The sequence below is a fragment of the Euphorbia lathyris genome, chromosome 2 (assembly GCF_963576675.1).
Source record: "Euphorbia lathyris chromosome 2, ddEupLath1.1, whole genome shotgun sequence".
Taxonomy (NCBI): domain Eukaryota; kingdom Viridiplantae; phylum Streptophyta; class Magnoliopsida; order Malpighiales; family Euphorbiaceae; genus Euphorbia; species Euphorbia lathyris.
The window spans coordinates 93,860,915-93,933,003 of record NC_088911.1 but is presented as its reverse complement, the minus strand read 5'-3'; the positions used below and the strand labels follow the sequence as shown (position 1 = coordinate 93,933,003).

Sequence of the window (72,089 nt, the reverse complement as noted above, 5' to 3'; positions counted from 1 at the left end):
TTTCCCCTTTGTGTCCCTCAGGTTTACAGAAGGTGGCTATGTGGTCAAGCTTTTCCTTAGTGGTCCTGAATTCCTTTCCGGTGTTTGGAAGGTTTAGCAAGGTTGCGAGATAGGAAGGGGTAATGGTGAGCTTCTTACCTTTGACGTGAGTGACTAGATGGTCAGCATCACTTCCATCAACATAGAGGTTCGAGTAGAATTCACGTACTAACCTAGGGTAGGTTCTTCCAGCAAGCGAAAAGAGTCCAGCCCATCCATTTTTCGCAATCCATTCACAAAACGGTTGCTCATGTGTTATGAAGCTGGGGGAGAACCATCTACATCTGAGAACCTTATGATTCTTCACACTTGGGTATACCTTGACGAAGAATTTCTCATTCGACTGCTTATCCTTCTTCTTCTTCTTTGAAGAGGTTGCTAGGTCAGTTTTGAGGTTTCTATTTGGAGTTAGGTCATGCTGACCTTGTTGAGGAGGAGACTTAGGGTTTTCATCGGTGTGGTCGTCGTTGTTACCGACACCAGAAGGATTTTGGGATTTCGCCATTACTATGAGTTCTTTGAGAGGATTTGGGGATTGAGAGAGATGGATTTGAATGCCAAAGATTTCGTGTGTAAAGAGTGATAAGTGGGGAAACTTCCACTATTTATAGAGGTGCTAAATGATCCTATTCGTTGGACTAGGCGTTTAACCTTGAGATTATCAACCGACAGAAATTCTGTCATTTATGACATGTTCGGCGCATGGGTTTTCTCATTATTGCTTACGTTATTTTAGGTGGTTATTAATGCGCGTGCCAGCATTTAATGTTTTAAATGGGTTTTACTCAGCATTAAGAATACCAAACGTTTGTGATTCTGAGCAGTCAGTTTTACGTAGGATTGTTGTTTGTGGACTTAGTAACTCGGCTTAGAAAAATCACTCAGCATGTATGTCTACTCAGCTTAGGGTGATTTCATGTCATTCTTAACTCAGCACGCAATAGTTACTAAATTATCACAAATTACTCAGCATGGTAATCACTTCAACTTTTAATTTAACACATAGAATTTATTGAAGAGGATTAGACATACCGATAGCTTCCCTTAGTATGTTAAATTATCACGAGCCAGGGGCTTTGTAAAGATATCCGCAAGCTGTTCATTTATTGATACGTAGGTCAGCTTGATCTCATCCTTGAGTACATGATCTCTGATGAAGTGGTGTCTTATGCTGACATGCTTCATCCTGCTGTGTTGGATTGGATTCTTAGATAAGTCAATGGCACTCTTGTTGTTACACTTGACTTCTATTGTTTCTGTTTTGACGCCATAATCCTCAAGCTGTTGCTTAATCCATAGGACTTGGGCCACATAGCTTCCAGCAGCAACGTACTCAGCTTCAGTTGTAGACAAGGCTACTGATGACTGCTTCTTACTAAACCATGAAACCAGACAGCTTCCTAGGAATTGACATCCTCCTAAAGTGCTTTTTTGTTCTAGCTTATCTCGTCCATAGTCAGCATCAGTATATCCAATCAGTGTGAAGTCACTTGTATTTGGATACCATAAACCTACATTAACTGAGCTCTGTAAATATCTGAAAATTCTTTTTACAGCTATTAAGTGAGATTCTCTAAGTCAGCTTGATATCTTGCGCAATAACATACTGAGTACTGAATATCAGGTCTACTGGCAGTAAGATAAAGTAGAGAGCCTATCATACCTCGATATAACCTGCTGTCTACAGACTTACCCTTTTCGTCAGCACAAAGGACCGTGTCAATACCCATTGGGGTTGATATGGGTTTACATTCTTCCATATCAAACTTCTTTAACATTTCTTTGGCGTATTTGGACTGACTTATGAAGATGCCATTCTTACCTTGCTTGATTTGAAGTCCAAGGAAGAAGTTGAGTTCGCCCATCATAGACATTTCGAACTCAGTTTGCATCTGTTTGCTAAACTCTTTGCACATAGAATCGTCAGTAGCACCAAAAATTATGTCATCTACGTAAATTTGTGCAAGTAGGATATTTTTACCCTTTTTCTTAATGAACAAGGTTGTGTCAGCTTTGCCTCTGACATAATTCCTGGTCAGCAGGAAGTTGGTCAACCTCTTATACCAAGCTCTTGGAGCTTGCTTTAGGCCGTATAGGGCCTTTTTGAGTTTATAAACGTGGTTTGGAAATTTTGGATCTTCAAACCCTTGAGGCTGACTAACATATACCTCCTCGTTTATAAAGCCATTAAGAAATGCACTTTTAACATCCATTTGATATAATTTAAAGTTCATAAAACTGGCATAGGCACACAGTATTCGTATAGCTTCTAACCTAGCAACAGGTGCAAAGGTTTTATCGTAGTCAATGCCCTCTTGCTGACTATAGCCTTGGGCTACAAGTCGGGCTTTATTTCTGACTACGTTGCCTTGCTCATCTAATTTATTTCTAAAGACCCACTTAGTTCCTATGGTCTTTTGATTCCTAGGTTTAGGTACTAAATCCCATACCTCATTTCTTGTGAATTGATCAAGCTCTTCTTGCATAGCGTTGATCCAATATTCATCGTGCTCAGCATCAGCAAAATTCTTTGGCTCATGCACTGAGACGAAGGCAACATTGCTGAGATACTTCCTAAGCTGATCTCTTGTCATCAGCTTGTTGTCAGCAGCATCAAGAATGGACTTCTCCGAATGTCCTCTTGGAATTTTTATTTCTTTGGGTAATGTTGAGTTGTTTGGAACAAGTGTTTCCACAATCTCTGCAGGAATAGATTGGTCAGCTGTAGACACCGAGTCGGAGGACCTGTGACGAAAACCTTTAACAAAGCGGTCGAAGCGGTTGGTTCCGGGAAAATTTTGAAAGAGAAAAACGTATAATGATAAAACGGTGAGTCAACGAGAATCGCGGTCGTTGAGTGAACGGCTCGTGGACGCTCCGCGACGTAGAGCGAGCACCTAGCGGCAGCTGACGTGTGTCCGACGACAGTCGGACGCACGTCCGACAGCACAGGGCGTGCGCTCGGCGCCCGCGGGACGCCCGACGGCCGTCGGGCATGCACCCCCGACAGCCGTTGGGCGAGTGCCCGACGGCCGCTGGGCAGGCACCCAACGACGTTGGGCGGACGCCCAACGATGGTTGGGCGAACGCCCAACATCAGTTGGGCGTACGCCCAACGATTGTTGGGCGTTCGCCCAACCAGGGTGGGTGATCGCCCAACCCCCTTTGGGCGACGCCCAATTTTACTCGGGCGTCGCCCAAAGTTCCGGGGATTCGTTTGCCTATATAAGGCACGGATCCCCATGCATTTGAGGGAGGACTTTTGGGGAGGAGCTTCTCACTCTAAACATTTTTAGAGAGAGAAAATCTTTTTTTGGGAAAAAACATTTTTTTTCCTAAAAATTCCAAATTTCCTAAAAGTTAAAATTTTACCAAAAACACAAAAAACACCGGAAAAGCACGATTCGTGGAATCAACCGACTTCAACCGTCAATACCGAACTTGAGGTATTATCCGAGGACTAGACTCGTTTCATTTATTTCATTTATTTTATTTTATTTATTTATTTTTATGTTATAATTTTATTTATTTAGTTATTCATTTATTTATCACGTTTTATTTCGTTCTTCGTATTTATTTTTATCCCGTGTTAAATAAAAATTCGGTCTTGTTTTAAAATAAAAAACCTCGTTTTAATATCCCAATACGAACCGTGATCCGATTAAAAGGTAGTTCGGGTATTAAAAACGTTGTAATTATAAGTTTGGAAAAGATATTTCCGAATAACGTTTTAAAATAAAAACGTCATTTTAGGAAACTCCGTTATAGACTATGATCCATTTTTTGTAGTTCGGAGATCCCAAACGATCGAATTAGATTTAATTTAAAGCTTTTGAACGAATCTGGAAAGTTTTGGAGTGTTGTTGTAATTCTACCTTTTCTGTCACTAACAGCAGATTGGCGACGGATTTTCCGTCGGTAATCTGCTGGAAACCGAAAATCACCATTTTTACCCTCCTTTCCCCACTTTTTGACATTTCTACTTGTATATATATGTATATTATTGTGTAATATGTTTATAAAAATTATTTTTTAATCCTATAACTATTTATTATGTACTATATATTTATTTATTTCATGTTGAAATTTAATTCGTTTGGATTTAATGTTATAAAGTAGTATATATGTATATATATAGTTTTCCTTGGCATTTGAATTATATTAGCTATCATAGGGTAAAACTATTTTGGAAATTAAATGTTATTTTTAGTTTTTATAGTCTCCCTTATTTTTACATAGTTGTAATTAGGATAAAAAGGTATTATATGTATTACTACTTTCCTTATCCTACATTTAATCTATATATATATATTATTACCATTTTTACTATTCTTACATATATGTATAAATATGTATATTCATTCTCCATTTGGATTTTCTATAGGTATATATTCTTTAAACATGTTTGGTTGGGTGAAGTTGAATTTAATTTATTAGTTGTTGTAATTATATTCAAGTAAGGATTAATTGAGTGAAAAAAAGGATTAATTAAGTGAAAAAAGGGAAAATAAAATCACAAAAAGAGACTTTAATTTGTTTATTTAAACTTAAGTTTTCTAGACATTCTTAAAGTGTAAATGACGTTTTTCCTGACCTTTTTAAACTATTTCCAAAATATCACATGTTGAAACCTTAATCTGTTCCAACGACGGATTAGGCGAACCTTGTAATTAAAATCGTTTTTATTGTAAATAATAAAGTTTTGAATCGTTTCCTTAAATGATTTGTACAAAATAAATTGACTTGTATGCCTAACCACGTTTTTGGGTTAAAATTCTTTATTCCACGTCTTCAAACGCTCGAGTCGTTCCAACGGCGATTCGAGTAGATGCCATGTAAATTAACGGGGTTTTGAAACGTACCTAAATCGTTCCAACGACGATTAAGGTACGAACCATGTAAATAAACTCGTTTTCGGGGAGTGAGTTTAGTGTAGAGTTAACATACGAATCGAGGCATAAGACACACTGTAAATAAATCAATTCTTCCTTCTCCCCCTCTCTCTTTTATACTTAGCATCAATGTAAATGGGTGATTCTTTACCAAAGTGGCTTTCAATAATATATGCTCAAAACGGTTTTCAAAACGAGAAAGAAAAGGTTTCAAATGAATTTTAAACTTAAAGAAATATGCGATTAGTCCGTTATCACCTAACACGCTGAGTAGGAGGCCGGTGGTTCATAACCGGGCGATGTCGGGGTGCCTAGTAGCCTTTTTCCGAAAAGGAGCTAGCCTTCTCGGCTCGTACCTAAGTTTCCTGAACCCTCACCGGTCTCCCGCAAGGGATCGGTGTTCATTTTCCCATTCGTGGGTGGCGACTCTTCCATACTCCGAGCTCCGGTCCTGCCGAACAGCTTGATTCCACGATTGGTTGCTTTCGGCGCCAATCACCACTTACGTCGCCATGAGGTGTCCACCCCCCGGTCCGCCCGGGAGATTAGGCTGCGGCACCTCGTCTAACAAGTGGCGACTCTACTGGGGAAGCGAGAAATTTGATTCCGGAAGGCGTGTATTAAGCCCTTAACGGGGACGGATCGTATTATTTCTTTTCGTATGCATTCATAAGCATTATTGCAAACCTTTTGGGTAATTTCTGCGAAACCTCTAGCGAGAGTCCATTCGTCGCTCGAAAGAGGCTAGTGTAAGTTCCCCCTTACAGTAAGGCGCCAAAGGGTCCCCATCCATTCGTTAGGGGCGAATTTGTGCGGTCCTGTGAGGTCCCGCGATCAGCCATATCAGCATATAGTAGCCTTAGAAGTTGCCATAGGATTACCCGTTACCATTTTTGAGGTGATAAATGAATCAGTTCGTGTTTTCAAATTGCCATGATACGTGTCTAATCCTAAAATATGTAAAGAAAATGAAACGATACGTTAATATATACTCTTAAACCGATATACAAACTACCCCAAAACATCGAAACGATCTGAACTAAAGACGACTTAGTCATCTCGTATGAATGAACTTGTGCGACCCGCCTGGTCCCTTTCCGTGTCCCGAAGAAGGCACATGTTCAGGAAATGCGTTATGACGTAAGCACGTATTAGTATGAATCGGTTTGGTATTAAGGATAGTTATATCTCGATTCAAAAGATTATATTAACAGTAGCCGTTATTCACATTCTTTAAATAGGTTGGGATAAAGCGAGATTATGACAAAATGAAAACAAAGAACGTTTCTGTTTCGAATGACCCCGTTGTAACGTAAAGAGTTTCGCAAACGTGGCCCGTCCCTTCTGAATAAAAGACGAGCTCTTACGTTATGCCTTGTGTCGTTCTTAAGAGAAATGGACGTGTCCGCAAAAGTGACTAAGAAAATAAAAGAAAAGCAAAGATAGACAAACGACCAAAGTCATTCTGTATCTACGATATATATCCATCCCGAGGGTAGTTAAAGAAAATGAACCAATGTCGTTAAATACATGTCTCGAACTGGTATATACGCCGCTTAAAAATCACAAAGCCGAATTAAACCAAACCGCATAATTGCGCCATGTGGACGAGACTGTGGATTTGACTAATGGCTCGATCATTTCGACCATTACCAAAACTACAAGAAATATGGCCCGACCTGCGTGTTTGTTCAGTTCATGCCAAAGTGAAAAGGACGATAATATCCCTGCTTCGAATAGACATGCGATTCAACGAAACGTTGATTTTCTATAACCACGCTAAGGTGATATATCCCGTAGATTAGAATAAAGAGTTGTTAGCCGAAAGGGTACCGTGCGCTCAAATAAGACTCGCCGTCTTTTCATGTAGCCAAAAAGAGCAAACGGGTTCTTAACGTTAGAAAAAAACACGTTACGCGATGAGTCCGTTCCTTAAAATAAAAAGTGCTTTCATCACTGAATAAGCATGCGGTTACGTCTCTCGATAGATCCAAAAGATCCCGTCGTAATCCAAAAATCGAGACACGAACCCACGCGAATAAAAGGGAACGAATCATTGTCAATAACGAACGATTGGACTAAAAGAATAACTCGTACCACGTCTAAAAACCGAGATGCGCTCAAAGGGAGTCAAAACCCGAGCTAATGCGTCTCGCAAAATGACAAAAGACGGGTTATTCCGACAGGACAATCCATTTGGTCGATATCTTAGTCACCAAACGCTGATACGTTAAAACGAACCGTATTGTCTGATAAATGATTTACTTTTCCGCAATAATCGACGGCATCACGCGTCCCCTGGACCGCAATGTGAGCCCCAAACCAAAATCCTAGGAAAGAGACTTGGACCATCGAGTGGGTGGAGGAATAAGGGTGGAAGAGAGATGATGTGATACGTGTAATTAGACTAACGTTTGTTCTTCTTATCTTATATATCCGTAAATAATAAACGCACACACCACGAATCATGCATATAAAATCATGCATACATACTAATGGATACCGTTCACGTAGACGTCATCATTAAGCGGTTGTGGTACCGAGAGAGCATTCGGCTAGTCAGGCAGTTTGATCAGCTACAGATTGACAGTTCTGAATCGGTAATTGTGGCTTCTGATTCGTCTTCATCCGGGTATACTCATTCTTCCGTCAGCATGTCTGCGACCGACGAAAAGGTGGCCGGATTGGAAAACTCTGTGAACAACATTAATGAGCAGTTAGCCGCGATAGTGGCCCAGATAGCTAAGTTGGCCATGAAAGATGACAAAAGTGGCAGTGAGCACGCTGAGAATGAGGTGAACGATGGACCTCGCTTTGGGAATGAGGATGACTATCAGGATTATATCCGAAAGCAGCTCGAGAAAGAGAAAGCTAAGGAAGAGGAGTGGAAGCAACACATCACTCAAGAGGTGCAGGATCTACGTGGAGGAAGTTCCGGGAGCCAAGACTTTTATAACTTGAAGAATTGTTTATCGGCAACTGCTTTGCCTTTGAAATTCCGGCTCCCGGACATGAAAAAGTTCGATGGAACTGGAGATCCTACTGCTCACATGAATCAGTATGTTGCTGTGATGAAGCACACGATCCTGACTGAGGATCAAGTCCTGGGGCTGTTTAACACTTATCTGGAGGGGGCTGCCCTCACATGGTTTCACGCATTGCCAATGGTGACGAAGAGGGATTGGAAAGAGTTAGTGAAGTCATTCATCGCTCAGTATAGCTTCAACACCATGCTTGAGGTCACTTTGAAGGAACTTGAGAGCACTAAGCAGCAGACTGGGGAATCTTTTTCCGATTTTGTAAGAAGATGGAGGGCCAAGGCCGCGGTTATGAAGCAGAAGCCGCTTGAGCAGGATCAGATCCGAATGGTAGTCGGTAACACATTGTCGTATATGCCTTTTACCGATTTCAACCAAATGTATAGCTGCGCCTTGACAGTTGAGGGGGATGGAGAACCGAAAAAGGCGTATACCAAGTGGACGAAGTCGGGATATAGTGCCGGAGGGCCAAGTGCGAGTGCAGAATCTGCAGCAGTGAAAGTGCTTGATCTTAATGCTATCGAAAAGAGGCAGTTCGCCAAATTTGATCAGACCTACGCAAAAGTCTTCGAACGATTGCAGAAAAAGGGGTTGCTGAAAGCTCTTACTCCTTATAACAAAGCTCCACCTTCTCCACAGATACAAACTAGGGGATACTGCGAATTCCACAGCAGTTATGGGCATACTATTGAGAACTGTGAGAGGTTGAAGCACGAGATCCAAGATTTGATTGAGGAGAAGAAGATAGTTGATCCTTCGTCAGCAAACCCTTCCACTAGGCATAATCCATTGCCTAATCATAGGGTGAGCATGATCGGAGTCGGTCTGGAAGAAAGTGTAGTGACGGAATCCTTCGAGGAAAACGAAGAGGAGTTGTTGGACTCCGACGAAAAGAGCAATGTAGGAAATGGTCCATATGTGTCCTTCCTTGGCGAGGAACAGGAAGGTGAACCGATGGATGAAGGTTTGGATGGTGGAGCACCGTATGATGAAGATAGTGCCGAAGAGACTAGGGAAGGGCCATCTCGGACTATTGTGCCAGAATTGGGTCTGTTTAGTGGTGGAGAGGATCCCGATGTGCACTTGCGTGAATATATGCACGATATGTTTGTTGAATCCTTCGGAGTGGATGAGATTGCTCAGTGGTTCCACCATTCGCTAATAGGCGAGCCTTTGGGGTGGTTCCACTCGTTACCCGACTCTTGTAAGCATGATTGGGAGCGGTTGTCAGATTTATTCCTAGAAAAGTACCAGAGAGCTAAGGACGGGACCGCAGAGCGCTTTGCGATGCAGATCGGCCCTATCAAGCGTCCGCTACCGAGGGTCAGTAAGTACAATGGCAACAAAGATCCCATGGAACACCTTCACTTCTACTTGTCGGCCATGGGGCCTTTGGGCTTTAAGGAAGAAGAGATCACCAGTTTGTTCTGTAATTCATTGATGGGTGAGCCGTTGATGTGGTATATGTCACTTCCGATGCATGTCAAGACCGATTGGGCGGCAATGACGAAGAGGTTTATCAAAGAGTATACGATATGGATGCTGGCGGAGCAAACCCCGGACTCGCCATCTTATGAAACACCCGAGGCAGTGTTGGCAATGCCTAGGTATGCTGGATACCAGGATCCTATTGAGCATGCGAGGATATTCCGCAACCATATGTACGACGCCGGGTTCCCTCATTGTGAATTACATGAACATTTCTCGGGAACCCTCATGGGAGAAGCCTTGTTGTGGCACCAAGGCCTATCAGAGGAGGAAATGGGTCATTGGATACCGCTTAGGGATGCTTTTGTGGCGAGATATGAGATGTATGTTCCATGGACGGGATCCCTGGAGGATCTGGATAGGATCAGGCAATTCTTCGAGGAACCATTCGTGGATTATGTTAGGAGGTGGAGGCACCGCTATGAGTAGCGTCATGAAACAATGAGTGATAAGGTACATCTTATGTGCATATAGAGAGGCGCTATTCCGTTGGCGGCAAGAAGGATGAGTAGAGTGTCCCTCCGGGATTATGATGATTTGATAGGCTGGGCTTTGTATGGATCAGCGGATCCCTTCTATTTGAATCCGAACGTCCCTCACGTAATGGATCTAATGATTGTAGACATTTGGGAAAGTTCTTCGGACGAGGAGGATGCTAATCGGAGGATTCCTATCAATATCTGGGATGAATCTGATGATGAGCCAGAAATCGCCGTCATGACAAGATCAGGTCGAGTGGCCGAGGGAAAGGCACCTATGGTGGACACTGAGATAGGAGAAGGATCGGCTCCCAAGCCAGATGACCAAGTCCTCGAGCAGTTGAAGAAAACACAAGCTAAGTCCACGGTGTGGGAAGTCCTATGCCATTCCAGGTACCACCGTGAAAATCTGATGAAAGAACTGCAGAATTTGGTTATTTCTACCGATACTGAGCCGGCAGCGTTAGTGGGGGTAATTATGGCTCGAAAGAAAACCGAAATCATGTTTACTGACGAGGATCTCCCAGAAGAGGGGAAGGCTCACAACAAGCCTTTGTACATCCGAGCTGAGATTAACGGGAAGAAGACTAGCTGGGTGATGGTCGATGATGGATCGGCCATTAATGTTTGCCCGCTGAAACTCTTGTCTAAATTGGGAGTAGAAAGAGGAGACCTGACGGCCTCGGAAACTGTGATCAGGGCTTATGATGATAGCCGTAGGCACATCGAAGGAGTTTTTAAGGCCAAGCTGAAAGTGGGGCCGCATGAAGAAGAAACAGAGTTCACGGTGCTGGATATCCCTGTAACCTTTGCTGTATTGTTGGGACGCCCATGGTTCCACAAGTTAGGAGGTGTGCCCTCCACGCTCCACCAAATGATCAAATTCCCCTTCGGGGAGGAGATAGTGACGATCAGAGCAGAAAAATTAAGCTCGGTGGCGGCATTGGGAATTGAGCCTCGGCTTTTCTCCAGATTCCAAGTTTCTGGGATTTACGAGTCTAGCATGACCACCGATGTGGTGAAGATGATGAAGGGGGGTTTCATCCCCGGTATGGGCTTGGGAGCACACCATCAAGGGTTGCCAGAATTTTCGGATTTCAAGAGCCAGAAAACCCGGAGGGGTTTAGGATATGAGCTGGGAGGTCCGTCCAACACAGGAGGTGAAGGAAAAGTGGGCCTAAAGAAGTATTTTGTGAATGAGGGGCACGGAAAGGCTTATTCAGGGACTCCCGAGTCATGGACTAGCACCGAAGGAAAGATTCTGCCAGGTTTTGCGATCTTCAATGATGTTGCCGACTGGGGCAAAGGAAAGGCAAGCTGCTTTGTCGAGGAGATTATGATGTTAGATTTGAATGCCGAGGAGCAGGTCGTTACTATTGAAGCAACTGCGGGAGCGGTGGACGAGCCCAGTACCTCCAAAGCTTATGAGAAACCCGAGAACCCTGATGATGAAAATTGTATTACTGCTTTATTTGAATCCGATGATGTACTCGCCAACACTATCAATGAAATGAATTCTGATTTTGCTTACTTGCTCGATGTTGATCATGATCATTCCATGCATGCTCATTCATATAACATGCCTACATTTGAAATCAATACAATAGAAATGTCGACTTTCAATCTTGGCACGGATGAAAATCCTAAACTTATACAAATTGCTCAAGAATTAACTATTGAAGAGAGGAAAGAATTTGAGAGAATAATTAAAAAAATATGAAATAGTGTTTTCTTGGACATACGAAGACATGCCAGGAATTGATCAATCAATCGTAACTCACCGTATTCCAACATACCCCGACGCGAAGCCTGTGAAGCAGAAACTCCGACGCATGAGACCGGAATGGGCAGATAAGATCAGAGAGGAAATGAAGAAGCAGTTAGAAGCAGGGTTCATCGAAGTAATCGACTATCCCCCTTGGGTCGCAAATGTAGTGCCCATCGCAAAGAAGGACGGCAAAGTGAGAATGTGCGTCGATTATAGAGATCTTAACAAGGCGTGCCCCAAAGATGAATTCGCGTTGCCTCATATTGACGTGTTGATCGACAGTGCAGCATCAAGCGTCTTACACACAAATGTGGACGGTTTCATGGGCTACATGCAAGTTCAGATGGCTGAGAAACACAAAGCGAAAACCTCGTTCACAACTGAGTGGGGAACATACTGCTATAGGGTGATGCCGTTTGGTTTGAAAAATGCCGGGGCAACTTACCAGTGAATGGCTACAGCACTGTTCCATGATATGATACACAAGGAAGTAGAAGTTTATGTGGATGACATGATGGTCAAGTCGGAGACAAGAGAGGGGCATTTCGCTGCACTCGAGAAGTTTTTGGCCCGAATTGCCGAATTCAAGCTGAGGTTGAACCCGAAGAAGTGCTTCTTTGGCGTTTCATCGGGGAAAATCTTAGGCTATGTGATCAGTAACAAGGGAATCGAGGTAGATCCCGACAAAGTGAAGGCCATACGGGAAATGCCGGCACCAAAGAATGAGAAAGAAGTGAGAGGATTTCTGGGACAGGTTCAGTATATCAGTCGGTTCATAGCACGACTCACTGCGATCTGCGAGCCGATCTTTAAGCTGCTACGGAAAGATCAACCCACGGTTTGGAATGATAAGTGCCAGCAAGCATTAGAGAGTGTTCGGAACTATTTGTCTAATCCGCCAGTTCTGAGACCGCCTAAACTGGGAAAACCGCTTCTCCTCTATGTGGCGATCGAGGAGCGATCTATTGGGGCAATGTTGGCCCAAGAAGGAGACACCGGTGTGGAGCACGCGATGTATTATCTAAGTAAGAAGTTCCTGGAATACGAGCTTAAGTATAACATGATCGAAAAAACGTGTGTGGCAGTAGTATGGCTAATAAAGAAACTACGGCACTATTTTCAATCTTACAAAGTGATCATTATTTCCCGGATGGATCCTGTGAAGTATCTGTACCAAACTCCGTCTCTAACAGGGAAGCTAGCTCGATGGTTGTTGCTTTTGTCCGAATTTGATATCGAATATATAACGAAGAAGGTTGTCAAGGGGAGAGCCGTAGCAGAATTCCTGGCCAACCAACCTCTAAACGCAGAAGAGGAAGAGATAAACTATGATTTCCCCGATGAGCACTTGAACGCAATAGAAGTTATACCGTGGAAAATGTTCTTCGATGGAGCAGTCAATTCGAATGGAGCCGGAGTAGGAGTGCTACTTATCTCACCGGAAGGAGAAAGGATACCAATGGCGAAAAAGTTATCATTCCCTCTTACTAACAATATGGCCGAGTATGAAGCATGCATCTATGGGTTAGAGTCGCTAACGACATTGGGAGCATCGTATGTGGAAATCTGGGGTGACTCAAAGTTGATCATCAAGCAGGCACAAGGAAACTGGGAAGTGAGGGAAGAAAAATTACGTCCATACCTAGACCAGCTAGAGGGGTTGGCACAAAGATTCAATGAATGTCATTTTTATCACATTCCCCCGAGCACAGAATCAAGCAGCGGATGCTTTGGCCACCTTGGTGTCGGTGTGGGATAATCCACGGAATCTTGCCTCAAAGCCTTTGGTGCTAAAGAGGTCTCACAAACCGTGCTATGAAGACGTAATGTTGTTAGGAGTGGATGAAAAGCCTTGGTATTTCGACATCGTGAACTTCATGAAAAACGGGATGTATCCGGCGGGATCAGAACTTAGGGATCAAGCTGTGATTAGAAGGTTAGCTCAGCAGTTCGTCATCCACAACGACTTGCTTTACAAAAGGCACACCGATGGTTTACAACTGAGGTGCTTGGATGCGGGAGAAGCCCGCGAGGCAATGGAATCAGTACACTCGGGAATTTGTGGAGCCCATATGGGAGGAGCGATGTTAGCAAAGAAAATCATAAGGCAAGGCTTCTATTGGCTCACCATGGAAAAGGATTGTAATGATTATCCGAAGAAATGCCACGATTGTCAAATCCACGGAGATTCTAGTCATCTACCAGCCATGGAATTACATGTGTTAGCACCTATTTGGCCATTTGCGGCTTGGGGCATTGATATCATCGGTGAGGTGAGGCCTAATGCTTCGAATGGGCACAAATTTATTGCAGTTGCCATTGATTACTTCACCAAGTGGGTAGAGGCAGAGTCGTTTAGCAAATTGGGATCCAAGCAGATGAGAAAGTTCATTGAGAAACATTTGATCACCAGGTTCGGAGTGCCTTATCACATGATTACGGATAACGGGGTCCAGTTTCAGGGGGAAGTAAGAAGTCTCTTCCAGGAGTACGGTATTGAGCATCATAGATCTTCTCCTTATCGACCGCAAGCTAATGGGGCGGTAGAAGCCGCTAATAAGAACCTTAAAAGGATTCTCGTAAAGACAGCAGAATCGCACCGGAATTGGCACGAGTAGCTTCCGCTCGCTATATGGGCTTATCGCACGACGGTTAGAACATCAACTGGGGCAACGCCGTTCTCCTTAGTGTATGGGGCAGAAGCAGTCCTGCCAATTGAGATTGAAAAACGATCGATTTGAGAATCGCAGTAGAAGCAGAGATTCCCGAGACGGAATGGGTCAAGAAGCGATATGAACAGTTAGCATTGGTGGACGAGAAAAGGATGGAGGCCCTTTACCATGTGCAGTTATATCAGCGAAGGATGGCCCGAGCCTTCAACAAAAAGGTCAAGGCCAGCCCTATCAAAGAAGGGGATATGGTGCTAAAACAGATCCGTGTGACGCACACCGACCCGAGGGGCAAGTTTAGGCCAAACTGGGAAGGGCCGTTCTTCGTGAAGAGGATACTAAGCAAAGGAGCGGTGAAGTTAACTACTATGGACGACATGGAGTTCTCCGAACCTACCAATCTGGATAGGCTTAAGAAATACTTTTCGTAAAAAAAAAGCGAAAGAAAATTCCCGATAGGTTGAAAACCCGCAAAGGGCGGCCTATGCAACAATAAGGGACATCCCAATGGGTGAAAACCCGAAAGGGCACTCATTTGAAAATTCCGGGATAGTAAAAGGAGAGATGAAAAATCGCTGGGATCTGAAAACCGAAAAAAGGCAGGTCCTGGTAACGGTAGTTATATCTTGAGCAATTACAAAAATAATGTATAAGAGGCTAAGTATTTCTGTTGTTTGTAAATAAATAAAGTCATGAATATATTCGAAGAGAGTGATTGGAATCATCATAATCTACTGAATGCATGGCAATACGAATCATGAGTTATACATTTCCTACTTTACTTTGCACAATAAAAAGCCTACATACTATCCACCCCACCCCCTATACATCAGCTATACATCGGGGTACTCCTAATAAAAACTACAAAGCTATACATGATGAGCCTAATAAGGAGGGACATCCCAGTAGGCCTCAAAATCCCTCAGATGTGACGCGCGCTCCGCAGATAGGGCCTCCTCGACGGCTCGAAGTCTCTCCTCGGCAATGCGCGCCCTCTCCTCAGCAGCAAGGCGTCCGGTAGTCTCCTCCCGCACCCTCTCCTCAATAGCAAGGTGTCCCGCAGTCTCTCTTCGCATCACCTCTGACCAGTGGTTGTTCCTCTCCCGATAAACTTGGCCAACCCTGGCATCGGACTCCTGCACCGACTCGCTCCGTCTCCGCTCATGTGTGTGAATATCACTTTGAAAAAAAAAAACAAATGTGAAAAAAAAGAAATACTGGCAAGAATAAAAATCATACATACATATATGCATACATCCCACTACACTAAAATAAAGTAATAATACATACCAGATGGTCAGCGCAGCGCAAGCTGAGTCGATCTCGGAGGTAACCAGACAGCCCCACATAATCGGTGCAAGTCTCTCTCGAGGTTTGGGAAGCGTCTGAGGGGTCAAACGGTACCCTCGATGTAAAGACCGGAGGAGCCATCTCGACACCGGCATAGGCCACCCCGGACTCGTCATAACAAATAGTCGCGAAATCCCTCCCAAAATCCGGGACGGGTACGCCCAAAGGGGACCTCTCCGGTCGGGCGGCACTGGAGGACTCGCCCATGTAATATGGCGGCTCACTCGCAGACGTCTGAGCTCGGGCACCGTTGAAGAAGTCTGACAGATGAGCACTCCTCCAGGAACCCTCCTGCAAATAGAGACACAATAAATACCACTAACTATCTCGTAAATAAAGATAAATAGGCCGAACCACTCACCGGGACCTCCTCCCGACCAAAGACTGCATCGACAGCCTCCTGCGAAAACACGTCTGCCACAGGGTCCACCTCCATCGTCGCCGCTGGGGCATCCCCCGCACTCAACAAGGTCGATAGGTAAGGAGCACGGCCCCCGACATGAATCCACACATCTCTACCAACAAAGCGGCGGGTCAAATCCTGACGAATGATTGACAAGGGCATGGTCCGCACCGCAAACATAGAGACAGGGATCTCGCCTGGTGACCAGTGCGATGCCCTAACCCTGGTGATGCCCCAGTCACCCAAATACCAGGCCCGCACGCAAGGGCCGATAAGCACACTCTGCTGCTCCTGGATCAGGGTAACATATGCGTAATCGGGACCGAAGTCAAGGTCGTCCCACCTGAATTTAATCTAAAAACACCAAGAAAAGTCAGGTCTGATCAAACAAGAATCTAGCACGACTAGAAGATATTTACCTGTCCCAAAGTCCGCGAATCAATCCAATCCAAGAGCTGCGCCACCGTCGGCCTCTCCTCGGTACCTAAATCGAACTCTCTCCATCGAGCCATGAGTGGGGGCTTCGGCACCCGTGGCCTGCGCCGATGCTCGCTAGGAAGAATCCGCCTCTCGTAGGCCCAAACCTGCTCGTGAAAACAAAGGTTACGAACAGAAAGCGCGAAGAAGATAAAAAGGGCAAGTCAAGGATGCACCACGTACCAGAAGACCAAAGGTGTAGCCGCCGAAATCCTTGCGCTTCCGACAAGTCAAATCCAAAAACTTGTACAGGAAAGCTAGACCCGCTCCCGCCCAATCATAGGATGCCACCGCATCCATTATCGCTGAAAGCTTGAATGAGACCTGCATGAATCGTTCCGCTTTTGGTGCGGAAGATCATCTCGCTCAAAGCATATATCAGGAAGCTGCGGACGGCCAAATCGGTGTCGTCGGTCCCGTAAAAGTCCCTACGACTCAAAAGCCCCGATGTAGTGATGAACTTCGCCGGGGTGGATTTGGCGCCTGGATAAACTCCCGACCCAATCAAAGCAGCCAATCTAGCACGGTCAACCCGCGGGCGCATCGCATCAAAGGAAAGGGGAACCGGAGTGCTACTCCCCCGCAGCCCAGTCAATAAAGAGAAATCTCTGGGCGAGATGGTCATCTTCCCGAAGGAAAGGTGGAAGGTGTGGGTCGAGTCTACCCATCTCTCGCATAAGGCTCGTAGGCCAAAGCGGTCGCACACCCCGTTGGCGTGGGGCAGCGCCAAAATAAAGGGCTCAAAGCCCAGCTCTCGCACACGGGCTCTCGCCGCGGCGCCTAACATAGAGTACCACGTGTGAATATCCGTTGTAGTCCCGGAAATACCGATAAACTGGAAAGAACGGAACAGGTAAGTTTAAAGGTTGTCTCTAGGCTTGCATCTGATGAAAGCACGTTAATCTAGCTATTCTTTCGGTCAAATCTAACCTAGAGACATCTTGTCAATTTAGACCGTCATTGTGTGAAATCTCTACCTTGGGGTTGTCTGCATAGGATTTGATTAATTCTTTATTCATTGGCCTATTCGCGTACATTAGTCAAGTTTTTACTATTCACGTACATTAGTCAAGTTTTTACTATTCACGTGCATTAGTCAAGTTTTTACTATTCACGAGCATTAGTCAAGTTTCACTATTCACGTGCATTAGTCAAGTTTTTACTATTCAGGTGCATTAGTCAAGTTTTTACTATTCACGTACATTAGTCAAGTTTTTTACTATTCACGTGCACTATTCATGTTTGTTCTTACTGTTGGCATGCATCGTTTGTAGTTTTACTATTCACATGCATATAGTTCGCATGCTTACAAAAGATAAATAAAGGATACTTGCAAGCGAAGAAATTCATGTTTTCTAACTAAAAGTATTCTAAGGCAATCTACAAGTTAGCATGCAAATCATGTTTAAATAGGGATACTAAAGCCTAGAATTTTAGTCAAAAGACGAGGAAGTAAGAAAGTACTTACCTGGTTACAACGGGTCCGGCTCAGATGCGTTGCGGGGTCCTGAAAAGGGTCCACTGTAGTAAGGTTCACGAAACCCGCTTCCATGCCCTTCGTGCCATCATATTGGTCCAAATCCATCCCGAGAACAATCCAAATCAAAAGTTAGAGAGAGAGAGAAGAAAGAGAATGTGTGGGGTTGAAATGAAACCCCACCACCTTATATAGGAAATGGGAATGACATTTCCGTAGATAGTGAAAAAGGTACGATGTGACATAAAGGTAAAAAGTAAATAATCATTTACCAGGTGTACAGACCTCCGATTTGCAGTCCGTTTCAGCCTGCGCTTCTGCCAGACAGTGACCGATAATATCAAGATGAAACTCCAGACGACAGCCAATTTTTACAGAGCAGTGGCACCAGTCAAAATACAGATGACAGTCAACAGAAAAATGATTGTTAGTTGGAATCATTTCGGACTAAAAAGACGTTCCTATCGAACCATTCAAACCTCCAAGATACTAGCTTCACGAGAAAATACAGACAACAGTGTTTTAAAAGAATTCAGAATCGTTAGAAAGAACCTCCGCTTTTGAGCCATTTTTGCCCGCAGTCGTAGACTAGGGTTGCTTTTGAGCCATTTTACCCCGTTCGTGAACCGGGGTCGCTTTTGGGCCTTTTTTACCCGCGGTCGTGGACCAGGGTTGCTTTTGAGCCATTTTTACCCGCAGTCGTAGACTGGGGTTGCTTTTGAGCCATTTTACCCCGGTTGTGAACCGGGGTTGCTTTTGAGCCATTTTTACCCGCGGTCGTGGACCAGGGTTGCTTTTGAGCCATTTTTACCCGCGGTCGTGGACCAGGGTTGCTTTTGAGCCATTTTACCCCGGTCGTGAACCGGGGTTGCTTTTGAGCCATTTTACCCGCGGTCGTAGACCAGGGTTGCTTTTGAGCCATTTTTACCCGCGGTCATGGACCAGGGCTGCTTTTGAGCCATTTTACCCGCGGTCGTGGACCAGGGTTGCTTTTGAGCCACTTCCCCCCGGTCGTAGACCAGGGTCGCTTTTGAGCCATTTCCCCCTGGGTCGTAGACCAGGATCGCTTTTGAGCCATCTGGCTCGCGGTCGGGCACCAAGGTTGCTTTTGAGCCATTTTTACCCGCAGTCAACTTAGGCTAGGGTCCGTGAGAAGAACATCCGCCGGCGGCCGATTCAAAGGCAAGGACAGAAAGGATCGAGAACGACGACAGAACGCGCAGCGCAAAGGTCAGGTATTCTTCCTCCTACTCTTTACGTGTCTCTTACTTTTATATGTTTTACATTGCATGTGTTGCGTTAGCAAAAAACGTTTTCGAAACACACACATCACTGTCAAAATAGAAAAGTAGGGGCAACTGTAGACACCTAGTCGGAGGACCTGTGATGAAAACCTTTAACAAAGCGGTCGGTTCCGGGAAAATTTTGAAAGAGAAAAACGTATAATAATAAAATGGTGAGTCAACGAGAATCGCGGTCGTTGAGTGAACGGCTCGTGGACGCTCCGCGACGTAGAGCGAGCGCCTAGCGGCAGCCGACGTGTGTCCGACGACAGTCGGACGCACGTCCGGCAGCGCAGGGAGTGCGCTCGGCGCCCGCGGGACGCCCGACGGCCGTCGGGCACGCACCCCCGACAGCCGTTGGGCAGGCGCCCAACGACGTTGGGCGGACGCCCAACGATGGTTGGGCGAATGCCCAACATCAGTTGGGCGTACGCCCAACGATTGTTAGGCGTTCACCCAACAATTGTTGGGCGTTCGCCCAACATATGTTGGGCGTTCGCCCAACATAGGTTGGGCGTTCGCCCAACCAGGGTGGGCGATCGCCCAACCCCCTTTGGGCGACGCCCAATTTTACTCGGGCGTCGCCCAAAGTTCCGGGGATCCGTTTGCCTATATCAGGCACGGATCCCCATGCATTTGAGGGAGGACTTTTGGGGAGGAGCTTCTCACTCTAAACATTTTTAGAGAGAGAAAATCTTTTTTTGGGAAAAAACATTTTTTTTCCTAAAAATTCCAAATTTCCTAAAAGTTAAAATTTTACCAAAAACACCGGAAAAGCACGATTCGTGGAATCAACCGACTTCAACCGTCAATACCGAACTTGAGGTATTATCCGAGGACTAGACTCGTTTCATTTATTTCATTTATTTTATTTTCTTTATTTATTTTTATGTTATAATTTTATTTATTTAGTTATTCATTTATTTATCACGTTTTATTTAGTTCTTCGTATTTATTTTTATCCCGTGTTAAATAAAAATTCGGTCTTGTTTTAAAACAAAAAACCTCGTTTTAATATCCCAATACGAACCGTGATCCGATTAAAAGGTAGTTTGGGTATTAAAAACGTTGTAATTATAAGTTTGGAAAAGATATTTCCAAATAACGTTTTAAAATAAAAACGTCGTTTTAGGAAACTCCGTTATAGACTATGATCCATTTTTGGTAGTTCGGAGATCCCAAACGATCGAATTAGATTTAATTTAAAGCTTTTGAACGAATCTGGAAAGTTTTGGAGTGTTGTTGTAATTCTACCTTTTCTGTCACTAACAGCAGATTGGCGACGGATTTTCCGTCGGTAATCTGCTGGAAACCGAAAATCACCATTTTTACCCTCCTTTCCCCACTTTTTGACATTTCTACTTGTATATATATGTATATTATTGTGTAATATGTTTATAAAAATTATTTTTTAATCCTATAACTATTTATTATGTACTATATATTTATTTATTTCATGTTGAAATTTAATTCGTTTGGATTTAATGTTATAAAGTAGTATATATGTATATATATAGTTTTCCTTGGCATTTGAATTATATTAGCTATCATAGGGTAAAACTATTTTGGAAATTAAATGTTATTTTTAGTTTTTATAGTCTCCCTTATTTTTACATAGTTGTAATTAGGATAAAAAGGTATTATATGTATTACTACTTTCCTTATCCTACATTTAATCTATATATATATATATTATTACCATTTTTACTATTCTTACATATATGTATAAATATGTATATTCATTCTCCATTTGGATTTTCTATAGGTATATATTCTTTAAACATGTTTGGTTGGGTGAAGTTGAATTTAATTTGTTAGTTGTTGTAATTATATTCAAGTAAGGATTAATTGAGTGAAAAAAGGGAAAATAAAATCACAAAAAGAGACTTTAATTTGTTTATTTAAACTTAAGTTTTCTAGACATTCTTAAAGTGTAAATGACGTTTTTCCTGACCTTTTTAAACTATTTCCAAAATATCACATGTTGAAACCTTAATCTGTTCCAACGACGGATTAGGCGAACCTTGTAATTAAAATCGTTTTTATTGTAAATAATAAAGTTTTGAATCGTTTCCTTAAATGATTTGTACAAAATAAATTGACTTGTATGCCTAACCACGTTTTTGGGTTAAAATTCTTTATTCCACATCTTCAAACGCTCGAGTCGTTCCAACGGCGATTCGAGTAGATGCCATGTAAATTAACGGGGTTTTGAAACGTACCTAAATCGTTCCAACGGCGATTAAGGTACGAACCATGTAAATAAACTCGTTTTCGGGGAGTGAGTTTAGTGTAGAGTTAACATACGAATCGAGGCATAAGACACACTGTAAATAAATCAATTCTTCCTTCTCCCCCTCTCTCTTTTATACTTAGCATCAATGTAAATGGGTGATTCTTTACCAAAGTGGCTTTCAATAATATATGCTCAAAACGGTTTTCAAAACGAGAAAGAAAAGGTTTCAAATGAATTTTAAACTTAAAGAAATATGCGATTAGTCCGTTATCGCCTAACACGCTGAGTAGGAGGCCGGTGGTTCATAACCGGACGATGTCGGGGTGCCTAGTAGCCTTTCTCCGGAAAGGAGCTAGCCTTCTCGGCTCGTACCTAAGTTTCCCGAACCCTCACCGGTCTCCCGCGAGGGATCGGTGTTCATTTTCCCATTCGTGGGTGGCGACTCTTCCATACTCCGAGCTCCGGTCCTGCCGAGCAGCTTGATTCCACGATTGGTTGCTTTCGGCGCCAATCACCGCTTACGTCGCCATGAGGTGTCCACCCCCCGGTCCGCCCGGGAGATTAGGCCGCGGCACCTCGTCTAACATCAGCAAAGGTTATTTCATTCTCTTGCTTACCTTTGGTCAGCCCTTGTATTGATGACTCAGAGGCTCCATTTTGGTCAGCGGAAGCTGAGCTTGGTTCATCTTCAGTGAGCTGAGTTAACTTTCCTGCAGGGTCAGCTTCATCGAACTCAACATGGACAGACTCTTCTACAACCTGAGTTCGTTTATTATATACCCTATATGCTTTGCTGTTAGTTGAGTACCCTAAAAAGATCGCTTCGTCAGCTTTGGCATCAAATTTTGCAAGACTATATTTTGTGTTGAGTATAAAACATTTACACCCAAAGGCACGAAAGTAGCCAATGTTGGGCTTTTATCCTTTCCAAAGTTCATATGGGGTTTTCTTAAGAATAGGTCTAACTAAAGCCCTATTTAGAATGTAGCATGCTGTGTAGATAGCTTCACCCCAGAAATACTTTGGAAGCCTATTTTCACTTAGCATTGTCCTAGCTATTTCGATAATTGTTCTGTTTTTCCTTTCAACAACCCCATTTTGTTGAGGTGTTCTAGGAGCAGAGAAATTGTGGTCAATACCACTGGTTTCACAAAATTCATCAAACTGTTGGTTTTTGAATTCTCCACCATTGTCACTTCTAATATATGCTACTCTTAGGTCTTTGTCATTTTCAAGCTTTTTGATCAATGTGGTGAACATCTCAAATGTTTCATCCTTGCTACTCAGCAAGATGATCCAAGTGTACCGAGAGAAATCATCTACAATGACTAAGAAAAATTTCTTACCTCCCAAGCTGAGTGGCTGGACAGGTCCGAAAAGATCCAAGTGTAGTAATTCCAATGGTCTCTTGGTTGAGACAATATTTTTACTTTGAAATGACTTTTTAGTTTGTTTCCCTTGCTGACAAGCATTACATAATTGATCTTTTTTAAATTTAAGTTTGGGCAGTCCCTCAACTAGTTGCTTTCTAGCTAATTTGGCAAGAAGGTCCATGCTTACATGACCAAGTCTTCTATGCCATAGCCACGAGTTATCCTCTTTAGACACTAAGCATATATTTTTAGAAAACTGTTTTTCCAAACTCAGCATGTACACATTGTCTATACGAGGGGCAGTTAAAATCAATTCGTTTGTTTTTCCCTCGATTATTTGACACTGAGTATCATCAAATACAACCTTTCTGCCGCTCTTGCAAAGCTGAGCTACACTCAGCAGATTGTATTTGAGACCTTTAACTAAGGAGACTGACTCAATAGTTGGGTTACCTCCGATAGTACCTGAGCCGACTATCTTACCCTTCTTATTGTCTCCAAAGCTTACACTTCCACCTCGTTTAAGCTCTAGTGTGATGAACTGAGTTTCATCACCAGTCATGTGCCTCGAGCATGCGCTGTCAATATACCACAGTTTTGATTTCTCCATGCATCTCAGGCTCACCTGCATTTTAGACTATTCATCTTTAGGTACCCAATTCTTTTTGGGTCCTCGTTTGTTAGCATAAACAGGTGCAAAGTCGTATTTTAATTTGTGACGGCATACTTTGATGGTGTGGCCACTTTTACCACAGAAGTCACAATGAATTACCCTTTGATGATGGTCAGCATTATTGTGCTGAGCATGCCAACATACCTTTGTGGTATGTCCTTTCTTTTCGCAGAAGTCACATTGGACAATCCGCTTATTGTACCAACACACTTCTTTTGTGTGTCCCTTTTTCCCGCAACAGTCACACTGTGTGAACTGTTTATGCTGACTAGTACTTGAGTACTCAGCATGGGGTTTATTTTTATTTGAGCCTCTTATTTGGCTCTGTAAGGTAGTGACATCCTTTTTCAGTTTCTTTGAATCTGACTGGACCTCCGAGACAAACTTGTGCATAATTTCCATGTTGCTATGCAAAGTTGAGTTGTCTTGGAGAAGATATCGGAGGCCACTCAGCTTGACCTCTTCAATCTCATCACACCGCCTGCTGAGTGCCTTTACTTTCTTATTGCACTTTTTAGTTAGCGCATATAAATCACTCAGGGCGTTTATCATCTCATTTCTAAGCAAAAGTAAGGACGTTACCTCATTATTGTGTACCTCCTGGTTAGTTTCATCAGAGAGGTCAGCTTGCTCAGATTGAGAGTGGTCAACATCATCGGCCATGAAGCATATGTTTGCCGTTTCATTTGCGTCAGCTTCGGATGATGTTGACTCATCACTGTCACTCCATGTTGCTACCATTGCCTTCTTGTTTCCCTTCTTGTCTCTCTTGAGGTTCGGGCAGCTTGACTTGATGTGCCCAGTTTGGTGGCACTCAAAACATGTGATAGGCTTGGAGCTGTCCTTCTTGTATTTGTCACTGGACTCAGCTTTGTACCTGTCACTTTTTCTGAATGGCCTTCTGTTGTTCTTTTCACTCTTTCTAAACAGCTTCTTCATTTTTCGTGTAAACATGGCCATCTCCTCATCGTCTGATGAGTCAGCTTCGGTCGAGTCAGCTTTCATGACAAGTGATTTTTGTTTCTTGTCTTCTGACTTTTCTTTCTCTTTAGCTTCAAAGTTTTTCATTGAGATTTCATGAGTCAGCAACGGTCCGATCAGCTCATCGTACTTATAGGTAGTCAGGTCCTGAGCTTCCTCCACATCAGTCTTTTTGGCTTGCCAGCTTTTGGGGAGACTTCTTAAGATCTTCTTCACCTGTTCTTCCTCAGTGAAGTTCTTTCCAAGTCTTTTCAGCTCATTTATAATGTTGGTAAATCTAGCATTCATTACCGAGATGTCCTCATTATCATTCATCTCGAACAGCTCGTATAATCTTATATGCTGATTTACTTTTGATTCCTTGACTTTGCTTGTGCCTTCGTAGGTCACCTCAAGCTTCTTCCAAATTTCCTGTGCTGACTCACAACCTGAAATCTTATTGTATTCTGCAGCATCTAAAGCACAGTGAAGCATATTGATAGCCGAAGCATTATTTTGAAGTTTTCTAAGGTCATCTTCTGACCACTCAGTTTCACTCTTAACAACTTTCTCATTTTCAACGGTTTTATATGGCACATATGGGCCTTAAACTATTGCAAGCCATGCACTCATGTTTGTGGCTTGAATAAAGTTCTTCATCCTATTCTTCCAGAATGTATAGTTGGATCCAAAGAATAGGGGAGGCCGACTAATAGATAATCCCTCAGGGAGTATCTGTGTTGTTTGGTTCCCGGGAAGGAAACGAGTGCTGTTCTCAGCCATTTATCGGGATCAGCTCAAGATAGTTATATCTTTGAGTAGTGAGCTTAGGCTCTGATACCACTTGTTGGTCCCGTGTGATTAGTTCCAAAGGGGGGGTTAGGAACTAATATAACTTTTTCTCTAGTTAATCTTGCTGACTTAATAATTTTGGTGAGTTTGTTAACTCGGCTTTGGTCAGCTTGGCCGTTCTTTTATGTAAGACAGCTTTAGTCAGATACTGACTAAGAATGTTTCACTTGAGAGTTGGGAATTGACACTTTTGTGGTCAGCTTCCAACTCAGCACTCCAATTTACTCAGTGTCAGCTTCAATCAGTTTATATGCTGAGTAAATACAACAAGCAACACATACACATAAATATATATTTGAGAGAGTTAGAAATTACTCAGTATCACTTATCCTGGTTCGGCTTCTCTGCCTACGTCCAGTCCCCAGAATCCTCCAGGCTTTTAGAATCCAATACTGAGCTCTTTAAGGGTAGCGCACAAACTGATTACAGGCAGTTGAATATGCAAGAGTACCTTCCTCTATTCGTCTACTCAACTCCTACTAACTGCTACAACTCAGCACTTAGATTTCTCTACCACTAAGTACTAAATACCAAGTACTCAGCACGCACACTCTCAATATTACAATTGATCACACACTTGTTCCTTTTAAGATAAAGAACACTTTAGATGATTATAGACAATCAATCTAGCATTTACACAAAGAATAGAAGATTGGTGTAAGCTTTCTCTTTTTGTTTTGAGTGCTTTGAATTTGTATCTTTCTCACTTGTAATTTTCTGTAAATCGGCAATCTTCCAAATGATATCTTTGTCCCTTTTATAGTTGAAATGTGAGGAACAAATCATTTGAAATTGATTTGTCCGTTGAGTCCAAAACGGCTCTTTTGGGGAGACAACTTCTGGTCAGCTTCAGATGTGCAGGCCAATCCTGTCTCCTGAATTCTTCAGACGTCAGATTTGTCTTCTTCCTACAGACTTTGTCTTCTTACGGCAGTTTGTCTTATAGCATCGAACAGTTGACCCATACATCTTGGAATTTGGCTTTTGCGTAATTCAAGGCTTCTATTATTGGTGCAGACAGTTGTCGAATTTGTCATTTAGCTAACGGATCATTCAAGCTGTCCTGAAGATTACTCAGCTTCATTTCGATAATCATTTGTCTTTGATTTTCACCAATACTCATACTGAGTTCTTTTTCCACTCAGATTCCATGTTCAGCTTCGTTTTGTAGAATTTATTCCTTGGAGCAGACTTCTTCTGTGCTGAGCTTCGTTTCACTCAGCTTCTTGGATTAGCTTTATTTTTATTCTGAAGAAGACTTATCATCTCTTATGCTGAGTTGCTCTTCACTCATCTTGTGTTGTGTTCTCATGCCGACTTTGTCCTGTCTTAATCTTTATTTCTTTTTGCATTTATATTTATACTCAATATTGAATAAACGGATTAGTACAATTAAATCAAAGCACTTAAATTTAATTGTCTCTTAATCATGGATTAAACTTAAATGATTTTGTCAAATCAAAATCTTGTGGAACGGTGTTTCAACACCAGCTTCACCACCACGATTCAACATCAAACACACGGATGATGAGATTGAAAGGCGAGTGCATGCCGCTCTAGATAGACAAGAGAACAATGCAGAAAGATACACCATCCAGTTAACAGGAATTCTCCATTCACAGCACGGATCTTGAGGTACGAGGCGGACAGAATGTTTAAAGCTTCCAACTTGCCACAATATACAGGAGAAGAGTCAATATAAACGGGACATTAAATATCCCGAACCCAAAGGAGGTGAGCATGTAACTGTTGGAAGAAACACCAAAGCGTACTATAGGTTCCATAGAAGAAATGGCCACCACACTGAAGCTTGCTGGGAGCTAGGAAACTAGATAGATTCATCCAGAATAACAAATAACAAGACGACAAGGAGAAGAAAGAGCCCAGAAAGAAATTCAAAAGTGTCATTAATGTCATAGCAGATGGACCAGTGTATCAGCCACTCGTGAAAAAAGCAAAAATATCCGCCCTTGATAAAACATCCCTCAATTGCCCCTTTTGCAGAAACAGTTCTTGTAATGTCATTACCAGAGGTGCATTCACCAAACTAAAGGTTGATCCGATCCAAATAGAAACAACCATTGTTGACATCATGAGAGTGACAGGTCACATATCCAGACCAAGGGCCAAGTAACTTTGGAATGCAAGCTGGCGGATGATGATCAAGCATGGATTGGTGATCTGGAGTTCTCTATTATGAATGGACAATTAGTTTATACCATCATTCTTGGGCGGCCGTTCATCTCAGAGGTTGCAGCCCTAATTTCCATCTGTCGTCTGGCAATGTACATTCCCACCAGCAAATGAGGAGTAATGATTAGCGGGAACCAAAAGGTGGCTCAAGAGACCTACTCGGCGTCACTATCGATCCGCCCACAATTCAAAGATGACGAAGGTGAGGAAGATGAACTTGTCACTACAGCTTTGGGCGACACGGAAATGTTCCTTATTGCTAATGGAAAGTGGGTGCGGATCGCCAAAGGATTAAAACCTGAGATCAAGGAGGATGTTACGAAAGTTCTCTGAAAGCGTGTTTGCAGGGGGGAATGAGATCCTCACAGGAGTAAGCCCAGATGTGATTACTCATAAGTTAAAAATCATTAAGGATGCGGTTCCAGTTGCTCAGAAAAGACGGAACCATGGGCCTAAAAATCAGTATTTTTACGTATTCTTATATGTGCATTAAACTGTTATAGTATCCTATATTTTATAATTTATTCTTTCTCGCCATATTTCTTATATTCATTTGCCTAGTTTTGTTCTATATCATTCCAAATTCTATAGAAGAAGAAATAACAAAGCTGAACAGGCGGATGTAATCAAAGAGGTGATATACGCCCAATGGCTGGCGAATGAAAAGTTCCACATGCGGATCAATTACCTCAAAGATAGGACAATTGATCCCCACCAAGGGCGAGTCCCCTTTCCACAAAGATAAGAAACACAGACCCTCAAGAGCTTTCAAATGAGCTCAACTCTCTCCTCAAAGACAAGAAAAATATTGGTCACCATCAAAAGTGGGTTAAAATTATCTCAAACATGAGAAAATTACACTTTAAACTTTCTCCTCAAAGATAGGAGAACAATAATCTCAGCGGCGGATCGATCTCCTCAAAGATAGGAAACGATTGATCGCCGTCAGGGACGGGTTAAAAATTTCTCAGACGTGAGATCTTTACACCCTCAAGTATTCTTCTCAAAAGGAGAGTATTAAGACCCACTGGCGGATCGATTTACCTCAAAGATAGGAAACAATCGATCACCTGGGGCAGCTTAACTTCCTCACCAGGAATAAAAGCTTCTAGCCTTCAAAAAGGCTCATACTCCGAGGTATGGCTGGCCACCTACCTTGAACAAACCAAACAAATCCTAAACCAAATTCTAAAAAATTACTTGCTAAAAGATATAATGCATAAGTAAAAATAGTTCTGGAAAGAAAAGGGTTCATCCAAATAATGAAGCCTCATCTTCATCCAAATCAATGAAGCCTCGTCTTTATCCAAATCAATGAAGCCTCATCTTCATCCAAATCAATGAAGCCTCGTCTTCATCCAAATCAATGAAGCCTCGTCTTTATCCAAGCAATGAAGCCTCGTCTTCATCCAATTAATGAAGCCTCGTCTTCATCAAAGCAATGAAGCCTCGTCTTCATCAAAAGCAATGAAGTCTCGCCTTCACAAATGCAAAGTAAAAACACTTTGGAAAATGAGTAAAGGCTAAAAAGGCAAGTGCCTAGAGTGTCAAAAACCCCCCACAAAATGCACAAAAGTCCCTAAATGGCTGATCATTCTTACTGCTCCCTAAGGGCCGGTCATTCTCCTCAATATGGCAGAACTGAAGAAAAAAAGTCCCTAAAGGCGAATCATAATCCTATGCGGTAGGAACAAATAGACCCATAAAGGGCGGGTTATTCCTTTCTAAAGAAAATATAACTCTCAAGAAGCCCCTAAAGGCTAACAATGGATACAGCTGACCACCTATCCACGAAGAAGAAAAAACCCCTTAAAGCGCATCATATCCATATATGATCCCATCTAGGGCGGGTCCACTTTCCTCCAAGATAGAAAAATAAAACACCATTTAGACAGCCCTGAAGAGCTTTTTATACCTTTAGGGGGGCTTCTGATAACAACCCAAATTATTCTTGAATAAGGAATAAGGGAAAATTAATAGAAATAATGGCAAACCATTATTCCTTCTAAAAGAGATATTTATGCATGATTAATATGGAATCAATGACAATTATTGCAGGATTAATGCATGGGTGAATATGCAAATAATGGAGAAAAGGAAGGAGTTTCTAGCATTATGCCATACCACGTGGACCATGGCGAGATACGCCATAACGAGATACGCCCGATGAGAATGAGTAGTGGAGACCCACCATAGCTCTCAAGGAGAGCGTACATACGCCTTGACGAATCTAAGAATACCAAAAGACGCCTTTATTATCATCCATGAATGGGAATAAATACAATTAAATGGCCTTTAATAGCCATTAAAGGGGAATAAAGGCTTGACTGTTCGAATATCTCAACTCTGAGGGTTTCAATGCTAAATGCTGGGATTAATGGAGAGCAATTAAAGATGAGTAATGACATGACTCTTCACCTGCTTCCCCATTAATGCTGAAGGTTACAGAAACCTATATAAATACCCCAGCTTCCTAGGATCAAAGGTACACTTACTGATTCTCTACTTTTGTGCTTACAGTTTATTCTCAGAAATATTACTGACTTTGGCATCGGAGTGTCCCCGGCCGATCCCAACGGCGCCTCACAGGGAAGTGCTCCGATCAAGAATTTTTCCACAAGTTATCAAGAACATAGATGCAAATTGAAATTAAAATTACCTGATCAGCTCAGCAGCAAGCGAAGGTGGAGATAAGATGCGACATGCGGTGGAGATAATATGCGACACGCGGTGGAGGTGGCGGTGCAAGGTGGAGGTGGCGGTGTGCGAGGTGGTGGCGGCGATGGAGTGGAGTGGAGATAGAACCCTAGAAAATAAGGAAGCAGAGAATGGGTAAAGCAGGAGATACGAACGAACAAAGAGATAAGATCCTACTTTTATGAATTGTTTAAAAATTCTAATATTTGTTACTTAATTAGTGAAATGGTTAACAAGAAGTAGAATAGGTCCAGATGGTTAAGGCGTTTGATGGTGTTTCAATTGTTTAGAGGTTCGATCCTCCACGTCTATATTCAAGTAAATATTTTTCATTTCATTTATATATAAACGAGGATTAATCGGGGATTACCCGTCGGGACTTTACGGGTGCGAGTACCCACCTACAGGGACCATATTGGTCCCCATTCCCGTCCTAGTTGCATCCCTGCCAAACATGGTATTGAGCCTATACTATGACATTGCATTACAACATATTTTCTTTTGTTGTGTACTCTAATCAAGGCTAGGGTATAATCAAGTCGAGTTTTGACTTGGTCATGCTCGATTCAGAAAATGGATTAACTCAAGCTCGAGTTTAACATCTTGTTCGCGAGCTACTCGTTTATTTGTTCACGAACAGCTCGTTAATTATGTTGATAAACTTTGTTTTCGAACAACTCATTAATTATGTTCGTTTGAAAGAAAAAATTAACACAAAAATACATAGTTTCAAAACATGTGACACTAAATTTCAGACTAGACCTGTTCATGGGCCGGGTTCGGGCCGGGCCTAACCGGGCTTATCACATAATTACTCTGTCCAAGCCCAACCCAGCCCGCACTATATTTACAGCGGGTTCAGGCCGGGCTGGGCCTGACTAAAAGAACTAATTCCCAAGCCCAGCCCGGCCCGACCCAACTAATATTTTTGTATTTTTAAAAAATTAAAATTAAACTAAAAATTATAAATAATAAAATACAATAAACAAAACTCTAAATAAATAAAAAAAACTCTTTTGATAACCATAAATATTTAAATGGTCTGGAAAGTTTTATGTTTAAGAAATGTAAATATTTTATTTTTAGAATATAAAGTTTATTAAATTTCCATTCTTTTTTGTTATAATAAAATCAAGAAGATTTTTTATTGGCATACCCATATAAAGAAAAAGTTTCTGAAACAGATTCCCACAAGCAACAGCAGCTCTAAGAATATATCACTTGAAATTGAATCAATTAATGTAAATCATATGGATTATTGGTATAATATCTTCCTCATTGCAGCTGCTAATTAACTCTATTCTTGTTATCTTACTTAATTAATAATCCTGTTTTCACTAATAAATGTCTATTAATTTCCGGCTGCAATTTGAGCTTATTATAAAATTTATTAAATTAACGTTTCGGGCCGGGCCAGGTTGGGCCTGGGTTTTGAGATAAATCCCAAGCCCAACCCACTCTATATTCGGGTCTAAGTGGGCTTGGGCCGGACCGGGCCTATTATGAAATATGTACGTCCAAGCCCAGTCTTTGAAGAGCGGGCTTGGACGGGTTGGGCGGGCCAGTGGGCTTTTGAACAGGTCTATTTCAGACTATGTTTCTCTCTTTATAAAAAATATTATTATTAAATAGGATAAGGTACAAAAATACCCCCAACGTTGATAAGAAAGAGCAATAATACCCTTATCGTTAAAAATGGTACAATTAAAGGTCTACGTAGATTTTTTATTATATCCCAACCTCCTCCAAATAAAACATATAGAAATTTGAATCCATCTTTATTAAATCTTGCTTCCCTGCCAATAAAACACGTAGAAAATTGGATTCAATTTTATTCTTGGAAGAATCACCTCAAAGTTCCATTTTAGAGAGAGAAGAAAACACAACAACCAATTATGAGAGTCTATTAAGTAATCAGTTGCAGGCTCACTCAGGCTCACTGTTCACGCCATCAATTTTTCCAGGAACTTGAGATGTAGAAGAGAGGAGCCCGTGCGCGCATGTATTACCGTTGGGACGCTTGTTTTTATTTGTTCATTATATATTTCTTTTATTTATATATTATTAAGTAAAAAGAGGTCACGGGTTCGAGTCTTAGGAGCGGCCTCTTGCCAATTAAATTAGCAAGGGAAGGCTTGCCCCCAATACACCCTTGTGGTGGGACCCCTCCCCGGACCCTCGCTCAGCGGGGACGCGTAATGCGACCGGGCCGCCCTTTTTTTTTTATATATTATTAAGTACATCTAATACTAAAAAAATTTAATACTATATTTTTTAAATAAAAATATATTATATATTTCAATAAAATTTCATATTAATATTTTATTTATATAAGAAAATATACTTTTTAAAATATAAGTTAGAACATATATTTTAACTTTTAAAACACGAACTATGAAGTTTAGAACGTACGACATATTTTTTAGAACATACGTTATGTTTTTTAGAACATGCGCTATGTTTTTTCGAACATGAGTTATAAATTATATTATAGAACAAATGCAAAAACGATCCAGATATCTATTGATTTTTTAGAACATTATACTTAATTTTTGGAACACAAACTATAAACTTTAGAACATACGTTATGTTATTTAGAATATGAGTTATAAATTATATTATAGAACAAATGTAAAAATGGTCCATATATTTACTGATTTTTTTAAAACATTATACTTAATTTTTAGAACACAAATTATAAAGTTTAAAACATATGTAACAATAGGTGTTTTTAATGGTTCTCAGGATATAGGGCTGGTGAATAGAACCCTTCTGGTTCTGATTCCTAAAATTGAGAAGCCTTCTTCCTTTTTGCATATGAGGCCTATCAGTCTTTGTAATGTTCTTTATAAGACTGTTACAAAGATTGTGGCTAATAGAATCCGCTGCATTCTTCCTGAGATCATTTGTCAGAATCAGGGAAGTTTTGTGACTGGTAGACAAATGATGGATAATGTGGTGATTGCCCAGGAGATGGTCCACACTATGAAGATCAGGAAGGGGAAGAAAGGCATTGTGGCTCTTAAGTTGGATCTGGAGAAAGCCTATGATCGCATCAACTGGAGTTTCCTGATGGAGAGTCTGGAGAGAGCTAGGATCCCTGACAGTTGGAGAAGGTTAATAAAGGTTTGCATCTCTTCTCCTGTTTTTCAAGTTATGATTAATGGGGATATGTCGGAGGAATTCTCTTCGGGCAGGGGTATCCGTCAAGGAGATCCAATGAGTCCCTTCCTTTTTGTTATTGCAATGGAGAGGTTGTCTCGTCTGATCCAAGATGCTGTTGATAATGGGGATTTCCACCTGGTGGCGATCAATAGTTTCTGTCCCCAGGTTACTCACTTATTCTTTGCGGATGATGTTCTGATCTTTCTGGAAGGTAATGAGGAGCAGTTGAGTATTATTATGGATATTCTTGATTGTTTCTGTTCGGCATCTGGTCAGAAGCTTAATGTCCAAAAGTCTAGGATGATGTGCTCTAAAAATATGAACCAGAGAGTCTGTAAAAGGTTGAGTGATCTGTCGGGTATTCCTCTGACTAGCTCTCTCGGGAAGTATCTGGGTATCCCCCTCCATAGTGAAAGAGTGTCTAAAGTGTCTTTTAAAGATACCTTGGATAAAGCTAATAGGAAGTGTGCCACGTGGAAAGCTAAGACTCTCTCTCTCGTTGGCCGTCTTACGTTAATTCAATCTGTTAATTGTGCGACTCCCAATCACATTATGCAGGCTTGTCATCTTCCTGAACCTGTGCTTAAAGATCTTGATAAAATTAACCGTAGGTTCCTGTGGGGAGAAGCTGAGGAGGGGAGAAAGATCCACCTTGTTCCTTGGAGTGAGGTTTGTCAGCTTAAAGATATAGGAGGTCTGGGCATTAGGAAAGCCAAAGATAATAATAAAGTCTTATTAATGAAACTCATGTGGCGGATGTGGCAGTTTCCTTCAGCTCTGTGGGTACAGCTTTTATGCGGTAAGTATCGGAAGGATAAGGTGTTTGGGGGCCTAAGGATAGAGTGGTTAATTGTTCCTTTCTTTGGAAAGGCATTAGTGCAGTTTTTGCGGAATTTTGTTCTGGAATTGGGTGGAATGTGGGTAATGGCAGGTCCATCAGTTTCTGGAAGGATATTTGGATAGGTAAGAAGCCTTTATTGGAGGTGTGTACTTCCTTGCCTCCGTTGGACATTCAGGACTGGAGGATTGCTGATGTTGTGGATTCTGAGGGTGAGTGGATTTGGGATAAATTTGATTCCTACCTCAGTCTGGAATCGCTCCTAACTATTAGAGGTGTTCAGATTAGTAATCAAATTGAGGACAAGGATAGTTAATGTTGGGCGCTGACTAACAATGGGGCCTATTCGTGTAAATCTGCTTTTCAGGCGTTCTATCAGGGTTTGGATTCTTCTTCCCCTGGGGTGTGGAAGACGATTTGGGCCTTAAAAGTGTCGTACCGTATTAGGAGCTTCCTGTGGCTTGGGGCTAGGAATAGGTTGCTTACTAATTCGGATAGAAAAAGGAGACATCTGGTGAATTCTGGAGCCTGTGGCAGATGCAGAGGGTTTGAGGAAACTTTGTGCCATGCTCTCAGGGATTGTGAGAAAAGTAAAGAGGTGTGGAGGAGAATTCTCCCTAGGGATGTGCTATCTTCCTTTTTAGCCCATTCTGAGAATGATTGGTTTATAGATGGAATTAAAGGGATTCTTCTGCCTGGGAAGCAGGGTGTTCTTCTTTTTGTGGTGGTTTGCCATCAGATTTGGAGATGGCGGAACGAGGAGATCTTTGGAGGAGGAGTGGTTTCTCAGCCAAATGTCCTTGATTTCTTTTCTAAAAAGATTAGTACCTTGGTTGAGAGTTTTGTTGAAGACCCCTTGGCTAGGGCTGTTCAGAGGAAGGAGGTCAATCTTTTAGGCTGGTGTAGGCCGAGGGAAGGTGTGGTTAAGCTCAACACTGATGGTTCTTGTCTTAAAGACGGGAGAATTGCCGCAGGAGGGGTCCTTAGAGATGATGGTGGCAGGTGGGTTTCTGGCTTCTCTCAAAATTTGGGTATTGGTTCTTCTTTTTCTGCGGAGCTTTGGGGGATTTTCTCTGGCCTGAAGCTTGCTAAGGATCTAGGGTGAAGAAGCTTCTTGTTGAGTCAGATAACCAAGAAGCGGTTAAAATGATTTCTGAGGGCAATGCTGTTTGCCGGAATAGCCTGAACATTATTAAAGGCATTAGAAGGATTGGATCCTCCTTTGAGTTTATTAGGTTGCTCATATTTATAGGGAGCAGAACCGTGTAGCGGACCGTCTTGCGATGGAATGGCACTCTAGTTTGTTGGGTCTTTCGACCTTTTCTTCTCCTCCGGTCTTCATCTCTTCTTTGATATTGGAGGATGTGGTGGGGTCAGTTTTCCTAGGCTGATCTCGGGTTAAGCGGTTTTTTATTTGTTTGTTTTTCTTTTCATTTCCTATCCAAAAAAAAAGAACATCGTCCTTAACGTTTTAAAACATAAATTACAAAAATATAGAAGAATTAAATAAATAAGAAATTGGAGTATGTTCTTGGATTTTTTTTCTATTAACAATTCCTAATGCACATTTCTTTTTTCTATTAATAATTCATTATTATTCACATTTAATCGATATTAATAAGTGTATGCGTCAAATATTAAACAATAAAAATTACAAGAACAGTTGTATATTAAGCTGCGCGCGATATAATGTAAAAAAAAAGCAATTGTGTCAGTGGTAAGTAGATAATTATCCTATAATTAAGTCTAAATTATTATTATTTTTTTTGGATGAAAATGCTTATAACTTCATTAGATTAAAGCACAAGTACAACAAGAAAACAACGGTAAGAAATCAATTCTTATAAGATCTATAAAGAGACTAAAACGACTACATAGAGCAAAAAATGCCATAAAGACATAAAAAAAACACAAAATAACAATAAAATATATATTTATCTTAATTCGAATGCACTCCAGTCTGACATATATCCAATATGTAATTAACATAAATACAATATATATCCGAAAGCAAAAACATCCCAAACTTCATCTTGTTTGTTGTTCGGTTATCAATGGCGAAAATCGCTTTAGGGTGTGAACCAGTGGTGGGTTCACTTGCCCCATCCAAGAAGAAAGAGTACAGAGTCACCAATAGACTCCAAGAAGGCAAGCGTCCCCTCTACGCCGTCGTTTTTAACTTCATGGACTCTCGTTACTTCAATGTCTTCGCTACCGTCGGTGGCAACCGGGTCTGTACTTCTATCTCCGAAACCTGATATTTATCCACCCTTTTTGCTCTCTCAGTTTTATTTCGACTAATTTTACGAGGATTTGCTGATATTGTACTGTTGTTAGTATCTTCTGCTTGTTCAATGTTCAATTCGATTAATGCTGGGTTGAATTTCTGCCGCCTCTTTATCTTAAAGCTGCTATGTAGAAGTTAATTAATGGATTTTAGGATGAACTTTCAAATTGATGGATTTTAGGTTTTTGTGTTCTGTTTCCCTTTTTCATTTTTGTTTGCTGTGATGTTAAAGGTTAGTAGTTTTTTTTCCCCATCAGGTGACTATTTATCAGTGTCTCGAAGGGGGCGTTATAGCGGTTTTGCAATCCTATGTTGACGAAGATGTAAGAAAATTACAAGTTATTTGTGTGTGCTTAGGTAGTTTTCCTGTTGTGAAAATGTCCTTATGAACACTTGGAATTTCCATATGCTTTGTAGATCAGAAGGATGAATCATTTTACACGGTGAGTTGGGCGTGTAATATTGATGGAACCCCATTTGCCATAGCTGGGGGAATCAATGGTATAATCCGCGTCATTGATGCCAGCAATGAAAAGATACACAAGGTATCTTATCTTATTTCTCTAGCTCATAATGAAATGAACAAAAAAGAAGTTATTGTTATCATGTATTGTGTGTCATTACTTAATGTGCATGTACACAGAGCTTTGTTGGCCACGGAGACTCTATAAATGAAATCAGGACTCAGCCACTGAAACCTTCACTTATAGTTTCTGCAAGCAAAGTAAGTGATGTCATTTTCTATTTCATTAGTTCAGTTGTTCCTGAATAATAAAATGTTGGGGATGGACCAGGATGAATCGGTAAGACTGTGGAATGTTCACACTGGAATTTGCATTTTGGTATTTGCTGGAGCTGGGGGTCACCGCAATGAAGTTTTGAGTGTGGTAAGTGGAGATAATAAGTTGTATGTATGTCAGCTGCTGCCATTATAAAATGTTATTTGTATGATTAATTCGGCTGTGATTCTTTCTCGGCTTTTTTTTTCTTTGTTTCTATTTGTTGTATCTAATAAGTTAAAGGAAAATAAGTACTATAAATATAAGGGTAAACAATTTCCTGTTCAGGCCCTTGAATTAAGAGGGAAAGAAAACGAGTTGTTAATTGTTTTCCAACTTTTGAATTAAAACAGAACTCAATTTTCGTGTTACAGCCAAACAATGAGAAAAGAAGTTATATTCCTTGAAAATACTATTTTCAAGACATTATTTTCCGTGAAACAAACATAGTCCTTTTATAGGAGGTGATCAGGAATTGATATTAGGGTTATGGTACTTGTTGTAGGACTTCCACCCGTCAGACATATGTCGAATTGCAAGTTGTGGTATGGATAACACTGTCAAGATTTGGTCAATGAAAGGTAAATTTCTCATCATTTTTGTATTTGTAGGTAAAGAAATATTTTAGATGCCATCAAGGCTAAAACTATTGCATACCCGTTTGACCAATTACTAACTATGGCATAAATCTTGATTTATGGAGAAACATGTTGCACATATCTTAAATTTTTCTTTGCACTCCAAATTGAAAAAGAAAGTTCAATCTTCTATGGCGGATTATCTGGTTAATTCTTGGTAAATGGTCCGGCACAGTGGCTGGATGTATTATTGACCAGGGATTCATTCAACTAAACATATCCTTTTGTTGCCATACTTGTTACCTATGTACAGAGTTTTGGACATATGTAGAGAAGTCATTTACATGGACAGATCTTCCTTCAAAGTTCCCTACAAAATATGTACAATTTCCTGTGAGTAGCAATTTCTCTCCTTTGAATGTACATAATTTACATATTTTTCTGTTACATATTGGGTTACTTGTGTCTTTGCAGGTGTTCATTGCTTCAGTTCATTCAAATTATGTTGATTGTAATCGCTGGCTTGGTGATTTTATGCTATCAAAGGTGAATTACTTGATTAATTCCTTGCTTAGCTAAATTGTGGTATCTCTGTTACAAATAGGTCTTCAGGTCTTCCTAGTGCATTGTAACTTGACATCTTTAAAGTTAACATTATCAAGGTGCATAAATTGCTATTCATAGATTGTTAAATGGGTACTGCTATCTGTTTAGTTGTATGCTTGACATCAAGTTTAAGATGATCAACTTATGATGGCTGCTAAGAAGACTCGAGAAAAGAAGCTGAATTACTTTGACATGATGATACATCTTAAACTTCCAAAGCAGACAAGATTTAGTTGTCTAAAAGCTGATAATAATACTTCTATATAAACCGAGTAGATTCAACGACGTTGTCTGTATATATGCTAATCTATTCTAAGCAATCTGTGGCAAAAACATCATTTTGCAGAGTGTTGACAATGAGATTGTGCTGTGGGAACCGAAAATGAAGGAGCAGTCTCCTGGAGAGGTTTGTGTTTCCCCTTGCTCTTTTATTGATTTATAATCCGGATGATGTTGCCATTCTTACGATATTGAAAACGTTTCTTGTGCAGGGTAGTGTTGACATACTTCAGAAATACCCTGTTCCCGAATGTGATATTTGGTTCATTAAGTTCTCCTGTGATTTCCATTACAATGCAGCTGCTATAGGTAATGAAATGCATACTTGCAAATGTCATTCCCTAACTGTCATTTTAACTCCTTGGCTTAGAATACTCGTGTCTAAACTGAACGGTGTAACAGGGAATAGAGAAGGGAAGATCTTTGTTTGGGAATTGCAAAGTAGTCCGCCTGTTCTCATTGCAAGGTCTGTACCGATTTTACAGTTAACAGAATAACAAAACTTGCAAATTGATCTAATCTCACTCACTTATATTTGATTCTGCAGGCTGTCGCATGCTCAATCCAAATCTCCAATTAGACAGACTGCAATGTCGTTTGATGGAAGGTAATTTGCAATCGGAAAATTTATGATTCATATTTATTAGAATATTGAAACTGGCCATCCATGTTTGTTGCAGCACCATTCTTAGCTGCTGCGAGGATGGAACAATATGGCGTTGGGATGTAGCTTCATCATCTTCCTCCTAGGCCTACCTCTCTCTATAAGTTAACGTAGAATTATATCGTAGAATTATTTCACAGAGTAGCTTGAGGCTATTTTTGTTCTTTGCCTTCTAATGCAATGTAAAAGAATTGAATTCTTTTATAAATAGAGTTAATGACGTAGTGGAAGAATCGGATTTACTAGCAATTAACTCACTATAATTTTTCGTCTATTAAATAAAAAGCCACAAGTGTTAGCCTACCCATCATGGTTTGCTTCTGCAATAGATGAAGCAAGATCAAACATATTAACTAAATCTTGTATAAGCCTTCGAAACCCGACAAGTGTATCGTCTGTATGATATATTTAATTACGGGCGATTAGTTGATAAAATTGATTAGTATATTCTTCTATTGATCTTATAGATTATGTAGTCACTGATACATTAGATGTTGACAGTTATAAGGTAAAAAAATTGCTTGCAAATGTTTCTTCATCTTCTCCTAGGAATGTTTCTTCATCTTCTCCTAGGAATCAATTTTGGGTTTTTCCGTCCGGGTGTGTTAATTTCAATTGTTGCCAACATGTCATAGCTCGATTATACAGTCTCCTTGACACAAGGCAACAAGGATCACACATTAAATTCCAATGCCTCTTCTACAATTATCAACCAATCAAGAAATTCTTCTAGCTTTAGACTCCTATAAAATTTAAAAATTTAAGGATTCCGATTATCAAGCTTGATTCTTATTGATGATTATCCTCATATCCTTTCGGAGGGTTTGGTATTCTATTGGGATAGGGATAAGGATAAATGTTAAGATATGGATAGAGATAAGGATATGAATAGGGATATGGATAAAGATAGAGATAAGGATAAAGATATGATAGTTGAGAATTATTATTCAATATTTGGTATGTGGGATAGAGATGGAAATAGTGATAAAATAATATATTATACTATTTTAACATTATTTAAACTACATAACATTAATTTGAGGGATAAGATGGATTTTTCCATCCTATTAAAATCACCTTCTTATACCACCCTCCTCTTGGGTATACGATTTGAAGGATAAGAGACTAATCCCTCATATGTCTCACTAATCTATCTTCCAAACAAACATGGGATAACTTATCTCGTGTTGATTATTCGTTCGCCGGAACCAGAAGTTAAAATTTTGGCAGAGCTTTTGGTTTTTTCATGTTGTCAAAGAGTTGAACAATAAAAATAGATGGCGAGTACCTAATCGAATTGATCGGATCATTTTTTTTTCTGGTTCTAAGATCAGTAGTTAGAGTGACCAACTCGCTTTTTTTCAAATTGTTTGTCATTATTAAGATTTTTTCCGATCCAGTTCCTCCACCACCGCGAACCGGTTCTCCCCGAAATGCGTTGAGGCGCAGCAGTTGACTTCTGGCAAATCAAAAGGTAATCTTTCACATTCTGTCCATAGCGAACATGCCCGAAAGGGGGCGCTAATCTAAACTGAAATGAATCAGAAAAGCTTTGGAATTCATTTATTTCTCTCAGGGGTAGCTTGCTTTGGGTTTGGCGCAGCCGTAGAAGCTTTTACTCGAGGGGGTGCCCCTGGACCGTTCGAAATAATTGGGATTTTTTTGGAGATTGGATGCAGAATGGAAGTTTTGCAATGAATAATAGCATTTCCGGCTGTGGTTTGGGCAGCAAATGGTGTTCCTCTTCTCGTGCCTTTGAATCCACAAGTGCCAGCGGAGGACAAAAAATAAATCCACTTGGTTTCAGACTTGGTACAACCCAAAGTCATCATTCTTTTTGGTTTGCACAGCCAAAAAATTACTCTGAGAAAAGGCGACCCATAGAATTCCAAGTTGAGGCCAAGGCTTCGATACATTTCGAAATCGAGAAATTTCTACAGGAGCTGGTGCTATCCGATATTTATATAAAATAAATAGAGAAATAATTATTCTATAAAATAGAAAAGAAATTCTAAAATAAATAGAGAAATAGAAATTATTATATAATATCTAATTATAATATCTAATGGAACCCTTCTTATTGGATGATCATGATACTTCCCAAAAATCGCAATTTTTAATTAATGGAGGAATAATATCACCAATTCCTCCATTAATTAAAAATTACGATTTTTGGAAGTGTCATTCAAAATTCTATTTGACCAAATTTGTAATTAATCAACCCAATGTGGTCTATTTCTTCGCTTACAAATTCTTCGCTTACAAAGAAGAAAAAAATTCTACTCCTATCCCACTTCCTATATCTCTTCTAACAAACACCCCATCGATGTCTTATGTGAGAGACTTTCTCAAAAAAAAAAAAAAATATTTACTTCATGGTGTGGTTCTTCGCCTCCCAAATTAGAGTTCCGTTTAAGGTTAACATTTCTCTCGAAATTGGACTAGGTTGATTCTAAATAGGCATGGATGTAATCTATGTGCTTATTCCATTTAATTCATTCTCATTTAATTCATTCTCCCATCTAGCAAAACCTTAAACAATGTGGCTCTAATATCAATTGTCATGGTGGAAGAATCGGTTTTGCTACACTATAATGATTTGGTTGAATGCAAAAATATAGGATAGTGAACATTATTTTTGATTTGTTATTAAATCTCAAAATATGGCAAAATTCCTTATAAAAAGATGTCACCATATTTATAACTATGACAACAAAAGACATTGTTAACCTCGTATGGTGGGTTGCTAAATACCGTCCCCAAATTACTTATCACCACTTCCATTTGAAATTTTTTGCCCTTCTCATAATTTTGATCAAAAATTGAAAATACTCTCTCCAAAATCATAAACCCGAACAACAATAATTGAAATTATGAAAATAATTGATGTGTGACAACCCGAACCCCGGAAATGGATGATTACAAGTCGGAAACATTAAAATTTACGTTTTTTTATCAAAGAACTCATGAAAATAATATATATTTTTTTATGACGATTTTGTATTTTTCGTCACAACAAATTGGAGAATTTTGCATTTTTCGTCACAAAAAATTGAACGATTTTGCACCGGTCAAAATTTGGCCTAAACGGATGCCGCATCCGCCCCCACCATGGGCCGAACGGATGCGGCATCCGTTCCCGACATGGGCCAAACGGATGTGGCATCTGTTTAGGTCAAATTTTGGCCGATTCTCTAAAAAAACAGTTTTGAAAAAGAATTATGAAAATGATAAATTTATCCAAATGGGAGCGGTGATAAATAATTTGGTGATAAGTAATTTGGGGTAGTTCCAGAGAAGATCAAAGTAAAATGAATTGGAAGAGAAGTATTATTGATCAAAGGAATTGAAATTGCAAAGTTACAGTGCGTAACATGATAATGATGAGATTACAGTAAAAGCTATTTATAGAAGAAGCTTAACTGACTAACAAGATTGTAACTGCTAATCAGTTAATTAGCTGTGGGTCAGTTGTAACAGATTTATATCTGTTAACTCTAACATTCCCTCCTCAAACTTGTTGTATTCATATGAACTACACCAAGTTTGGCTAAGAAACGATCAATCTGTGTACCGCTCAGCACTTTGGTGAAAAGATCTGCTAGCTGCTTCTCTGAAGGAACATGAGGTGTGGCTATGAATCCTTCTTCGATATAGTCCCTGATGAAATGAATGTCTATATCAAAGTGCTTAGTCTTCTCATGATCGACAGGGTTAGCTGCAATTGCAATTGCTGAGGTGTTATCACAATGTAGTTGAATTGGGTTTGGAACATGTACTTGAAAAGTTTTGAGCAGAAACGAGATCCATCGAAGTTCACAAGCTGTTGTTGCTAAACTCCTGTATTCCGCCTCTGCTGAAGATCGACTAACAGTTGATTGCTTCTTGCTTTTCCATGAAATCATGGATTTGCCCAAGAAAACACAAAATCCTGTAACTGAGCGCCTTGTTTGTTTACAAACTCCCCAATCAGCATCACAGTATGCAGACAAAATGAGCCTTGGCTGGACTGGATAAAAAATTCCTCTTGTTAAAGTCCCTCTGAGATACTTGAGGATGTGTAATGCAGCATCCAAGTGATGTTGTTGTGGCTCTGTCATATATTGGCTAAGTTGCTGTGTTGGAAAGCAAATATCAGGACGAGTAAATCCCAAATACAATAATCTGCCAATAAGCCGTCTGAAAGTATCTGGAGCATCTAGAACTGTTGTTGTCATTGCAGGTTTGAAACCAGAAGGTAAAGGAGAATTTGCTGGAGTGGCATTTGTCATCTGTGCATCTGCCAGCATATCATTGACATATTTGATTTGGGAGAGAACCATTCCTTCGGAAGATCGTGACACTTCTACTCCCAGAAAATATTTAACATACCCCAAATCTTTGATTGTAAACTGATCATGTAAGAAATTCTTCAAGGCAATTATATGCGCCTCTGATGTTCATGTGATTAATAGATCATCCACATATAAGACTAATGCAGTGAAAACTGTAGCCTCTGATTTTGTGTACAAACAATGATCATGAGCTGATCTTACAAACCCAAATTGAAGAAGCTTGGTAGACATTTCTTTATTCCATTGTCTACCGGCTTGTTTCAAGCCATATAAACTTTTCACAAGCTTGCATACCTGCCCTTCTTTAGCCTTTGTGTATCCTTCAGGTGGAAGCATATAAAGATCCTCTTCGATGTAGCCATGTAGATACGCATTATTGATATCTATCTGGTGTACAGGCCATTCCTTAGCTGCTGCAATAGCTAGGAAGGTTCTCACAGTTACTAACTTTGCTACTGGTGAATAAGACTCATTATAGTCTAAGCCAAAAATTTGATTGTACCCCTTAGCCACTAATCTGGCTTTAAAACGGTCAATAGTACCATCTGGTTTTCTTTTAATTCTGAAGACCCACTTGGAAGTTATGCCTTTCTTTCCTTGGGGTAAAGAGGTTAAGATCCAAGTCCCATTTTCTTCTAGAGCTTTTAACTCTTGTGCCATAGCTTCTCTCCATCTTGCATCAGTAACTGCAGCTTTGTAAGACTTGGGTTCTTTTTCATTAAAAAGATTTGTCATGAAGGCTTGATGAGTAGGAGAGAGTGGAGGTAAAAAACAAGGTTGATCTTGGCTGTTTGATTTTACAAAATGAACAGCTCCAACAAAATCTGTCATCCAGCTAGGAGTTTTAATCTGTCTCCCTGCTCTTGTATGACTGGAGGGTAAAACTAACGTATGTAAATCATCAGATGGTGAGACTGGTAAGTCATTTGGGTTTTGTAAGGGATCTGAAGTAAGAGGAGAAGTAATTGTGATTGGTGAATTAAAAGGTTCAGATATGTGCTGGTTGGGAAAAATGGTAAGAGAGTCTGATAGTGGAGTTTGAGATGAAGAGTGTTGAAAAGGAAAAGTATTTTCTTGGAATTTAACATCTCTGGAAATGAGAAATTGATTAGTATCAGGCCTATAAACAATATAGCCCTTCTGTCCTGAAGCATAGCCCATGAAGACTGCTTTGAAGGCTCTCGCTTCAAATTTATCTTTATGTGGTTGCAAATTTGAAACAAAGCATAAGCAACCGAAGATCTTGAGATGTGTGTAGTCTGGAGATCTTTTATAGAGCCTCTCAAATGGTGTTTGCCAATCCAGACCTTCTACTGGTAATAAGTTGATTATATGGGTGGCAGTTTTGATAGATTCTTCCCAAAATGTATTAGGAATTCCTGACTGGAAAAGTAGTGCTCTTGCCACCTCTAAAAGGTGTTTGTGCTTTCTCTCAATAACTCCATTCTGCTGGGGTGTATATGCACAAGCTTTTTGATGTAAAATACCAAAGGTAGATAACATATTCTGAAAAGCATGACTAATGAATTCAGTACCATTGTCACTTCTTATCTTCTTGACTTTGGTACTGAATTGATTTTGCACCAGCAATATAAATTTGTTCATAGCTGCACACACTTCTGTTTTTGAAACAAGTAATATGGTCCATAAAGCTCTTGAGTAATCATCCACTATAGTAAGAATAAATCTAGCATTGTTGGTGGAATTCAAGTGATAAGGACCCCAAATGTCTGTATGCAAGAGTTCTAAAATTGAATTGGTCATTGACACACTATTTGGAAAAGTAAGCCTATGTTGTTTAGCAAGTGGACATATTTCACATGGAATCAATGTTTCCTTACAACTGATACTGGGAACATGCTTCAACTTTTTCCAAGACACATGGCCTAGCCTATAGTGCCAATACACACTTTCATTATTGACTATTTCAGTAGAAACTGTACTATTAAAAGCAGTAACATCACCTTGTAACAACTGTGGACGAAAAGAACATTTTGATAGTCTATAAAGTCCCCCATCCATGTGTCCTACTGCCAACAACTCTTTAGTCTTCAGGTCCTGTAAAATACAGTGAGTTGAGTAAAAACTGATCCCAATATCTTCTTCTTTCAACAATTGCCCTATTGACAAAAGATTGAACTGAAAACTAGGCACACATAAGACATTTCTCAATTGAAATTTGTCACTGAATTTGACAATACCCTTTTGTGTTATCATCTTTGTAGTTCCATCTGGTAGAACTACCTTTTGTGCATTTGGTAAGTGAGAAGTGGTAATGAAATTTTCAAGTTTTGCACACATATGTGAGCTTGCACCAGAGTCAATTATCCAGTCATCTGCATCCATACATTTCAGATTGGTATAATCAGTAACATTACCTGCAAAACCAGTGAAGCAGGCTAAATCTGTGGCTTTCTTGGACATGAACTTCTGAAATTCTTTCTGCAGAAAGTTGGAGAAAAACTGAGATTGTTCTTGATCTGCATCTGCATCCCCATTGATACTGCTCTCTTCTTGTACATTGTGAGCATATTGATTTGAAGTCTTTTTAACTCCTCTTTTCTTGGGCTTGTACCAGTCTGGATAGCCTTTAAGTTTAAACCATGTATCCTTCAAATGGCCGGGTTTTTTGCAATGGGAGCAAAACATGTCTTCTTTGGCCTGTTCCCCCTCAGTCTTCTCTCTTCTGGGAATAACAACATTTGCAGCATTTGCAATTTCCAATCTATTAGATTGCATTCCACTACCATTAGTCACATTTTGCTTCTGTTTTTCCATTTTCTGCACCATTGAATATGCCTTATTAACAGATGGAAGGGGATCTGTCATTAAAATCTGATTCCTTGTTTGCTCATAAGTGTCATTAAGACCCATGAGAAACTGCATTAAGTGATCTTCTTCTATTAAGTCAGTCATTTTTTTGACTGTAACATCACAATTACAGATGGGCACAGGGTTCAAAACTGCAAGATCTTCCCACAACTTCTTCATCCTTGTGTAATACACACAAATTGGTAAATCTCCCTGAATCAATGTTGCCAGATCTTTCTTTACTTGATAAATCAATGGCCCATTTGACTCTCCATATCTCTGTTCTAATTCTAGCCAAAGCTCTCTTGCAGTTTTTGCATAAAAGAAAGATTCTGCTAAATCCTTAGAAATTGAAGCTAAGACCCAAGACATAACCATCTTATCGCATCTTTGCCATTTCTTGAACAATGGAGAATTAAGTGCAGGTTTAAGATCATCATTCAAAACAAAATCCAACTTATCTTTTGCTGCTAAACCTATTTTGATTGCCCTTAACCAAGAAAGATAATTGGTTGTAGTTAGTGGTGCACTTACAAGGGATACTCCAGGGTGATCTGAATTGTGAAGCTCAAACTGAGAACCATCTGTATTAGCCATCTCTTCTGTCTTTTCTTGATTACGATCTGTACTTGAATTGATGTGAATTTGTTCCTCTCCTTCACTTTCGGATTCAAGGATCTGAAATTTGTTGTTTCTCCTTTGATTTCGTTTCCAATTAACCATTGATCTCTTGCGGAAGCTCTGATACCATCTAGAGAAGATCAAAGTAAAATGAATTGGAAGAGAAGTATTATTGATCAAAGGAATTGAAATTGCAAAGTTACAATGCGTAACATGATAATGATGAGATTACAGTAAAAGCTATTTATAGAAGAAGCTTAACTGACTAACAAGATTGTAACTGCTAATCAGTTAATTAGCTGTGGGTCAGTTGTAACAGATTTATATCTGTTAACTCTAACAGTAGTAAATAGCAAAACCTCTTTTAAAATGAAATAAAATAAAAACGCATGAAAGGTATGCAATGGACAGAATATGGGCAGAAAACTCGTTTCCTCGAGGCATGATCATATCTTATTTCTCAGTTTTGGCCATGACTGACTTTCACAGAGCACGTTAATATCTTACAATTTTAACTCTTATTTTTGCATAAATTTTTCAACTAATTCCTCCCTTTCATCGGTTAATTAGGTAGATTTTAATTGGGAATAAATTTTTCAGCACAAAAGCCCGACCAAAACTCAATGTTGTCGGAACCGGGCTGACCTGTTCGGACCAATCTGATTCAATCGAAACTGGTCACTTTTTCTCACTGTTTTAGATCACGTTTTTATATTTCTAAAAACCAGTTCAGGACCGTTTGAATCTCAACTGTTTGAACCAGTACCGGTTGAGCGGTTTAGTTTGATATGGTCAACTCCCACCTATATTTCAGACATGTTTGGTAAATAGTTGTTAGCTGATTACATTAGTTGTTAGTTTATTACTTTTTTTTAGTTAGCTTCTGACTAGCTGATTGCGTAAACTTATTTAGTAAAACTTAGTTGATTGAATCAAACACCACTATTAAAAGTTTGACTAGTCAAAACCTCTAAAGTGATTCAAACTTCTAATTTTATCTAAAAAGATATTTACCAAACAGGACCTTAATTAAAAACAAATTTGAGTCGTATAAGATTCAAAACTTATACTTGTAGATTCTTTTTTTTTTTTGGTAGGAATAGAAAAAGAAAAGGAAAAACCAAAAAACAAAAACCTAACCTGAGATTAGCCTAGGGAAGCTAACCCCCACAACATCTTCAAAAAGCAGAGAAGAAAGAAAAACAAGAGGATAAGAAAAGGTCGTGACGCCCAACATCCCCTCATGACCAGCAGCCGCCAAGCGATCCGCAATCTGGTTCTGTTCTCTGAAGATATGGCTGGATTTTATGAAATCAAAGGAAGAGCAGAACATTCTAATACCTTTGATTAGATTTCAGCTATTTAAACAAATAGCATTATTATCGGAAATCATTTTGATGGCCTCCAGGTTGTCTGACTCTACAATCAACTTCTTCAAACCCAGACTCTTGGCAAGTTTAAGGCCAGAGAAAATCCTACAAAGCTCAGCCAAAAAGGACAAGCCCAAACCCAGATTCTGGGCAAACCCAGACAACCAGGCGCCCCCATCATCTCTTAGAACACCTCCTGCAGCAATCTTACCATCTTTAAGGCAAGAACCATCCGTGTTTAATTTCACCACCCCTTCTCTAGGCCTGCTCCAACCAAGGAGGTGGACATTCTTCTTCTGGGTCGACCTAGCAAGAGAATCTCCTTTGAAGCTATCAGTAATATTTAATAATTTTTCCGAGAAGAACTCAACTAAATTAGGAATAGAAACAGTTTTCTTTCCAAAAATCTCCTCATTCCTCCACTTCCACATCAGTGACAGACAATAGCAAAGAAAATATCACCATGCTCAAGGTTAGCCAATAACTTCCCACTAACTCCATCAATAAACCAGTCAAGCTCAGAGTGAGCCAGGAAAGTAGAAAGAAGGTGGTGAGGGAGAACTTTCCTCCATACCTCGTTACTCCTAGTACAGTCCCTAAGAGCATGGCACATAGTTTCAACATGCTCTCTGCATCTGCTGCAAGCACCTGAATCCACCAGATGCCGCCTATTTCTATCTGAATTAGTGAGCAACCTATCCTTAACACCAAGCCACAGAAAGCTCCTAATGCGGTAAGGGATTTTTAAAGCCCAAATGATTTTCCAAACTTCAGAGTGAGGACCCGTCCCATTTTGGTTGAAAGCTTCAAAGGCAGATTTGCAGGTATAAGTCTCATTATTTGTCAAGGCCCAACAATGACTATCCATATCTTCCTCCTTGTTACTTATCTTAACCCCTCTAATCCTCAGGAGCGTATCCAGACTAAAATAAAAGTCAAATTTAAACCAAATCCAATCCCCCTCTGAATCAACCACATCGGCGATCCTCCAATTGCGGATACTTGTAGATTCTAAGTAAACATTGCTTTTTCTTTCAAAGAAAAAAAGTAAACATTGCTTTTTATTTTATATTTCAATATTATGAAGAAAAAAAATTATTTTTTTGATATTAATAAAGTTTAATCAATTAATATAATTGCTAACAACAAGGCTATGTGCTTGAGTAGCCAAAATCTTGTTAAAGAGATTAGAAGATTCTGTTCTTCATTCGATATCATCTCCTTTTGTCATGTGTACAGGGAGCAGAATAAGGAGGCAGATCGCCTTGCTGCGGAGGGCCATGAAAGGATGCCGAGAATTTCAACCTTCTCTTCTCCTCCGAACTTCTTTTGTTCGTTTCTGTCTGATGATCGGGTGGGGGTTAGCTTCCCTAGGCTAATCCCGGGTTAGGTATTGGTTTTTGTTGTTTTTTCTTTCCCTTTCCTACCAAAAAAAATAAAGTTTACAACAACAACAAAGCCTTAGTCCCGAAATGATTCGGGGTCGGCTAACATGAACCATCATATAAAACCGTGAAATCAAGTCGTGTCAGCGACACAAATTTGCTCCCTCCACTCCTTCCTATCCACTACCATATTTTCCTCAATTCCCAGTAAACTCATATCACTCTCGATCACCCTCCTCCAAGTTTGCTTAGGTCTTCCCCTACCCCTCACCACTACATCCCTTTGCCACTCTTCGGTTCTCCTAACCGGCGCATCAAGCGCTCTACGTCTCACATGGCCAAACCACCTTAGTCGGTTTTCTCTCATTTTATTCTCAATAGATGTGACCCCTACTTTTGTCCTAATTATTTCATTACGCACCCGGTCCTTTCTCGTATGACCACACATCCATCACGACATACGCATCTCCGCCACCGACATCTTATGGATGTGGCAGTGTTTCACTGCCCAACACTCCGTACCATATAACAATGCTGGTCTAATTGCCGTCCGGTAGAATTTTCCCTTCAATCTATTAGGCATGCCGGGATCACAAAGGAAACCCGTAGCACTCTTCCACTTCGACCAACCAGCTTTAATCTTATGAGCAACATCTCCATCTACTTCTCCATCCGTTTGGATAATAGATCCTAAATACCGGAAGCAATCTGAGGCCTGAACAACTCTCCCATCTAGGGTGATTGTCTCTGCCTCCCTACTCCTATGGCCGCTAAATTTACACTCCAAATATTCTGTCTTACTTCGACTCAACTTAAAGCCTCTAGATTTTAGAGTTTGTCTCCATAGTTCCAACTTCCTCTCCACTCCTTCTTTCGTCTCATCAACCAACACAATATCATCTGCAAACATCATGCACCATGGTATACCATCTTGAAGTGAACTTGTTAGTTCATCCATAACGATGGCAAAAAGAAATGGACTTAGTGCGGAACCTTGATGCACTCCAATCGTAATAGGAAACTCTTCAGTCTTCCCAACACTAGTACGTACACTCGTGCATACTCCCTCATACATGTCCTTTATGATGTCAATATATTTCCGCGAAATGTCTTTCCTTATCAAGGCCCACCAAAGTACTTCCCTTGGTACCTTATCATATGCTTTCTCCAAGTCAATGAAAACCATATGCAATTCTTTCTTCTTATTTCGATAGTGCTCCATTAATTGTCTCATTAAATGGATGGCTTCCATAGTTGATCTTCCCGACATGAAGCCAAACTTGTTTATGGAAGTTTAATTAATATTTAAACTTTAAATATGCACAAAATAAATTTTAAATGTCTATTAAATTACACAATTCAAGTTTAATTATAAAATATACTTTGAATTTATCAAATCTCAAAATGAGAGTATATTTTTGTTAAAATTTTAGTACATTAAGATTATGTCAAATGAGAATACAAGTATTTTACATGATTTTTAAAACCCTAGTTGAACAAGTATTTTACGTGATTTTTAAAACCCTAGTTGAGCCCGTTTGAACTTTTAAACCTTGACTCCTCTTTTCGGTTTTTTTTTTTACATGTCCAATTCTTACAACCATGAAGTACTAAAGTTTACTGAAAATAGAAGTATGGGGAGTACGCTCGACAGATCAAGCTTAAGAGCTTATTGTCAGATTTCAAAAATTATCATTTTACCGCTAAAAGCCAGAGAAGCTGATAAGCTAACTTCTACATGGGTTTTTCGCATAATACTAAAATTACAACAGTAATTCTGATCAACTTATTAGGCAGAATAGAAAACTTTGAACAGCAATGGCCTCTATCCCAAACCAATCAACGAACAATACACTGCAAATTCAAAGCTACCTCTCTAGAGAGGGACTGAAAGGCCTTTGTGTAGCTTTTTTTTTTTATAATGATCGTCTCGAATCTAATCAAATCAAGGGAGCCTATTTGATGTCCCCGAATCCCTAACACAAGCAACAGTCATTAGATACTAATTTACTTCAACACTAAAAAATCAGAATCAAAAATAAAAAATCAAGGTGCAGGCCGCAGCAAATTAGAGTATGCTCTGGATATGATCCAGCAAATTGTACTCAAAGACTAGAATAGGTCACAAAATTGTTGACAAAACATCTATGCTTCTAATGTATAATTTTACTGCCTGAAAACTATCACCAAAATTCATTACATTACTAAATGAGCAGCTTCCATTTCTGCATCATCACAACAATCGACCTGCATCTATACTCTATACTTATATACAAAAAGAATGTGTATACTACAAGCAATGGAAATTCAAATTTGATGTAATTTCCTCACTAAACTCTGCATATGTTCAAGCTTCTCACTTAGTTGTTTAATATCAGCAAGATACTGCACAGATGATTCTGTAGTAGATAAACTAGTAGTAAGTTCAGCAAATTTGGCTCGTGTATCTGAAATCGCTTCCTCTAGTGAAACAACTGTTGCTTCGACTGTTGTCTGCAGAATCTCATTGTTCATTGGAGAGAAGATACTGCAAGGACTGCTGCCCCTGCTAGGCTTTGGCGACGAGAAAATCTTGTCAAAGCTGTCAGATCCTGCAAATAATAAATTGAACCACCAATAATTTGCAAGCTACACCTGGGATGTCAAGCTAACCAGATGTTTAATTATACTTTAGAAATCTGGAATCGTATTTGCCACTCCCACAAGTATAACTTTTTAGCAAGTTGTGAAAATGAAAAGAATACAAGAAATATTTAACAAAGAACACCCCTAGAAATTCATTGAGCGGCAACAGCATCTAATAATCCAAACCAATTAAGGCATTACATGACTGTATAACTGAAGTTTACTTGACCAGAACAACTAAGGAAAAGTAATGTAACAGAGAAAGAATGTTGCAGGACTGTATAAACGTAACCTAGAAAAAGATGTGATTATATCAGTTCTCATGAGGTCAAGAATTCAAGGATTGTAGATTGCTAATACAGAAGTTTATCATGTTCCTTAACAAATTATAGAAAAAATGCCACAAGCAAATAGTTTGATTGAAAACAAATCATTAATTAGACTCCCAAGTCAATTGCAGACAAGTCTATATTGAATTCATTCTGAACCAACCATTTTTACGTATAGCACTAAACTATTTTGTTTAGTATAGAATACTTTTGAAACTTCCCTACTTCACTATATGTATGAAGGTTGAGTATTCCTTCCAGCAATACAAACCAGAGTAATAGTTTATTATTCTACAAGCACATACTATGAGAGATGAGTTATCTATTAACTTCAATGATGAGTGGTCAATTTTTATGATTTGGTATGGATTAAACCGATTTATCTTTTTCTTTCCTAGCAATGTACATAAGTTTTCAGTTTATGTAGTTCAATTAGTTCAAAGTCCTCACTTGGTTAGTGAAATGCACTGACAGTTCCTAAACTTTATAATGAGATTTTGGAAATGCAACAGAGGTTCAATTTGTCTCCTAAAATGCCCTCAACTTTGATTTTGATTTCATTTACAGAAAAGCCATTTTAACCAGAGTATGGGATTAACCCACTAGAAATACCTCATGCTCATCCACATAAGCACATTAATACTGACATGGTTTAAATGGCTTTTCTGAAAATAAAATTGAAGCTTGGGAGTTCAGTGACAGAATGAAACTTTTGTGGTATTTTTATAACTTATTGAAAAGTTTAAGGACAATCAATGTATTTTACCCCTCACCCAGCACCCCAGATTCCCAGCAATAACGTCCAATCCAAATAATTTTTACAGTTCACAAACTGTTAAACCGAGATATATTCCAATGTCCACTTGACTGTAATGAACAGTGCATAATAGAACACAATGATTCCAAACGGAAACAAAGATGAATCAGTTATAAACAATGAACCATACCAAGGTTGTTGAGTTGGTCTATGGTTGCCTGGCCAATGGAACGCTCTAACTTGAGCAGCTTCAGGACCCCGGCAGCTATGCGACCCATTGCATCAACTTCGGACTTGCACAGTAAAGCAAGATGCTGGAGTTCATCGTTGGTTACAACAGCCTCAATCTACAACATATATTATCATAATGCAGAATTATCCCAATCCAAATAAGAGGAAATAATAAGATATTGGAAAGTCTCAAACTCGTTACCGGTTTCTTGACTGAGAATTTCAAGTTTTCCACGACCCATGTAGCCATTTCATTTTCAACACTTTCATCTGACATCACCATGCGAACTTCAAGATTTATCCCCCCACATGCCTCAACTTGTACACTCCCATTATTAGGCAGTGAAATCCCCTTTTCCCCTTTTGGCTTCAAGATCTGTAAACCCTCCACACCAACCTACATACACCTCATACAATCACAAATAGCAAGAAGAAACAAGGAGACACAAGTAGATTATTGACATAACATGAACCTAAGTTTAGAATCACCAAACATTTAAAAAATTTCTCCGGATAGAATGAATAACATAAAAAAAAATTAAACATTAAAAAGCGAACCAAACCAACCCTACTGGGGCCAAGTCAAGTCAGAAAATACATTTAAAACTCAATTTTCAGTTGCTTATTTACCTATTTCTAACACATAACCTGCATGTATTCTTTACTAAATCCAAGCATAAGACTAACAAACCAAACTAGATGTTACCACCGCAGGGAAAAATTCTGCGAAACTAAAGCTACTTCCAGTATATATTTGTCCTAGAAGTAACAAAAATCCACAGTACTATTATCTGCTTAAGATATGTAAAACAAGAGAGAATCAATTGTTCTCTTGATTGATGAGTACACTGAGTATATATATAGGTAAGGAGCTTAACTAAAGAAATAGAGTTAAAGCTAAATCCCTAAGATTTCTCCTATACAGCTAGCTACATAATCACGTTCACATCTATGTTTACACTCGTACATATTGTAACACTCTCCCTCAAGCTGAAGGGTGGGTAGGTATGATCATCTCGACATGTTACAACGATTGCTGGTAATGCTTTGGTGAACACATTTGCAAACTAGCTTCCCCATCTGACTTGGAGTTGAGGTTGCAGCATCTTCTAGCTTTTCCCAAGTAAAATGGCAATCAACTTCTATATGCTTGGTTCTTTCATGAAACACAGGGTCATTGGCAAAATAAAAATCTGCTTTATTGTCACACCAGAACTTACATTCATTGGGTTTCATCTGAGCAAACCCAATCCCACCAAGCAAATGACATAGCCAAATAAGTTCACATGTAGTCTGTGTCATTTCCTTATATTCAGATTTTGCACTAAAACGGGATACTATAGTCTGTTTCTTACTTTTCCAAGACACGAGATTGCCTCCAACAATTACACAATAACCAACAGTAGAACGTCTATATGTAAGAGCTCCTGCATAATCAGGATCTGTGAAACCTTTTACCATGTGGTGACCATGCTTTTGATATAAGATACCACATCCTGAAGCATCTTTTACATACATCTGGAAAAGCAATATCAGGACGAGTCAATAGGTAGCAATATCAGAACGAGCAATTGTAAGGTAGTTTTAACTTCCCAACAATCCTTCTATACTTTTTAGGATTCTCAAGTAAGTCATCATTTTCAGCGTTCAAATTTACATTTGGTTCATAGACGCATCACAAGTTTTTGCCTCAATCAAACTGGCATCATTTAACAATTTTCCGTAGAGTGTATTGAAGCATCAATCTGAGTTTTGACTTCAGCACAAAAAGCAATAAAATGAGAGAATAATTCAAAGGATTCTTCATTAAATAAAGCCAAGTTATTCAAGAATAATCATCAACAAAAATAACAAAATATTTGAATCCAGGTTTCAAAACAATAGGATGTGATCCCAAAAATCAGAATGGAGTAATTCAAAAGGAAAGGTAGCTTGTTTATTGACTCGTGGAATATAAGACAATCGGTGATGTTTAGCATACTGATAAGACTCGCAATCTAAAGAGGAAAGAAACATTATTTAATTGAGGACACAGTTCCTTTAGAAGAGGTAAAGAAGAATGTGCTAATTGGTAATGTGCTTCGAAAGATGTAGGCACATCTGAACAGAAGATAGGTTTAGGCACAGTGCTAACCAAAATGTAGTGACCTGATTCAGGTCCTCTACTAATAATTTGTTTCGTCATAAGATCTTGAGAAATACAATAGTCCGAAAAAAAATGAAACAGAACAATTTAAAGTGTGAGTAGTTTGATCATAGAGATAAGATCAAATAAAAGCCCTGGTAGAATCAAAGCAGGGGACAATGAGTGATGGTGTAAGCTTAATGATAGAGGAAGTAGAGCTATGAGGCACCGACGCGGGTACACGGATAAGCGTACGCGAAGGGCAAACTGCATTTCTAAAAAATATGAGATACAGGTATAGTGGGGATACAACAAATTTTATATATATATCATTTGTAATGAAAAATTTAAAAGATATATAAGTATATAAACAACAAATTACATTCATAAAGTCATTATAAAACCACAAATAACACTCGTAAGTCATTATAAAACCACAAATAACATCTATAATATTAACTAATAAATCATATAATTCTTATATTTTTAAAGTTTTTTAATTTGTTAATGGGTGGTGGGTTGCTATTACTTTATTTAATTTGTTATATAATCCTTATATTTTAAAGTTTTTTTAAAAAACCCCCTACAATTTAACTAATTTAATCATGAAAAGTATCCACAAAGTATCCCCAAGTACCCCTGGCGTATCCCGCGTATCCCCTAATTAAAAAAGATAAAGAAAAAAAAGGGGATGCTTCCTAGCCGTATCCCGTATGTTCCCGATGTATCCCCGTCCTTGGAGTATCGGATACGCGTACGTTGACCTCTTAGAAGTATCGGTGCTTCATAGAAGTAGAGCCATCAACTAAGGTAACATGGGAATGAGATTGGTGTAATTGAAAAGTTGAGAAAACTCAGAAAAGACTCTCATTACCTGTCATGTGATAGTTAAAGGTCCACTTCATATTAATATCTAACACACCCACACACGCGAATGCCCACTGGGTTTGAAGCGTGCACAACACAGACCCATATTACCATGTCCTGAAATTAAATCAACAAATGGGGCTGCCAGGAATCGAACCCTAGACCACTTGGTCAAACTAATACCATGTCATGGAACCGTTTGAACTAAAAGCTCAAGCTGACAGTTAAAGGTCCACTTCATATTAATATCTAACAAGGACAAAAGAAGGCACTTAATTGCGTTACCTGACTCTGCAACATTCATGGTAGAATAAGACAAATCCTTCAATACAACTTGATACAAAAGGAGCTTTACAAACAATAGCCTTTTTCGTGTGGACCATTAAGATAATTCTAAATTAAAAGGCACGCGAATTCAACAAATATCCACTCAAACTTCAAGCATCACAACGACGATACATAAAAGATCGCAAATCTCAATAAAAAGAGATCCAAATCCAAATTTTCAGCACCAAATAAACTAGGTAGTAGATACCCAGCCAAAAAACACAAATCGGAAGCGAAAAACCCATAATCTCTCAAAATGGCAGCGTCAATCAAAATAATCAGATGGGCAGAAAACTAACCAAAGAGCAACCAAAAGTGACATCAGCAGTGAAGGTAAACAAGGTAAAGAAAGAATATCTGGTAACTGATCCTCACCAGAGCAGCAAAATAAAGGGACAAGAAGATTCGATACTGGAACTGATGACCGGAGTTCGAATGGCAGAGCTACGCGCCAGCAGGGGCTAGCGCAGGAAGAATAGCATGTACAGCTTGCTAGAATGGAAAGAGCTCAATACAACGAGATCTTTCTTCCGTTTCATTAAGTACGTAAGGCTTTGAAAGCTACCTCTTAGATAGTCAGTTTAGCGTCCATCTTGCTTGATTGAACTGCTTTCGACGTCCTTGCAGGATATAGTTAAATTCAAACTGCCTCTCCTCTTTGTCAAATAGGCAAGAAGCAAGAAAGCATGAAAAATGAACAAAAAAAGTAAGCTGTTTAAGCTGCTTTGGTTGACAAAGCAGTTCAAGTTAGCCGAGCCCGCTACAATATCTGCTTACCTGCTTTCTGTTGAGCTAGTTGCTTCGTCTTATAACTAATAAATCATATAATCCTTATATTTTTAAAGTTCTTTAATTTGTTAATGGGTGGTGGGTTGATATTATTTTATTTACTTTGTTATATAATCCTTATATTTTTAAAGTTTTTTTTTAAAAACACCCTACAATTTTTAACTAATTAACTACAAAAAGTATCCCCGACATATCCCCGTACTCGGAGTATTGGATACGCGTACGTTGACCTCTTAGAAGTATTGGTGCTTCATAGGCAAGAGACTCTAACTAAGGAAATAGAGTCCATGCTATATCCCTAGGATTTCTCATATACAGCTAGCTACATAATCATGTTCACATCTATATTTACACTTGTACACACTGTAAGCAGATAAAAGTGGGGGAAAAGGATAGATGAATAAGAATCCTTACCGTCACCAATTCAACAGGATATTTTTGTCTTCCAAGTGACTTTTCTTTGCCATTCAGGCCATGCCCTGGACTATTTTTCGCTTTCATTAGCAAGCTGTCAAACGTGGTGTGCCAGCATCTTTGTTCTCTTCCCATATCTTGTTGGTTGGAAAACCAAAACCTTTCTGCCATGTCCTGTGCACCTTCAAGAGCAAATAACCAGTCCTTCAATTCTACACTCACATCCACATCATCTGGCATTCCCAAGTGTAAAAGTTCACCATCTTTTCCATTTTCTGAACTTATATCTGTAGAAAATCTGAAACTTAAGAACAGTGTAGCAGGAGGATACATTGAACCAATACCACAAAGATAGCAACGCATAAAGATAATAAGAAAGAAAGAATTTAAATTAATATTTCGTCCCATACCTGCTCTTGAGTCATTGACTGTGAGAGCTGATGTCTTAAAAAGTTTTGATAGTGGCCCTGTTGACAAATTCTTTAATCCTTTAGAGAGCCCTTCTCCAGGACCTCCATCAGGTCCAAGTATTCCAAATCGATGTAGCAAGGCTTCAGCATAGTTCATTCCACCACCAAGACGAATGCCAGAAATGCATGCTGTCACACTTAAGCTGTGGCACTCTTTATCGAGTTCACTAAATGGAATTACATGTACTATGCTTATGTCAAGAAATGGTATTGCTTGGACAATACCAGTTGGCTTATGTTTCTTCTGGTTATGTACCCAAAAGACAGCTCTTAATTGACGATAGCCGTTTGCAGATACCAAACCACCATTTTCAGCTGAAGTTAAAATCATGTCATTCTCATGCATCAAGCTTCCATCAGTCTCTACACAGTCAATTTCCACACTTTGCCAGCATACAGTGGATGAAACAGCAATGGCACCACCAAGGGTTCTATGAGCAACTTTGACAAAAAGATCTTCCCCAATAAATTGAACCAGAGGCATTCCCTCAATACCTATGGCAGAAGATTCTAGAAATCTTAACTGAAGCCCCTTCACTGCTAAACTTGCAGCAGTATCACAAGGAACTTTATCCATTAGCCTAGCTGAATCATTAGTACTTTTATTTGAACTCTTATTTTTGCCAACTAAGGCAATCTTTTCACCAACTCTGCCAAAATATGCATAAAGATCCAGTACGAAAAATAACTGTTCGACAGAAGTGTTGGACAAATACTGTTGACAAGCAACACCTACTCTGACAACACCACCAGGAGGAGGAACATTTGTTAAAGGACTTCCATCAGCTGTTACCATAGCCACCTCAATAGAAGAATCTTTTAGTTCAACACATCTCCAATAGCCTGAAGTTGAGCCAGAAGAACTCAGTTGCCCAAATGAGCAGCTAGATGTTTCCAGAGACAAATCAAGATGTGATGCCCCGGCAGTCCATTTTTTCTGGCTGGCATCAATAGGTTGACCCTGCCACAGACAGAAGCAAGCAGGATCCTTCTCCAGGTTTAGTAGTCTGAGTTTTAGCGAAGGTGACTCTGAGAAGAACAAGTTTTCAATATGAAGCCTTGCTCCAATGAAGGAATTTTTTATGGTAGAATTCTTGAAGTCAGATTCAGTATCTGATTTACTCATGTCCAAAGGAACAGTGACATCTAATTCCTTAAGAATAAGCATGAGGGAATTTACTGAAAAATCAGGTAAAATATCTCCAGGATTAACAACAATCCCATCAGCCAAGAAGGAAGAAATTCTCAAGCATGATTCTTCCTGTAGGTGAACCTGACAAAGCAATAGCCAATAAAAAATGATGATTAGACGTAAGTGCAAGAGGATGAGAAAAGGATATACTCCAAATCAGAATTATCAACTCATACCATAAGAGGCTGGCAAGCAATAACTGTTTCCGAAGCAAAGGATGGTGGGACAGGCGAAGGCTGGACCTGAAGTGAGTGAAGGCCTATTAAAGGAACACCCACACTCAACTGCCACTGCTGGTCTCCCAGAGGATATATTGGAGGGCAAAAATTCTTTGCTGTATAGATGATATAATACTTAGATGAAACTTTAACCAACTGATATGCAGTCCAACTATAACATTCATTGAATCAAAAGTCATCCCAGAATCAACAAGTTCAATGTCAGATAATACCGAAGTCGGGAATCTGCATAACATTTTCTTTGACAGCCTCCATCAATGGTTGCACCAAAGTACACGAAGGACGCGAGAAAGTATCCCTGCAATCCAGAAATTCTGATAGTAATCAAAACTGATTGAATTATTAAAACACTTGTAAGTTCCACCTCTCTTCTCAAACAGATAAGTCGCCTATCCAACATTCATTTCTTTTGTGAGAGAATTAATTGTCTAGTCAAAAAACTGAAGTGTATCAAATATCAGCTGAGCAAGGCTGACACTCATGCGAAAGCAAAATATACATATCAGCCTCTTTCGTATTGATATTTGAAAACTGATATGCAGTGACCTAAAAAATGTTATAGTTCTGAATTCGGAAATTAGTTATTACATTAATTGAGGTTGCGTTTTCATTTCTCACCCTCAAACTCATGCTATTAAAAAAACTTTCTTGATCAAAGGAGAAGACATTAATTCAGCCATAGTTCATAATTTCAATTTATTTTGTAATTCCATACAATACAAAATACATACTTGTTAGCTCTTATGATTCTCCTCAATTCAAAGGAGAAGAAATACAAAATAAATAAATAACTGAATTGAGAGCTAAAGAAGAATAAGGAGTTGAATAACAACAATAAAATTCATGATGACCACCCCTGGAGCAAAGGAATGCCACATGCATATATCTTATTCCTTTCTATTTGCACCTTACTCAGAAAGAATAAAGTTGATAACAGAAAGCATTTAAAAGCACCGATCCCAAAGAGAAGCAACGAATTTTACCTTAAAAAAAATCCACCAACCAAAACTCTAGTCAAAGTTTTGGCAATTTCTCCACCGGAAACTGTTGCCTAGCAGAAAACACATGGGATAAGATCTTTCACAACTAAAAATACATCAGCTGTCAACGGATAGAGAGATGCATGATCATGCACAAACCAAAATTACATCAACAGATGATGAATAACAGAGAAGCATGCAAGCACATAGAAAAATGGTAACATCTCAAGGATCTCCAGCAATCCCAGATGCAGAAAATTCAAACCAAACTATAGATATAAGTGAATTGACACAAATATTAGGAGGAAACACTAAAGCTCAGTCGATAGAAGTACAGAATTCACCCTACCTAGAGTTGGCAAGCATGGACAAATAGCCCATATCTTTTCTTTAGGACAAATTTAACCCTAAACATGGCATAATTGGCTCCACCTTGAATTTGTCATATTTGAACAAATACACCTTCACTTGCGCGTATATCACACTTTTTATAAGACATTAGCATCAAATCCTTTCTCAAATAAGAGAATGGATTCCCTTACCCGAACAGCATAATTAAACAAAAAAATTGACAACTCTTTACACAATCCAAGCATTTCTCATTTTCTTTTCTGTTCAAGTCATTGTCCAATTTTGCTGTGTAATTATATTGTTTAAGGTAAGAAGGTCCACTGTTTTGTTTTTAGAATGAATATGAAGTCTATATCTTTGTTGGGAATTGTCAGATTATGAAAGATGTGGTACATAGAAGAGTTAAGCCATTCATCTAATCTAAGTTTGTCAAGTTCGGTTAGCAATTTGACCAAAAATGATGTAAATTGCACTCTCCAAAGCTCGATATAATAGGTGTTCTATGGTCCTTGTTCTAGACATTTCTAAATTTAGAAATTATCCATTATTTCCAAAAAAACTCAACCTAATGTAAAATTTCCTCAACCCTCTCTTATGAAATTGATTATTTTAGAGAAAAACAATTAGGTATACGCCAGAATTTATTAAAACATTGGATCGAGCAACAAAAATGATTCGAAGTAGTAAGTTCTACAATTGCAAGTCACAACATAAATGGACTAGCTAGCTCAGTGATAATATTTTGTTATATATTCAACATTAAGAGTTATGGGACAATACCCGGGAGAAGAATAGTGATTGCATCAAAAGCTCAAGCTGGAATTCTGCAAGAAAATTAAAAACGTGAGCAAATGTACAATGAAGGAAAATCTGACCTAATGGGAATCAACTATGTTTGGCCGTAGGTACATAACCGCTCCTCACACATTCATACACATCAAAGTTCAAAAGAAAAAAAATCCACGTCATGTGGGGGCACCTATCTTGCACAGAAATGCCATTTGCACACATTTCAAAGTTTTTAAACACATCTTGGAAGCCGAGACCAGAAACCGCTGGACAATTTTGGGAGAATGTATGTAATTTCTGAAAAATGGAAGGGCTTTTCCAGCATGAACCCCAATTAGAAAAAGCTTACTAGTTAGATGGTTTTCCCTTATAAAAAGAGGCTGTATTCTTAACCTTTCACGTAGGTTCTTTATTTCTTCTGCTAAATTCCTAGCGGTTCAACATTCATTGCTCCAAAATTGCTTTCACTGTAACGGCTGCAGGCTCCATTTTCTTTTCATCTGCGAATTTTGTGTCTTAATGTGTTTGCATTCTACTTCTTCTATGTTCTAATTTAAGTAGGTCTCAATTAATATGAACTATAAATTCACTTGTTTGTAAACCAAAAAGGGTGACTGTTTTAATGAGACTAACTATGATAATTGGATAATAGTTGATTAAAATCTACCGAGTATATGTTATTTTTATTTTATTTTTTTTATTTTTTTCATTTAATATAAAAATAGATATTTGCAAGAACACCCTTATAATTTTAACATGGGTCATTTTGCCCCTAAAATAATTGGAGAAAATCAATTTTTACACTTATTGTACAAAATGATCCAATATTGTCGCCATGGTACAACCCTATTTCAATTATACCCTTCTGGTAGAAACTCTAGCTCAATTTTACCCTTTTCTAAGTAAACTCTAACGAGAATTCCCAATGAAATCCCTTGAGAAAAGGGTAAAATTGAAAAGGAGTGTCAACCATGGGAGCAAACATTGGCCATTTTGTACGAAAAGGTAAAATTTATCTTCCCCAATAACCTTAGGTGCAAAATTGACACTTACCCCTTTTTATCATTTACATTACGTTACCATTTCATATATTTTGTAGAAATATGATTTCCCGGTGTCTATTTTCCTTACCATCAGTAAATATGGTGTAAATACCTACAACATTCCCAAGGCTAGAGAATATCAAAAACATCAATAACAGTTTATGGAATTTACAGATTGCCTAACAAAACGGGCTAACTTTCGACAACAAAGTTAAGTTTCTTTTGGACTCTTGTAAAATGCATTCTACAAAAGATAATAGAGAATCGCAATGAAAATAGAACTAATACAGTTCAATCATTTCGAAAGGCATCAAACTACGAAAAATTACTACATTAGGTTTTTTATAGAGAATCAAAGGTCTGAAACTAATATATTAGCAAGTAACTAAGCAACGTCAAGAAAAAATGAAAAAGAAAAACTCTACCAGCATCTTTAATGCAGAAAAATATGTGGTCCACAAGAATAGAGACTATTGAACATCCAGCTGCTTCAGTAGATCGCTGCCAAAATTCAAAAAGAGAAACACAGAGTCTGAGATGGATGAGAGGTTAGTTGAGCATCAACAACAGTTAACAAGAAACTGAAGCTGATAGTAAGAGTAACAGTGCAGCAACTTGAGACCTGCTGAGCTTTTAGATCCACATCTCCTCTATTTAGACACACATACAATCCAGTCAAGAATCGGAGAAGAGCCCGTAATCCTGCTCATACAGTCTCTTATAAGTAGTGTCATACATTTATTTTATACAATGCAAACTTTGAACAGAGAATCATGTTGTTGGATAGTATAGCATGAATACCTGGTTCACTTAATGCAGGACAGACAGCTTCTGTAATATGTAATTGAACCTCAAGCCCAAGGGGACTGTTCAGTTCGGTCCTCTGTACTGTGATCTGCCAAAATTTATGAAGTTAGAGAGTAGGAATATTATGCTTAATACCCAAGATAAAACTAAACAAAGTTAGCATTTCTCCAACATTCAGAATGCAAAACTCAAACAAATTATTAAAATGTAAAATATGCATTACATGAGCTTCTCCTGATATTCCTTCCAAGAAACGCTCTCCACCAAAGAAAACACGTTTTGCACCATCATCATCTCTCTGAGTTGCACCCTCTTGAGTACGTGCTAAACTGGCATCACTGAACATATCAGGATGGGGCAGCAGATCAATAGATAAAGATTCCCATTCAAGTTTCTGTAAAGGAGAGAATGTGGTATCACCATTCATTTGAATAAAAATGACTAATAGGACTCAAATATATAACTTGCAAAAGCAAAAACAAAAACAGTAGAACAACCTGCCAAACATAAAAATTAAAGGGTGTTATAATACCTTGAAGACATATATAAACCCTTTGCCGTTCGAGAAATCCCGTGCTTCCTTAAGATTTACAATCTGTAAAGCAGATACACCACATAACTAACTGAACTAAAGAAACCAATTAAAAAGTAAGTGTAATGCAAAATTACCTGCCAATTTTCATTTGTTGTATACAGAAAAAGATTGCGGATGGTAATAGATGCTAGAGGTGATGCCCTGGAGACAGTGACAAAAGGTCAAACAGATTTTCTCATCATAAGTTTCAAATTAGACTCAATATACAAACTATCAAGAAATACCTTGACACCCTAGTCAAAAAAAAAAAAACAGCCACTCCTATTTTACAGTGAATAAAATGCATTACTTAGCTCATTACAGCCAACTACATACTTAAATTAGTGCAACTGTCATTATCACAGCCTCGCATAAGTTTCTCTTAGTATTACAAACTCATATATAATTTGCAGGTAACAATACAGAGTAGGTGAAAACAATAAGAACTAACCAAGCAGCACCGCCCTCCCGACGAACACCCCCACGTGTTTCAAGTAGAAGATTGACAGTGCTAATTTGAATTGTCATTCCATCTGCAATCTGGTGTCACAAAGGTAAAGTTTATGTCAAACGACCAAAGGTACAGAATTATATGCACCAATTAGCATCAGACCCGGAATATTTTATCTTCTGATGAGAAACAACTAAGTAAATAACAATCATGAGAAAAGTTATGCACGAGTGCACATATACAGTCCTGAAACTCATCATTCTCAGCAAATATATTGTTTGGGATGTAAAATTTTGTTCTTTAATTGCCTTAAGAGAAATTGAGCTTTGTAATTAATATTATATTTAAGAGAAATCAAGTACTATACATCCTAATCAATATTTTTTATTTCTATTAAGTATTAACTAAAGGCCTTCACAGTGGAGTTTTAGGGAGTGGAGACAAATAAATTTCGAAGAAGCTGGGTAACAACTAAATTCAACTGCAACCAAAATTAGCACCTAACCTTATCAGCAAATCCATAACCACTAGCCTTACTGGATCCGGTGGATGACTGGGCGCTGCAACAGCAAAAGGAAACAAAAAAGATTATCCTAACAGTATAAGTATTGTCGCAACCAGGTCGACAAGTATCATTCTACAATGATTTGAAAATGAACTGAGAATACCTGTTGGGGTTGCCAGATTCATCCAAATCATTATTCTCCTCAAGAACCAAATCTAGCTTATCAATTTGCACAACAATTGGTTCTATTTGTACATTGCTTACATAGGGAAGCTGCAATGGAAAAGGCAAAGAAGCAGAGGAATTAAACTAGATTAGGATTCTCCCTCTCCCACTACCACTTCCAAGACGACAATAAAAATAGAAATTGGATAACACGCATAAAGAATTGCAACTATAAAAATGTCAGTGATTCCTTTTGCAGATAACAAAAAGTTAAAATTGATCATAATCTAGTGTAATCTAGGAAGCACAGATAATTCTTGGATGTTAAAGTACGAGTGCCAGACACTCCGACACTACTGGGACACGCACCAACACTCTAAAATAAGTGTCCCCTCTTTTTTTTCTTTTTTTTTTTAATATGGGGACACTTCGAGGAAGCGGCTTCTGAGTTAATTAAGTAGAATATAAGGGTTACTTAAATAATTTTACAAAAAAAGAAGGATTGATATATAAAAAAAATAAAACATAGGGATAAGGTACCAAAATAGGCCTAAGGTTTTTGCGTGAGTATCAATTTAGGCTCCACGTACAAAATAGCGTCAATGCAGTCTTAACGTTTACAAAAGAGTACCAGTTTAGGCCACGATAACAAAACGTGACACGTTATTCATATTACTCCGTTAAGTTCTGATTTCAAAATAGCATCAATGTAATGTTTACAAAATAGTACCAGTTTAAGCCTCAATAACGAAACGTGACACGTTATTCATATTACTCTGTTAAGTTCTGATTTCAATAGTTGACAGAGTAATATCATGTTCCGTTATCGAGGCCTAAATTGGTAGTTTTTTTTGTAAACGTTAAGCCTACATTGGTGCTATTTAGTACGTGGAGCCTAAATTGGTACTGCCCAAAAACCTTAGGCATATATATATATATGGGGTGTCCCTGGCATACCCGTGTCTCACATTTTTTCACAATGCCATTTGCAACCCCTACCCATACCGTAGGAGTACCAGTATTGGTGCTTCCTAGAGTGTAATCCTAGGATATCTATCTTCATATTAGACTGCAATATCTTAGTCTCCAACAATTTAAATTATTGGAAACAAAAAACAATTAAGTCCAATAAGCTAAACTAGTTAACTCTACGGAGAATCACAAAACAAACACTTAGAGCTCTATATTATTATGAGTAATATCAATCTCTTTAAAGTTATCACAAAGAACAAGATACCACAATAAGAAGAAAATAATAGAAGTATTTCAACATGGAAATGGAGAAAGAACACTAACAATTATTTCGAATTTTCCCACTTTTGCTCTGGTTACATTCAAGGCAGGTGGCAATCCCATGCTCGCGTGCAAGGCGTCTCCATTTATATCTAAAACCAATAAAATAAATAAAAATGCACAGACCTCAATTCAATTTAATGAAGATAAAAAAAATCAAACTTAACATTCAGAATAATAATAATTAACAATTAAAGAAAGGAAAATTGAGCTTCAAATTCCATTGATTAAGAATGCAAGAAGACGACTTGCCTAAGTTGGAAAGCTGCACAGTGCGGCCCTGAAGCTTTAACTGATCTCTGGAGAAGGATTTGAGCCAGTACTTGAGCGTATACTCGAGGGCCCGAGCAAGAATCGCCTCCATTGCCGAAGATGTTAGTTACAGTCTCCAAAAATTCACAGCTTCTAGAAGTTCAGGATCCAAAAACCCTAGTCACATCAAGCGATTCGCAGTCGGAATCGAGAAATGTGAAGTGAAATTGAGAAGTTGGGTTGGTCTTAACTGTGACTGATCTTTGTTCATTCTGGGTGTGATTGTTGGTCTAAGTTTTGCTTTTAGGAATCTGAGAACAGTGAAACAAGGCTGGGTAAGGCACGTGCGGAAGAATATGGGTGGCATGTGTGAGTAGTAGATCATGGCGGGAAGTGCATTGGATCGCGGAACCTATGTCAGGTGTGAAAGGGGATAATGTCGGTCTTCCTTCGTGATTGAGAAAATAAGTGAATCCCATTTCTTTTTGTCTTCTCATTTTGTGATTAATAACTGTTTATCAACAACAATAACAATAACAGTGAAGTATAAAAAACTTCATGAAATTTAGAAACACAGTCTCCTAATTTAAAAACTTATAAATATGGGATATACAATTGTGTATTTATTTTTTTAATTTTTTTTTATAAAATGCTTGTAATTTCATTAGATGAAAATAGAAAAACAAGTACAACAAGTAAAACGTAAAAACCTTACACGATTACACGCTAAAACAAATACAACATCCATAAAGGGATGAAAATGACTACAAATAGCAAAAAGAAACCATAAAAGACATAAAAAATACAAAACAACAATATATTTCTTGTAAATCCAAATCTGTCGAGAGACATCTGTCATCCAAACTTCATCCTTCAGACCATTCCGAACATTCGGATCTGAGTCCTTTTTTTATTGCAACCACGTAGATTTATTGATCTACGGATAAAATAAACCATTTCCGCTCTTGCTAAATCCGAAAAAAGCAAAAACGACAGAATAATAGATAGCAGATACAATCAGATGAATAAAGAATTCCGATGAAATATATAAATACAGACCAAAAAAGCAATATAAAAAAATACCGAAATCTATAAGTTAAGTTAAGTAAAATGGCGTAATTCTCTCAATTTTGAGGAGAAAATGACATCAAATTGAAATAGAGAATGAATGTCAACATTTTACTTCTTCTACCGAAAAAAATTGTCTAACATCTTTGATCTTGCCAAGTCTTAGAGGCGGTTTTTAATATCTTTTCTTATATGATTTAATTCATTACGAGGAAATATGATGTCATGTGTGTTTTGGATTTATATTCATAACTTCAAACATCAGTAATAATAATATAATTTTTGAAAGATTTGGTATAATAATATTTATATCTTTTATAATAATATTAGAATGTTTACATAAAATTTTGCATTAATTAACAACAGATTCTAAATTATATGTTATATAAAACAACTCAATTGATAACAAATACAGATGGAGTCCTATCTGATGAAATTGTTATCAATTTAGCTGTTAATTTTAAGAACATTTGTTTAACAAAAAAAAAAACAGATAAACAATTATTAATGAAATACTAGTTACAAAGAAAAAGTATATCATTTAAAATAAATAACTTCTCGTGTACTTAACAAAAGTTTGAGCTAATTTTATGTGTTTTTCCGAAAATAAACTAGATCTGTTAGAGTTGTATGTACATTTATCCACTTACCAATAGTTACATAGGTCTATTTGGTTTAGCTGTTGCAGTTGATATTCACTGTTTACAGTTGCAGTTGTTAGGTGTTAGTTGTTTGTTATTAGCTGTTTAATTATTAATGTTTGGTAAAATTATAATGAATTGTTGTTGTTCGAATTTAAAATGTCTAGTATGGACATGATTTAAATTACTCAACAAAGAAATTATAAAAGGGATAAGGTGAAAAAATGCTCATAACGCTTACAATTAGGAGTAATTTTACTCTTACCATCTAAAATGATGCAATTTTACCCATAACGTTGGCCGCTAAGAGCAATTTTACCCCTAACATTGGCGAGTTTGATCAATTTCAGAAATTATTATAAAACAAAGATATTTTATTTATTATTCTACACCAATTGCACATACCAATTAGTTCTAAAAAAGAAATTTCATATTTTTTTATAATTTGATAATAAAATTGAAAATTAATATTTATAAATTCGGCAAAATATTTGAATTTTTTTTGTCCAATTCGTACAAAAGACAATATATTTTTTAAAAAAAGATTTTCACGTCTAATATGTTTGTGATCTATTACTAATGATGATAAAATGATACACATATGAAGTGTAGATAACAACATTTATGACCAAAAAGACAATTTGATGAATTATTTTTCAAATTGACCTAATTTGTTAATGTTAGGGATAAAATTGTTCTTGGATACCACGTTATGAGTATAATAGCATCATTTTAGACGTTAAGAGTAAAATTGCTCATAGCTATAAACGTTAGGAGTATTTTTGCACCTTATCCCATCATAAAATAAAAATTGTGTTACACAATTAAATAAAAATAATCTATATAAAAATAAAAAATGTATTGAACGCAACAAAATCTTGTTCTTCCGGTAATTATATTGTAAAAATATAAATAATGTTAAAGAAGAAACATGTTTTGTAGAAATAAAAATGATAATTTATCAATAACAAATAACTAAAAACAGCTGTTTATGAAGTTTCAAACATGAGCTTTTCGTGGAAAACTCTAAAATGCTACAGTTTTCAGAGAAAATGTTAAACGTTGCGGTTATATAAACCTAACCAAACGCTATATTTCATGCGATTTGGAATGAAATACTAAACGCTCATCTGAGAAGATGAAACAAACACCCCCTAAGTATTTCATTTAAAATAAATTGCTTAAAAATTTATATAAAAAAATTGTTATTAAGCATCATAACAGTTTTTTTTTTTTTTGAAACGAGTTCTTAAAAAAAATTAAGATAAAACGAGATCGGTATCCGTCAATTCTAATGTTGTCGCGTCAAAACATCTGGGTGGACAGATTGGGACTAGTCGCTCCACCCTAAATCTCTCTGAGTTTGAGAACAATCTAAATATGTTAGATATATACAATATATATATTCATCGATTATTATTTTAAATTGTTTGTTAACAACTTTCACACTCATGCATTCAATTAAGCAAAATGTATTTAAACAATAGTAGTATTTTTTTTTTTTGGTTACAAATTTAAACAATAATATTGATTAGATCATTTTTTAAAACATATATTATCCACATACTAAATTATTATCATAAGGGGAGAAAATTGAATGTCTTATGCTTGGCAACCAAGAAAACAATCTAGTCAATAAAGGACATTCCCTTGTTTATCGCAAACTAGACAAGACATTCTACGTTGCTGCTCGGCACATCAAACTTCAGTGCTCCTTAGATCACAGCTGTTAAATCACATGACCTTTTTGCCTCATCAACAAAGCATGCTATGATCATAGTTCAATCGTACGTGCAAGAAAAGGAATTACAGCAAAAAAAAATATATAGGAATCTTTTGCTACAATGAAACACTTTCTTAGCAAAATTTTAAGTATACCTTTTATTCACATTTAGAAAACATACAAAATAAAATATATAGTCATTTTTTCTTAACGGAAATTTTATTGATGAGCCTTAATCGGATAAAAATTTAACGAAATAAAACTTGGAATAACATTATAAAACATTGGACTAACATATAACTGAGATGCCCTAACTAATGCATGGGTCAAATTATTTATTTGTCGTCAAGGCCAGCTTTGGCCATAGGTCAGAAATACGACCGTCTAGAGTCTATGGTCAAAAGGGACCCAATTGTTTTTTTTTACATATAATAATTTTTTTATTATAAATATATGTGCAATACTCATTCAGGTCTAAAAGAGGACTAACTAATATGATATATTAGGTATGAAATAAGCTCAAATTTCTATTTTAAACTTTTAAATAATTTATTTTATTAAAGGCTTCGTTCAGCGGGAACGCGTAGTGCACCAGACCGCCCTTTAAAGGCCTTTTATATCTTATTTTGCCTACAACCCATAAAATATCAGGACTGATTCTACTTGTCCCCTAAGAAAACAGACAGAAAACTTGTTGTTATTATTATTTATTTTATTTTTTTTTTGAAGAAACTCGTTATTAATTTATAGATTAGCTTTGTATCTATCAACGAGCCACCAAAATCCGAGCAGTCTACCCGGGAGAGGAGAGAGCATCACAACACTCTTAACGTGGGTCTCAAAAATAACTTTTTGAAATCTCAACATCAGAACCCACAACAAAGCTTGGAGATCAGCAATTAACACTAGTACAAAATAGGTTTTAGCCACGACTGTACTTTTCTTTATTTGCATTGATCCTTAAACCTTATAAAAAAAGGTAATTTTCATTTTATATTTAGTTTAACATAATTTAAAG

General features: G+C 38.6%; 2 protein-coding genes across 3 annotated transcripts; one reads left to right on the top strand and one right to left on the bottom strand.

The window, feature by feature from the left end:
* The first annotated feature begins 36,339 nt into the window (after nt 1-36,339).
* LOC136218994 (polycomb group protein FIE1) lies at nt 36,340-39,792 on the top strand. The gene is made up of 13 exons (XM_066006187.1): nt 36,340-36,581; nt 36,895-36,960; nt 37,060-37,182; nt 37,281-37,361; nt 37,432-37,524; nt 37,922-37,997; nt 38,308-38,387; nt 38,469-38,540; nt 38,947-39,006; nt 39,092-39,188; nt 39,282-39,345; nt 39,427-39,486; nt 39,560-39,792. Exons 1-13 carry the CDS (start codon nt 36,405-36,407, stop codon nt 39,627-39,629), a joined length of 1,119 nt encoding a protein of 372 aa, XP_065862259.1. The 5' UTR covers nt 36,340-36,404; the 3' UTR covers nt 39,630-39,792.
* Nucleotides 39,793-52,132: 12,340 nt separating this feature from the next.
* Nucleotides 52,133-68,087, bottom strand: LOC136218993 (uncharacterized). 2 transcript variants are annotated; one of them, XM_066006185.1, is made up of 20 exons: nt 67,640-68,080; nt 67,391-67,479; nt 66,093-66,202; nt 65,930-65,984; nt 65,425-65,513; nt 65,069-65,135; nt 64,932-64,994; nt 64,623-64,793; nt 64,394-64,487; nt 64,215-64,294; nt 64,018-64,093; nt 62,541-62,584; nt 61,413-61,480; nt 60,642-60,727; nt 60,367-60,524; nt 58,939-60,271; nt 58,529-58,815; nt 54,209-54,403; nt 53,966-54,122; nt 52,133-52,655 (listed from the first exon to the last, which is right to left on the bottom strand). In XM_066006185.1, the coding sequence occupies exons 1-20, from the start codon at nt 67,749-67,751 to the stop codon at nt 52,372-52,374; spliced, it is 3,618 nt and encodes a 1,205-aa protein (XP_065862257.1). In that variant the 5' UTR covers nt 67,752-68,080; the 3' UTR covers nt 52,133-52,371. The 2 variants fall into 2 exon arrangements, with proteins under 2 accessions (XP_065862257.1, XP_065862258.1); XM_066006186.1 differs by lacking the exons at nt 52,133-52,655; nt 53,966-54,122; nt 54,209-54,403 and adding an exon at nt 54,422-55,524 and having other exon boundaries at nt 67,640-68,087.
* Between the last annotated feature and the right edge of the window lie 4,002 nt (nt 68,088-72,089).

What these genes read in the sequence shown, in the direction of transcription:
- LOC136218994 (XM_066006187.1), top strand. Translation starts at nt 36,405, where the DNA reads ATGGCGAAAATCGCTTTAGGGTGTGAACCAGTGGTGGGTTCACTTGCC. An exon ending in AATCCTATGTTGACGAAGAT is followed by an intron (nt 36,961 to 37,059) that starts GTAAGAAAATTA and finishes TTTGTAGATCAG; the next exon opens with AAGGATGAATCATTTTACAC. An exon ending in TTATAGTTTCTGCAAGCAAA is followed by an intron (nt 37,362 to 37,431) that starts GTAAGTGATGTC and finishes GGGATGGACCAG; the next exon opens with GATGAATCGGTAAGACTGTG.
- LOC136218993 (XM_066006185.1), bottom strand. Translation starts at nt 67,751, where the DNA reads ATGGAGGCGATTCTTGCTCGGGCCCTCGAGTATACGCTCAAGTACTGG. An exon ending in TTTCTGCATTAAAGATGCTG is followed by an intron (nt 62,585 to 64,017) that starts GTAGAGTTTTTC and finishes ATTTTCTTGCAG; the next exon opens with AATTCCAGCTTGAGCTTTTG. An exon ending in AGTCAATGACTCAAGAGCAG is followed by an intron (nt 58,816 to 58,938) that starts GTATGGGACGAA and finishes GATTTTCTACAG; the next exon opens with ATATAAGTTCAGAAAATGGA.